Source organism: Chenopodium album, chromosome 14 (assembly GCF_948465745.1).
Source record: "Chenopodium album chromosome 14, dcCheAlbu1.1, whole genome shotgun sequence".
NCBI lineage: Eukaryota > Viridiplantae > Streptophyta > Magnoliopsida > Caryophyllales > Amaranthaceae > Chenopodium > Chenopodium album.
Genome location: NC_137847.1, coordinates 5780178 through 5852266, shown reverse-complemented (window position 1 = coordinate 5852266; position 72089 = coordinate 5780178). Strand labels below are relative to the sequence as shown.

At 31.0% G+C, this 72089-nt stretch overlaps 4 protein-coding genes and 2 pseudogenes across 7 annotated transcripts; 4 read left to right on the top strand and 2 right to left on the bottom strand.

Annotated features, from left to right (window-relative positions):
• Positions 1-4684: 4684 nt before the first annotated feature.
• On the bottom strand, positions 4685-5155 carry LOC145577658 (zinc finger protein 2 pseudogene; annotated as a pseudogene).
• Positions 5156-16901: 11746 nt separating this feature from the next.
• LOC145579943 (4-coumarate--CoA ligase 1-like) lies at positions 16902-23317 on the bottom strand. Its single transcript, XM_081637251.1, has 5 exons — positions 22075-23317; positions 19288-19486; positions 17812-18025; positions 17579-17681; positions 16902-17317 (listed from the first exon to the last, which is right to left on the bottom strand). The coding sequence occupies exons 1-5, from the start codon at positions 23140-23142 to the stop codon at positions 17198-17200; spliced, it is 1704 nt and encodes a 567-aa protein (XP_081493377.1). The 5' UTR covers positions 23143-23317; the 3' UTR covers positions 16902-17197.
• Positions 23318-35177: 11860 nt separating this feature from the next.
• Positions 35178-36196, top strand: LOC145578710 (beta-1,3-galactosyltransferase pvg3-like). Its single transcript, XM_081636010.1, has one exon. It carries the CDS (start codon positions 35192-35194, stop codon positions 36194-36196), a length of 1005 nt encoding a protein of 334 aa, XP_081492136.1. The 5' UTR covers positions 35178-35191.
• A 2366-nt stretch (positions 36197-38562) lies between these two features.
• Positions 38563-41267, top strand: LOC145577657 (putative cysteine protease RD19D). Its single transcript, XM_081635136.1, has 4 exons — positions 38563-39066; positions 39790-39909; positions 40040-40283; positions 40984-41267. Exons 1-4 carry the CDS (start codon positions 38563-38565, stop codon positions 41250-41252), a joined length of 1137 nt encoding a protein of 378 aa, XP_081491262.1. The 3' UTR covers positions 41253-41267.
• Positions 41268-44321: 3054 nt separating this feature from the next.
• Positions 44322-50925, top strand: LOC145578708 (mitochondrial outer membrane protein porin 4-like). 4 transcript variants are annotated; one of them, XM_081636009.1, is made up of 7 exons: positions 44322-44560; positions 44764-44814; positions 46812-46879; positions 47475-47585; positions 47767-47853; positions 48976-49184; positions 50262-50925. In XM_081636009.1, the coding sequence occupies exons 2-7, from the start codon at positions 44772-44774 to the stop codon at positions 50557-50559; spliced, it is 816 nt and encodes a 271-aa protein (XP_081492135.1). In that variant the 5' UTR covers positions 44322-44560; positions 44764-44771; the 3' UTR covers positions 50560-50925. The 4 variants fall into 4 exon arrangements, with proteins under 4 accessions (XP_081492135.1, XP_081492133.1, XP_081492134.1 ...); XM_081636007.1 differs by having other exon boundaries at positions 44323-44481; positions 44755-44814; XM_081636008.1 differs by having other exon boundaries at positions 44323-44560; positions 44761-44814.
• A 5361-nt stretch (positions 50926-56286) lies between these two features.
• Positions 56287-58053, top strand: LOC145578707 (AAA-ATPase At4g25835 pseudogene; annotated as a pseudogene).
• Positions 58054-72089: the final 14036 nt, after the last annotated feature.

Here is a 72089-nt window from a genome sequence, read left to right as displayed (position 1 = left end):
GTCTTGGTCGTCAAAACGACAACCCACTTTGTTGAAATCTAGTACAGAGGCAGAGTATCGTGGGGTAGCAAATGTAGTATCCGAGTCATGTTGGCTCCGGAACTTACTCTTGGAATTGCATTGTCCGCTTAAAAAGGCCACTCTTGTTTACTATGACAATGTGAGTGCTATTTATTTATCTAGTAATCCAGTTCAGCATTTACGGACAAAACATATAGAGATGGATATCCATTTTGTTAGGGAAAAAGCCACTCGTGGTCAAGTCTGAGTACTTCACGTTCCTTCACGACATCAAATAGCGGACATCTTCACAAAAGGCCTTCCCCTAGTGTTATTTGAAGATTTTAGGGACACTCTCAGTGTCCGTGGACCTCCCGGTGTGTTAAGTATAGTATATATTGTGAATTAGTCAAAGAAGATATTTTTCCCTAATATATCTTCTATAGTTGTCGTATATAGAGTGGTTAGTCAAAGTTGTTATGTAGCTTTGTGTTTATCTTAGCAATAGCTTAGCCTATTATCAACGCCTGTAGCTTTGTATATATACGGTTATCATCTTAATGATAATTCAAGGAAAATATTCCCTAACTCTTTCAATATAATCTTTAAAGGCTATAATATTGGCAATGCTTTATTCTATAAATTCTATAAACCTAAATTAGCCTATCTAACCCCTTCTTTATGCAAAGATAAATACACAAAATTTGGATAGGTTGTTCAATAGCTCTTGTCTCACTTTATTTTTTTCATGTATTCATTAAAATTCAACTTTTTAAGGATTTGATTTTATTCACTCTATGTTAATAATTACATATATAAACCATTTATTTCATTGTTAATATGACATATTGAATTGATATGTGATTGTCTCTTCTTTTTGTTCCTTTTATACTAATAATTATGTCTAATTAAGCACTTTTAAGTTACAAATCTTGTACATGATGGGATATTCTTAGTATTACTGAGGGATAAGAGTGATTGTGTACGTACTTTAATGTTTACCGGGAAGCTATGACACTTTTCAAAATATTAGCGCATATTAAACACTAATGGTATCTTGGGTATTTTTGAAAGATTGGTCTTGTTTCAGCAAATAAAATTCCTTTCTTTTATTTTTACTTGCAATACTTCTCATTTCATGCATGTCAATGCATTATTTTAATGACTAAAATCTTAAATTATCAATATGTTCAAATATGCATTGAATTGGGTTTAGGAGCAACGAGCTATAGCTCGTGAGGTAGCTTAATAGTTTCGAAAGCGTAAAGAGTTATGACGGAATTGGAGCTATAGCTCTTAGGCGAGTGAGCTATAGCTCACGAAAACAAACTGGTATCAAGAGCTTAAGTTTGGGGTCTAAGGTTTAATTCTGATGAGAAAAAAATGTGAAGATTGACAAATTCACGAGGAGAAATAATTTTAGTCTATGGAGATCAAGATGCGAGCTTTGATGAGGCAACAAGGGCTATGGCTCCTTTAAATAAGAAGTTATTAGATCCGGTAATCGCTGAGATGGCAATCTTAGGGTAGTGAGCGGTAGCTCAAAAGGTAGCTCAGTGGTTCGTCGGCAAGGTTGAAGATTGCGACGAAAAGTGGAGCTATAGTTCCTAGGCGAGCGAGCTATAGCTCGCGGAGGTATTTAGGTGCGGCTAGGTCGAGCAAGAGCCCAGTTGTGTGCAACACTAGGAGTTACGTGGAGCAGGTAGTGCATGCAAGTCTAAAAGTTGCGCGTGGAGGGTCACTGCAACTTTGAGAGTTGCGCGCGACATATAATGCTGAAGCGGTCAACGTTTTTTAGTGCGTCTATCTATTTTATTTTGGGGTGCTATATATACCCCTAGGGTTATTCGTAGCTGTATGATTGTGTCATTGAGTGATTATTCAGAAATCTGAGAGTTTTGTGTATATCTCATGTGTGACATCTGAGAGAGATAACATTAGAAATTTGAGAGACAATCAATCTGTAATCTATGATGGTCTCAAATCTGTAATTTTTTTCCCCCAAGATCAATAAAGCTATTACTCTCGTCTGCCTGTGGGCGTAGCCAACACGTTGTTAGTGAATCACGTAGCCAATATGTGTGTGTTTTTTCTTGTTAATTTTACATTCAATATTTGTTCTTTCTTGCATCCGTTATAACACAATATATAAAATCAATAAAAAAATTTATAAAAAAAATAGGAAAAATAATTGAAAAGTCACAAAACAAGAGAATAGGGCTAACTATTAAAGTGAATTGAAAGGTAAAAGTTATTGCGTGAATACTATGTCTCAGGGTATAACCTTTCATGTACTTCACCAATCAGAAATAACAAAAGTACACCATTGTTGACATAAAGATCTTAACAACTTTTATACAATAGTCAAGTTACATGTAGCCTTAATAAAAAAAAAAAAAAAAAAAAAAAGTTACATGTAGCCTTTTTTTTTTTTTTTTTTTTTTTGAAACAGTTACATGTAGCCTATTAATTAACATGTAACTTGCTAGTTGCTACTCCGTAGTTCTTTTGAAGTGACAAATATTTTAGGTTTACTAAATAGTGCCCAACCCTCAAGACCTCATAACAACTGGCTAATTGACGAAATTGGTAAATAAAAAAGACCTTTAGTGACAATTTGGTAAAAAGTTAACCCTAAGTGACAATTTGGTAAATAAAATTATGTCAGGCGACATTTAATCCAAAAAATACAAAAATTTCCAATAAATTTTTCGCGAATACTTAATTTAGTTCGTTTTCCGTGGTTTTTTTACCAATCCTTTTTTATTGAAATAACAATTTCAAGAAAAAAACATGTTAAGTATCAATTTTCACTTAAGTTTCATACCCCCTATTAACGAAATATTTTTAAAAAAGGGGTAGGAAATAAATTTGGTATCAGCATTTAGCAAAAATAAAAAGGAAATGACATAGTTATTCAAAATTTTTAAAAGGAAAAATAAATTTAAAAACTCAAAAACAAATTAAATTATGATTTTTAAAGAGTTTGTCAGAAAAATAGATTTTTTAGTCTAAATGTCGCTGGAGTTTATTGTTTTTATCAAATTGTCGCATATGGTTAGGTTTTTTTACCAAATTGTCGCTAGAGTAAGTTTTTTTTACCAAATTGTCGCTATGGGTCTTTTTTATTTATCAATTTGGTCAATTGGTCCAAAACAACTTTTTATTTTTTAATGACATTATTATTTTCAATAGCTTATGATTGAATTGTAAAACATTCAAGTTGGCCCCACTTAAATTTCCAATAATAACCAATACAAGACCCTAATGATTTAACGAGTAATTTTCCTTGATTTAATTTGTCGTCTTCTAAGATTAATAAACTAGTCATATATTATATGTACTCCACAAGTTATTTTTCACCACTTAACAATAATAAATGTGGTTGAGGTGAGAACATATAATTATCCCGTCGGATAGAGAATAGACACCGAATATTGTCATAACAGGTTTATTTCGTATAAATATTATTCAAAATTAGTGTGTGGTCTGGGCAATGTCCCGGGTTGCTACTTTGTACTTGTTGGTTTCGAGTTTAAGTCTTGCTATAAACATTTTTTAGTTGTCAAACTCAATCATTACATAATGGAAACAATGAGTATAATAAAACTCCAATTAACTTATCTAAGTTAACTATAATTTTGTTGGATAAAAAAATACAATTAATAAATGGCTAAAATGGTATGACTTGTAATTTAAGACTTGTTGATCTTGAGTTCAAGTCTTGTAATAAACATTTTTTAGATGCAAACCTAATACACCTTATGAAGGTGACATGTCATGTTTATAGTGACATGTGGCACATATTGCTTACATGTCAAATTTAAAAAATGTGACACATGAAACATATTCAATTTTAGGAACGCTTTTTAATATAGAAGTATAGATAGATATGTATTGTTTTCTAACCTATAGTTAATTAGTTCAATTATTATTGTAACTCTGTGTACAATCATTAATGACATCACTCCAAGATGGAAGATGTGAAGGAAATGGCCTAGACCAATTTTAAATATAATTTGGGTATGAAAATTATGAAATTAAGTGTATCATCTTCGATTAGTAAGTCGTGTTACTTTACTTTTGTATGATATTATTATTGTATATATTTGATATTTTGTTTGTCAAGTGTTGATTAACTGACAAAAAAAAATAAAAAATGACATGAACTCCAATACTACTATATGATTCATTTGACATGAACTCCAATATATGACATAAACTCCAATTGTATATATTCAAAATCTTTTATATTAGCATTCTTAGTAAGAGTTCTAGCTTAGATAAAATTTTGTTTTCTTATATTCTAATAAACACCAATACATGATTATTTTTTTTTTTTAAAAAAAAAAAAAAGAATTTAGATCAATGACCTCCTAACTCCTAAGTCAGCTAGGAGCGAGCTCAGCGACACTTGATAATGCATGTACCTACGTCACTAGAACCAAACCTTACCACTACACCAAAATGCGACATTTAATATTTGTATATAAAAAGTTAAACAAGGATGACAAATCTTCTTCTATTCGTTCTTTAAATTAATGGAAAACAATGATCTTAATCATCATAATGCTAAAACATTACATCTCTATAATAGTACAAATTAAAATACACCTTAATAATTATGATTCAAAAATAATAATCATTATTATATCCAACAATAACATCAATTATAAGTACTTAATTAAAGCCTCAATGACAAATCAAGATCCTCTTTGGTAGAACCATATTTAATGTCCCTTCTCCCATATTCAACCATATGATCACTTCCAAAATTGTACTCAAACCCTTGCTCCCTATATTGCCTATGAGCATAAGCATGGATTTGATGTGAATCCATAGCCATACGGCTCGAATCGAAGTTATGAGGCTTATGATCATTAGCAAGTTGAGAGTTAAGTAGCTTACTCTTCTTGGCTAAAGTACGCTCAAGTTTATGAGCATTTTGGTGACCCCCTAAAGCTTGTGAGCTATAAAACTTTCTCTTACAATAAGTACAAGAGAACACCCTAGCCTCACTAGCCGGGCTCGAGGGTGAAGATGATGATGACATCGATTGGTCAAGGACGAGGTTGAGGTTGATCAAGTGAGGAAGATCATTAGATGATGAAGTAGAAGTGTTTTGGTGAAGTGAAGTTTTGAGCTCAAAATCCATATATATGCTATAAATAAATAATATTAGCAAGTATATATGATAAATAAGAATATAATTAAGAGAGAATTAATAATAAAATGAATAGTTAGAATGAAATAAAGATGAAGAAAATAAAAGTGGTTATAAGTTAGGGAGAAGAATATGAATATATAGAAGAAGAAAAGGGAGAGAAGAAAGGTTAAGGTTTCTAAAAATAGAAAGAGATAAAATTTTATGTGAGTTTAAGTGAAAATTAGAGAAAAGAGAGAAAGAGAGGCAAGTGTTGTCGGCCTACTAATGGCATAAATTGGACCCCACTGTCGGCTAATGGACATAGAGAGATATATTAATTACATACTCATATACATTAATTAATTGTTAATTAGTTGTTATAATTATTTAATTAGCTTTCACTCGGTATATGTTGAGACATGAGGATGCAAGAATCTTTACATAATAACTCTAGCTATTTGTTTATTTTATTACATTGTGGTTTTTGGAGATTGAGTTTGTCATATGATGGATTTTTGTTTTTTCAAATTCCGTAGGATTTGGTCTTGTTCTCCCTATATTTATAATATTAAAAGTTGTACTATTGAAAAATAATGAAATAATCGTGAGAATGTTATATAATCAACAAATTAATGAAAATGATGTATTAATCTTTATTTATACACTGCATCTAGGTAAATATATACGTATAGACATATAGTGGATCGACTGTGCAAATCTAAGATGAGTTTGAGTTACTAAGGCAAAAATTTCTAGTTAAGGATTGTTCTCTTCACTTATATATATTAAGGTGTTCAATTATTTGAATGTGTATGTATTTTGGTTTTGTTTGAAATAAACTTTATTATGATTTGGTTAGCTACTACGTCTTGTTTGAGCTCAATTTTTGGTTTGACTATCTAACTGTGAGAAATTGTACGTATAAGAGGTTGAACTTCTCATCCTACTAGTAATGTACGCTCATTAAGAAGTTTGGAAACGACTATGAATGATATGTAGTTTGCGATTTTAATTTTTACAAGTCCAACACCAAGTTGATCGAGTTAAAAATATGCTACGGAGTATAATTTATCAAATTGATATTTGTTCACGCCAAGTTCATTTATTTACTTGAATAAATTAAATTAAATGAGTGTCGACTAAACTTATTCATCGTCAAGTTTGAGTATATACCGGCTCATTCAATGTACACTGTACACCTTTGAAGAACGTGAGCATAAATTCATGTTTGAGACATTACTTTGTTCAATAATCTTAATCTTAAGTTAAGGCTTGCTAGTTAATTAATGTGAATTTTGCTCATAAAAAAAAAAAAAAAAAAAGTAAAAAAATTGAAGAGATGACAAAGGTTTGAACGTTCAACCTCTGGCTCTAAACTAATGTCCAAATCGGCCTCAATAGGATATTATTGGCCCCACTTCAAATTTCTTTCCAATAATCATCTAAAGATGGTTAATTAATTTAACCGGGTAAAACAAGATTGAATAGACCAATCATTCAATACAATAAAGGTCCATTCAATTATTAACAAACTATATGCACCTTAGTACACTGAATTTACTACCACTTACATTAAGTATTACATGTACTAGCAAATGGTCCTTTATGAATAGTCTTATGTATCCGAAGTATGGTACAAAGACAGGTTTTTCCTAAAAAGGATCTTATAAAGTAGACTCTTATTGTCATTTATTTGCTTTTTTTCTATTCAAATTTGCTTCAATAATGTTGTTAAAATGTTTGCTTAATTGATTATGATTATTGTTGATACTTAGGTATGTGTAGTCGATATCAAGTTGTTGAATTTACGTTTGGGAAATTAGAATTGAGCACGAAATACTAGTATGCAATCAATATTTTCAATAATGATCATATAAATGCATGTTTCCTTGTTAGTTCTTACTCTTATGTATTAATTAAAATCATTTTTTATGGAATAAAGAGGAAAAAAAAAAATACAAGTACAATTTTAGGTAATCCTCCTATCAAGGGTTTGCCTAATGTATCCTCCTCCTCATCAACAATGAAAAATGATGGGAGGAGTGGTTACAAGATATATTCATAAAACTATTTGATACAACTTTTGTAAATGCATGCAATGTTGTAGGAAGTAATTGTATTAAGATTGTACCACTCTAAATTGTTATCTCCCATCAATCCTATCAATGTAGTTGTATTAAAATATTTTATCCGTATACTTGGACAAAGGCGGTAACAAATTATTGAAGGTAGAGTTGGAAACAACCTTGCTAAGTAGTAGGTACTCCCTTTATCTCACTATGATTGCCTCAAATGTGTTTTATCACTTTATAAAGAGTTTATTCAAGAGAAACAAGTGTAGGGTTGTGTATTTGTCATTAATTATCCTAACGTTATTCAAAATCTCTTTAATCTGATAAGAGTATGAGACAATCTCATTGATACTACGAAAAACTTAAAAATAGGGCAAACCTAATAGGACAGCAGGAGTACTACACAACAAAGCCACATAGTGACAGGGTTGATGAGAAAACTAGTTCGTACTTGAAAATGAATATTCAACATGTTGTTTGTAGTTCTTATCTAAGTTCATGGGAAAAAGAAGTGTGTCTTTTATGGGTTCATATGGGACCCCATGCAATTGATCATGGGTATAGTTTGATGCTCTAAGTTTTCAATCACTTTGGTTCAAATCCCATACTATACGGTCTACGTATTGTCTATTTGGACTTTCTTTCAATGATCTTCAATTCATGACTTAATTTTCGTCTCCACTTTTTAAGGTTGTGACAACAAAATTAGAATTATAAGTACATGTTTGATGTTTCCATGACATATTCACTCATCACTTGAACAACGTTGTTCCATGTAGATCAACGTGCATGCGTGACGATACACATACAATTCATGGGTTGTTTATATTTTTATTTGAGTCTTATTATTCGATTTTATGATTCTAAAATCTTATGTGTGATCGTAATGTCTTGTAAAATTTTGATTATATGAAAGATGTGATTTTATCGAATTGTAGCATTATTAATACATATGTTAAACTTGATCTTATTATGAGTGCACCAAACTTTGTCTATTTACTAATAACAACCCAAATTAAAATTAACTCCAATGTGGCGCTTGATTAAATTTTACATGCATTGCTATGTACCATGACATCTTATTATGTAAGTTGTTGAACAAATAAATAAATAAAATTAAATGATGTTATTTTTTTTTTTTTGAGGAAAAATTAAATAATGTTTAGTATACGTATCTTAAATTTATTACTTTATATTTATATATATATATATATATATATATATATATATATATATATATATATATATATATATATATATTCAAATATTCTTTAAAATTTTCATCACGAAAGCACAGACTAACAATAATTTTAAAGTACATATATGAATTCTCATTAAACAAAATAACCCGTCTTATAATAATATAAGTACGTATAGATAATTTAATAAAAATATTGAAACAATTATAGAACACATTAATCCATTTGAATCAAAATATTATTTAACCCATAACGTTGTCGACGATGATTGACAAGAAGCACATGCATAGAATTCAATTTTATCATAAGAAAATCATTGAATAAATTGTTTAGGCAATCCCTAGGAAACAAATTAAAAGCAGAAAATCTTTGTAGAATTCAAAAGCCAAACTAATAAACCAAAGAGTCAGCAAGAATTGCGGTAAAACTTGACTTGTCCTTAAATTTAGAGACATTGCATCAACTTGGAAACTACCAAAAATGCTTTTATTCTAGCTCATTTGAGTACTTGCGAAAGATTCCTGGGTTAAAATTTGTAGGACATCATCCTTAAAATTAAGGATTGTTTCAACAGATTATGTCCTAGTCCATTTATACTACTTCAACGTGATCATAACGATATTCCGATAAAATATATACATACACGGTACGTAATCTTAGCTTAGTCATATATGTAAGGATATGAACGTATAATTCCTCCGTTCTTATAAGATTGTCCCAAGTCCCTTTTATTTTACTTTATTAAGAGTTATATTAAGTTAGCAGAGTCATATAGAAAATTTGTGATGATCATATTAGCTTAAACAAAAAAGAGCGAGGCAATCTCTTAACGAGTTAATTAAGGACAATTCAAAAGAGGAAATGAGACGGTTATAAAGAGGTAGACGAAATAATATTTGGATTTCCTACACCGTAGGTTTGTTTTGTTGTTATATTAGGTAATATAGGAGCTAACGTAAGACTAAGGTATGCATAAAAAAAATTGGGACACAAAGTAGCATGCACATAAGGTAGTCATGAAAATTTTAGGAAAATAGTGTGGTTGTCATATCAGTGTATCATAAACGAATGAGGTTGGGATGTCTATTAAGACTCAATCTAAGAGTGCATATATTCATAGTTCCATATCTTTCAAAATGTATGTTTAATGTGTTCCTTGTTTAGTCTAAAGTTCAATTATCTTAGTTTGTTTCCTTGTGTTTTTTTGTCTTTATTGTTTGGGAACAATGCCAAATAAATTAGCATTAGTATACTCATACTATGTGTAACTCAAAATGGCTGATGTCAAGTCTAGCATTTTTTTTATTTATTATTATTTTTTTTAGGAATGTTAGGTCTAGCAATATGTTTTACTCATCTTAATACAAAGCTTGTTTCCTATTATTATGAGAATAAGATTTTTTAAAAAATTAAAATAAATTAGATTTTTTTTAAGGGAAAAATAATTTAGATGTACCCAAATATTTGGAGTTAATATAAATTATGAAAATAAAATTTAAAAAAAAAATTAAAAACACATATTAAATTATTAATACAAAATTTACAAGACACCACCTAGGCCCTCTTCTTTTGAGCTTCCGGGCAAGCAGAGCAGAGTAATGCAGATTTTAGCAAAACATGTATCAGCAAAACAAAACATCAATTTATACTCAGCAGAGCAAAATAGATTTCAACAGAATAAAATAAAACAGATTTCAGCAGAACAAACAGGGCCGGCTCAATAGCATGAGCTCTTTGAGCGATCGCTCAGGGCCCCCACTTTAAGGGGTCCCACGTCTATTTTTTTTTTTAAGGAAAAAATTGTTTATAAAAAATATTTAAAAAAAAAAAATCAAAACATGGCACAAACTGAAAATTATACACAATATTTATTATAGGAGGTAGCTCAAGCTTTTTCTCTAATTCAATCATTTTATTCGCTTCCCAATTTTATAATTATGTTATTAAAACTCTTTACTTAACTTTCATAAGTTCTTTTTTTTTTTTTTTTAATCAAAAAAGTAAAATTATGAACTATTAGAGTAAAGGTTAGGCAAGTTGTTAAAATCATTATTGTTAAAAAGAAAAAAATAGAAAGAAGAGTTAGCAAAATATCAAATGACTATCATATCATGCATTCGTTATTTTGATAAACTTTTTATCATAAAGTTTATGAAAAATTATGAAGGAAGCCCCAATTTATCACATTGATAAACAAACAAAAGTATTCGAAGTCAACATGGCATTTTCTTATTTATATTAACAACTGTTACCCCATATTTATAAAAAAGTTATTGATTTGTTTACAATTTTACCACTTAAGAAACAAAATTTGTTTATCAAGATGATATACTTGTATTTTCTCATTATTTAGGGACCCTTGTTTAGTTTTCGCTCCAGACCCCAAAAATTTGCAACACGGCACTGAGAAGAGAGCATAATGTGTAAGCGTACGAATATGAATTGAACATAGTCTAACCTTTGATTAGTCCATCTCAAATAAATGGGCAAATTTCTATAATTGTCCATCTCAACGAAATGGGGCTACAGTTTTACTTTGGGTCTCTTGAACAAATCTATTTCCTTCTCACGTTGGGCCTTTAGTCTATACTACGTATATAATAGGAAGAATATTAAGACAAAAGTGTCGCATAACGCTGTTTAAGGACTAAATTATATCAAAAAATTAATTTAAGCTTAATACTTGGTATATATTTCATGATAAAATTAGTTTTTTTTTTTTTATTTTTTTTTATTTTTTTAAATATGTTTCTGCTCATTTACTCAGCACATGAATGTACATGTATTCTCCGAGTGCATATAAGAAATTCATCATAAAGAACGTTAACTCGTCCTTGAGTAAGAAATCAGATAAAAGGTGACAAAATAAAAAATAAGCTAAAAGATTGAGTTGGCTGCTGGATCACAGAGTGGGTTGAATAAAGGGATTAGGATCGGAGCTCATCCTTCATCATCCATGGGAGACGGCGTGATCGGTACTCGTAACGTACAGGTGGTTGTTCATTGTTTCTTCTTGACAGCCAATTGTGAGCGCAGCAAAACAGCCACCGCAAAGTAGAATCAATCCGGCTAAAGATGCTCCACTTGCTACTCAGCGAAGCTCTAAGACCCTCTTCAATGGTGAGACTCAAGTGAGTATTTTTAGGAGATAGAGTATTTGTTGCAAAATATACCAATAAATTAGTATCTAAACTTAGCAACTCCAAAAGAAAGTTGCTAAGTTTAGAGATTCAACTTTAAGTCTCATTTGACAAAAAGTGTGGGCCCCTTGTCAATATTCTAATATATTTTGTAATTTATTTAAGTTTTACCTTTTTTTTTTTAATCTTACAATATTTGATAATAAAAATGAAATGGAATCAGCACAAGAATTAACTTTCTTACAAAATTGTGAAGCGACGATGAATCCACTCAAAAAGTTGTATGAGACAACGAATCGAGAATATGCCGAATTGTTATATTTATGTATTTGGATTCTTAGCCCTTCCCCGATTAATTCTTGTTTGATTTTGTTAAATTCGTTTTCATTATCGTTCATTGTCAATTGTAGATGCCGTATGGCTTATATTAATGAAATTTAGTGTCCTTTGGGACTTCTTTCAAAAAAAAAAAAAAAAAAAAAAATGAAATGGATTTGGTGAGCCATAAATTGAAAGTGACATTTGTATATTTTAGAGAGTCTCACTATTGAGAAATTAGGGTTCACATGAGTTGCTAAATTGAAAGTGAGTATGGTATCACCATTACAGGTAAAAAACAACTCATTTTGTATTTCAATACTCAAATTTGAGTCTCACCATTAGAGATGGTCGAACTTCAACTTGTCTGAGATAGATGGAGCCTTTTAAATAAATGTAAACTCAATTCACAAATACTACGAAGTAATATATATGTGTCATATCTACATCTAGTATATACGAACCACTAAAAAATGATTACCATTATGCTAATTTTTTATTGGTTGATTTATTTATTTATTTATTATTATGTCAAAATTAATTGTAAATGTTTTTTATATTATTATTTTTGAAATTCGAAGCATTTTCTGTTTGGCTAGTCATATCGTATGGCCGATTGACACATACTAAAACACTAATCGGGTAATCCCTGAACGAACAAGTAACCCTTGATTAATTAATCCTGACCAAGTAACTCTCGACCGACTAATCCTTAATTAAGTATATTCTAACCGATCGAGTAACCCTACCAAGTAACCCCTTACCGGCCAAGTAACCAATGACCGAGTAACTTTTGACAAAGTAACCCATGACCATTTGATGAGTAACCCCTATGCCTAAATAAGTAATTCCGTCCACTATATGACCAATCACATATAAAAATTTGTGAAAACTTATTTTTTTTATTTTTTAATATTTTCATAATTAAATTATGAATTATTTTTCAATTTCAGTAATAATAGAAACAAAATTTTGTAAATTAATTAGGAAAATTATAATTTTTTTAAAATATTCAAAATTAATAAATGAATTTTAAAATTTAGATAAATAATTTATTATTAAATTTAAAATTAAAAAATAAAAAATAAATCAAAATCAACCAATATTAAGAATGACTACCATAAAATCATCCATTTTTAAAATTCTAAAGCAATATGTACATGTGTTGTATTGTTTAAAAGAAAAGCAATATGTACATGTCATCTTCTTACGTGTCACATAACTTAGCAAGTGACATGGACCATACTGTATCAAGAATCATGTATTTCTCACAAAAAAAAAAAAGTACCAATGCTTAAACTCAGGACCTCGTATTCATTAATGTGAAATTGTAGTCATCACCCTAATGTACTCGGTAAACTTTAGGAGTATAAAGCCCCGTTTTTTAGAGTTTCTCTGCTCTGCTCTGCTCTGCTCAAAAGAAATCTGCTCTGCTCTGCTCTACACTGCTCTGCTCTGCTGTACTCTATTTTCAAATAATAATTAATAAGGACAATAATAATAATTAATATTCAATAATAATAATTAATATTGTATTGATGATAATAATTTATTATTTTGAAAATTATAATAATTATTAATAAAATAATTTAATAATTATTAATATTAATGATAATTAATATTTATTAATCATAATAATAATAATTAATAATAATATTTATCATTATTAATATTTAATAATTCAAACTATTAAGAATTAATATTTAATAATCTTATTAATTAATAATTTCTAATAATTATAACAATTCTTTCAAAAAAATAAATAATAATAATAACAATTAATAACAATTTCTTTTATAAACATTTGATATTAGAATCACAATGTGTAGAAACATTATATATATGTGGGTATTGATTGTTAGTTCATTGAGTTGAATTATTTTTCAAATCTTTCCATACAATTTAAGAATTAAAAAAAAAAAAAAGAGGTTGTTTTCAAGTAGTACTTTGTATATCATTATTATATTTAGGGTATAAAATATATGATTTAGATAAATTTATAAGTAAAATCATTATTACTCATTAAATCATTTTATTTTAAAATTTTTGTGAAATAAATATAAGTAAACCGTTGTCTTTTATCTTTCTACTATTAACATATGTTAATATGGTATACATATATTTATGTTTTCACTCACCTAAATCAATGGTATATGCACTTAGTAATAGTAATAGTAATAGTAATAGTAATAGTAATAGTAATAATAATAATAATAATAATAATAATAATAATAATAACAACAACAACAACATTAATAATAATAACATTAATAATAGTATAAATAATAATAGTAATAATAAGAATAACAACATTAATAATAGTAATAACATTAATAATAGTATTAATAATAATAATAGTAGTAGTAGTAGTAGTAGTAGTAGTAGTAGTAGTAGTAACAACAACAACAACAACAACAACATTAATAATAGTATTAATAATAATGTTAAAATCTGCTCTGCTCTGCTATCCTGAAATCTGCTCTGCTCTGCTGACCCCTGCTCTGCTCTACTCTACTCTGCCCAGAAGCTCAAAAGAACAGGGCCTAAGTCTTAAACAGTTATAAAAGAGAAAATACATACACTGCTTGTACGGAGTTGGGTTAAGATTAAGAGGGGCTAACTGACAATTTTTTGGGTCCAAAAGCTATATTTTTCCAGGATATGTGTATGATATAGAATCGACTAATGCATGATCTGTGCACCCGGGTGCACCATGAACATGGTGCACCCGGTTAAATAAAAAAAAGGCAGAAAGAACATTTAGATGTTCGAAAAAGAACATGTAGGTTTATGAAAAAGAACATGTTTGTGTTTAACAATGAACATGCATTATTAAAGAACATAAAGACATTACAAAAAGAACGTGATAAAAACTTTATTAAAATTTTATGAAAAATCACACATTAAAGGAAAAAAAATCTTTACCAAATATATCATTTCTCCAAAATTTGTTCTCTCTCTCCAAGAATTTAACTTTCCATAATAATTTTAGTCCTCTCCCTAAAATATTTTCAACTAAAAAAATTCAAGATTTAATTTTCAAATTAAATTTCAAATTTCAAAATAACATAGGTTATAAGAACATAAGTTATAATGTAAAGAACATATACTTCACACCCAAAGAACACACTGACCAAACTCAAAGAACATATGATAATAAAAATAAATAAATAAATAAAACAATGATATATGATAAAAAAAATAAAAAAAATAATTGTGCGTCACTCATTACTTCAAATAACATACGAGCCAAATTTAAAGAACGTACATTATATTATTGAAACCCAAAAAACATGTTTAATCAACATATGTTAAAGAACATAAGTATAAAAGAACATATTATCAAACATATATGGGTATGTTCTTTGTCAAACACGGTATGTTCTTTATCAAACAACCGATATGTTCTTTCTGCCTTCTTGGTGCACCATGCTCATGGTGCACCCTGGTGCACTATCCTATTTTCAGGAATCGACCACAATTTTTCCAATTATAGGAAGGTCAAGGAGGGGACCTAGCACATCGTCGCAGTACAGATCGAATCTTGTAAAACTATAGGACTTAGGGCCTAAACTGATTAACTGAACTGAGCTGAACTGAACTGAATTGAACTGAACTTATTGGAGCTGAACTGAACTGAATTGAACTGAACTTATTGGAGCTGAACTGAACTGAATATTTTATAAGAGAAGGAAATTAAGAACTGAACTGAACTGAATTGAATTGAACTTATTGGAGTTGAACTAAACTGAACTGAAAATAAATTGAACAGAACATACCCTTAGGCTGAGGCTGACGATTTTTCAAGTAGAAAGGATACTTTATATCGACGCCATTACATAAAATGGTTTTGTTAAATTCATTACTTGTACTGCAAATTATCTTTGGTATACATAGGAAGTAGATGGAGATGATGACTTTGCCTAGGTTTTTCATGCTTGATAGATCTTTGTCTAGTTTTGTATAAACTTTACTAGGTGTTATGGTATTATTATTTCAAATTGTCATGTAACACATTCATTTTGGCTGACCTAATTACTTATTAGTAGCTTTTGGGTTTAGTCAAATAGTTGAATAGGTAGTCATGTGGTTCTGTAACATTACTCGATCGCAACATACTAAACAATTGGAATAGATTGAAAGGGAGATATAGGAAAGGTGTTTGTAGGACAGAGGGAATTTTAATTTAAAGGCGATATAAAAAATATTCTAATTAATAAATATAGAAGTTTGTTGATAATATATATACATTGTGATTAATCTAACAATTATAATAAAAACGCAATTAAGTCAACAACTTAAGTGGTATTCTGTATTTAAAACTAGGCTTCATACTAATCTAGTAAAGCCTAATAATGGCCATCCCTGGTTGGCTGGTTCCATACATGGATTCTTAAACATTCGGATATAAAGACGCATCTGAAGCAGATACATTTATTAAATGGGCCTATATTATAATACCTTTATCATATCATTGGATATTTCTCCTGTCATTTTCAATCTCAAAGAAATGGGCCTACAATCCAGTTTTTTATTGCTTTACTTATGGGCCTTTTGGGTTGATTATCTACTACCTTCTTGCATCGCATAAAGTGGAAATAAACCATAGTCATGCAACTTGAGGCCTAAATTTATACTGGTATCAAAATATTAAAATTGTTTGGATCCCTGAATATTTATAATTTGAATATTTTCGGCTATGTATAAGGTGAAACTTATAAAAAGTTGATATTTAAAAAATCTATAATAAGAGGAATCTAATAAGATCTCATATGCTAATTTATTAATATTGTATAAGTCATTAAATATGGTTAAAGTTATTTTATTTTGATCTTATAAATAGTAAGTGAGTCAAATTTTCAGAAATGGAGATATTTGGTAGTATTTATTATGTTTTTATTCACCAACTTTTCAATTGATTAAAGCATCTAATTATAAGTAAAGCATAAAAGGTTTAAAAAAAAAAAAAAAAGAGTAAAGCATAAAAAATGAAGAATAAACACTCAGTAATCAAATTAAAAGAAGGTAAATCTCCATATAGAATGTCCATGGCATCATATACAATAAAGTTATAAAAGATGACATAGAAAAATATAGAAGTAATTAATTGAAATTTCCAACACCTTCCCTATCCAAATTGCCCCAAAAAAAAAAAAAAAAAAAAAAAAAAGGAATTTAAAGCCAAAAGGTTATTCTTTTGGTACAAATCATATATTTACTGACATCCTTGCTTCACATTGCATTGTTGCATAAGTTGCTCTTGCTAGGAAGTGATGCCTTGGTAATTTTCAAGCTTGAGTTAATTAAATGGCTGTTAAAACCCTATTTAGTTATGCCATTTGCTAATCTTGCTCTTAGCTCTTTCCTTAAGATTTTCCCTGATGGTAGTTTAGGAATTGATTCCACAAAGAAAACTCGGTATATTCTCTTATAAAACACCACCTGCACGTAAAATTCACAACAAGTTATTAGTTTATTAATCCATATATATACGAGTAATTAAAATAATATCTTTAGATTTGTAAAACATTTTTCTACTTATTTCATAGATTGATAAATAAATAAAAATCAATTTTGATTGGTAATAATTCGTTTGATTATTAATAATGATATGTTGTATAAGTAAATATCAGATTAATAGAACAACGTGATCTAATTTAATTTAACAGGGTAACCATTTAGGTAAATTAACGCGACGTCTACCTGTTTGGAGATGTATTGTTTAACATCATCTTCACTAATTTGAGAGCCATTTGATCTTACAACAAATGCAACAGGAACTTCACCAGCAGCCTCATCTTGCATTCTGAAATATTGTTTAACAAATTGTATTTATTAAATACAATTCTAAGGTAACATACATTAATATGAGACATAATAAAAGAGATTATTGTTAATTGATTAATAAGTTAATAATGAAGTAAAAAAATACTTACGCAACAACTGCAGCATCATGGATATTAGGATGGTTGATTAGCATGCCTTCAAGCTCAGCAGGCGCTACTTGGAAGCCCTTGTACTTGATCAATTCCTTTAGCCGATCAACGATGAAGATCTCATCATCGTCGTCGACGAATCCGATGTCGCCGGTGTGCAACCATCCTTCTTTGTCTATGGTGTTTGCTGTTGCCTCCGGGTCATTCAAGTAACCTGAATTTTTATTCAATAATTTGTTAATTAAGGGTTTACTTGAACTAAAATAATGATTTGTACTTGAAACCTTTTTTTTTTTTAAATAAAAAAAAAGAGTTGGGAAGATAATGATGTAAATGGGATTCGAGCTTTCAGGTTGGTACCATCACTTAAAACTTTAGCCAATTAAGCTAGTTGACATCTACAGCAATAAGTATAAATAATAGAAAATTGTTTAACTGACACTTGTAATTGTATCCTTATGAATTTATGAAAAGAGACTATTGTAACTGTTTTTAATGTAATATATGGTCAATTACACAATACGAAAAAATTCCTAAAATTAAGGTTTAATGTATGATGTATCACCGTCCCATTTTCTTAAATTAATAGCCTACATTATTGAAGAATATTGAATGACCAATTCAACAATATCTTTATTACTAGATACAATTGCACAACATAGAAGGGCCAACAAGAAATCAATAGTTCAACAACATCAATTTCCACCAACCAAATCTACTATTTAAGCCTCCCTAAAGTTAAACATAAATCTCAATGTACATTTTTTTTTTTTAAAATTTTTTTGTTCTTTTATGTGAGACAATGATGTGTATTGTTTATCAATCTAACGATCATTGTTTATGCCCAAAAAAAATTGTGGATGTGCAAATTGCCACTAATTAGTTGACTCATTGCCTTGGTTATGGTTCAAAACGATCATCAATCTTAAAGTTATAATACAAAATTACTAGTTTAATTTAACACAAATCGTACATTTAACGGGATCATCAAGATTAGTTAAAATTGGATGCAAATAATTTAGGAATAAAACCACTTAAAAATGCATGATAAAAATGGAGTATAGTTGACCACATGAAGCAATCAAAAATAAAACATTACAACTAGAAAAAAAAGGTCAGGCATTAAAAAGATCGGCAAATAAATGTCATGAGGTGCCAAAATGAATAATGATGATTCTTTTGCACTAAAATTAACCCCATCTTAATGGATCTAAGAGGGGTCAGGATAGAAATATATGGCATATGCGGCTAAGTATAGAGATCGAACATTAATGAGTCACACACAAATATGTCTCGATATAGTGGGTCATGTTTATTTGTCGAAATGGTAGCCTATAGGCCCTTAGTCTTAATCAATAGGTCGAGGTCTCATTAATATCATTATGTTTTTATTTATTTATTTTTTGTAATGTATTAAATTGTATTCCTTACATTATGACTATTGAACAAAAATCAAAGAAGAATATAACAACGGACCTTTCATGATTTGGCTACCACGAATGCAAATTTCTCCAGATTGGTTTCTAGGCAAAGAAAGACCAGTATCAGGATCAACAATCTTTAACTCAGCATTTCGTACAACTGTCCCACACGATCCAGACTTTACATCCATAGGCTCTTTTGCAAATGCCAAACACATGGCTAACACCGGTCCTGCCTCAGTCATCCCATAACCCTGCATGTATCGATAAATGTAATTAATACGACGCATAGAGTACTCTACGTGTCAATTCTTGATTGTCTCGCTTTCATTTTGGATTTGATTCTTTCATTATGTGAAAATGAGGGAATCTTACTTCACTCTCGCGTCCATTATATCAGTCTTACTAATTTTGTCTTTCATTAGTCTCATTCCACAAATAAATGAAAAACACAATAAAATCTCAATTGACAAACAAAGGAGGAGGGAAGGTCTTATCAACTACTTGTACTTTGTTCAAAAATAAATTTTTTTAACGTTTGGTAAGTCAAATCAAGCAAAATAATCATCAATGGAATTATGTGGAGCAAAGTTCAAGTAGTTCAATCGATCGCCATCAATCTATCACTCCATATATGGCATTTTGGTGCACCAAAATTTGCCACGATTAATAATAGGGATAAAAGCACCATTATTATGAATTATAACTCTTATGAGTTATAAATATTAGTTGTCATAGATGGCATATGTCTAATAAGATCAAAATCTATTAATTTCTCTCATCTATTGTATTTATTACTCTAAATTTAATACTTTCTATTTTTATAAAATAATGTGAAGTGGTGGCCATGGCCTATGAATATAATCTTTATGTTAAATATAAATAAAAAATATACAATGTACTAGAATTTAGTATATGGACCAAATTATAAATGCAAATATTTTTTTAATCAGAAAGACATCGTTTAACATGACATTTTGTCTAATCATTTGAAGTGCTTTGTATAAAGTATTACTCTTACTCTTAATCGAAAATTTAGAAGATGACATTCTATATTATCGTGTATAATAAAATAAAAGTAATTTTTATCTTCAAATAATTGAAGAAAAAAGACATGTAATGCACCACTTTGCCAACTAGTACTCTTATTTCGGTTTCTTTTCATAAAAAAAATTAAAAAAAAAAACTATTTTTTTGGGGCAATAATAGAAAGTGGTGGAGAGCATGCCTTGTCAATTTCTTACCCTTTTTTGTCAACTATAATGAAATATAAGCTCACTATTATTTGTACGGATTTCTTTTCTTTGTAATAACGAAATTATTATGTTCTTTTCATCATATTTGATTGTCGATCATATTTTTTATAAAAACAAGTCAAAAAAAATTATAACTATCTTTCACTAATTACATACAATTTATATTTCCATCACGCCAACTATACCTTTAATATCTTAATGTATCAAGGTACGAAATATAGTTATTGTATAATTTTAAGATAATCTAAAGATTAATTATAAAGTTATGAAGTCATCGAAATCAATAATCGTTTATTTTTTTTCCTTGGCAGTGACGGTTGTATGAAATGTTTAATTAAAAAGGTACAATTAGTCCTATAATTAATTTTACATTAACTTCTCCTAATTATGGAAAAGTTAGTACTCAACTTCACCTAACTCGTTAGTATGTCAAACCTAATAGTTATATTAGGCTATCAATTCCACACGTATTAATTTCATTATTTTATTTTTATTTTTTAGGGGTGAAAGAGAGAGAAAACTCTCATTCCACACACGTAATTATAATCAATAAGCGCATAACATTTTGTCAAAGATTATCTTACGACTATAAAATCGACATTAGTTAAAATATTTTAAAATTATAGTTTCATTTGGAATTAGTTTTCATGTTAGTTTAACATAATCATGATTATGGATATACTACACTACTCTCTATTATCTATAAATTGTGGATGTGACTTATATGAACTCATTCACACTTGTAAGAAATAATCGAAATTATTAAAGCTAAAAAATCATTTCTTAAATTCGACTTTCTTTTTTGACTTGTGTTGTAAGAAATTATATTAAATATAAAATAAGTTGAACAAACTATTTACAGTCTTATTATGTAACTATATATGTAAGGAAAAATGTATAATAATATAATTCATTACTATTTTGTGAAGCATTTTCCTAAATGTTTATGACGATTTATCACGTATGTAACTTATTCATCTCATAAACAAGTACTATTATTAAGATTTTACTTATTCTTTTCACCTTTAAAGCATGCACCATTTTTCTTTCATAAAGTCTCTAATAGAGCAATTTCTATTCAACGTCTCATAATTGAACAATTTCTATTCAATTTATAACTACGTGTTCTCATTATTTTACGTTCTCATCAACATTATGCATATACGATTCCATATAATTTTTACATCACGTACTTCATACTCCTTATTAAAATTGTGAATAATTAGTTTAAATAAAAAAAAATAATTAGTGCGTGAGTTCATGACACTGTTACCTTTTGCTGTATATTCTCGGTAAAATCTGACAACATTATAAACGTCAGAATTGACTGACTTTTATAACAGAAAATTATTCTCATTTTTTAGCTTTATTTATTTACTTTTCATATTTTCGTAATATGTTATACCTTTATTGAACAAGCAACCTATGTAAAAGTAGCAAAAAATCAAATCTTTAACTTTTAGACTTTAGTCATATCAAAATTGATTTTGTAGGCCTAGTGTACTTATACTATAGTAAAAAAAATTAATAATGATTATATACCATAGTTAAAATAATAATGATACGAGATTAATTAAATTAATTACCTGTCCAAGTTTGGCATTTGGTAGTTTAGCTCTAACAGCATCTTCAAGATCTTTTCCCATGGGTGCTGCTCCGGACAATACTACCCTTACCGATGAAAGGTCGTATTTGTCCATATCCGGGTTTTTCGCGATAGCTAAAACAATTGGAGGTACAAAGGGTGCTATTGTAACTTTGTATTTTTGGACGAGTTCCATCAACATGTATATATCGAATTTAGGCATTACTAGGATCGCGGCCCCAACGCGTAGAGCACACAGCAACACGGAGTTAAGGGAGTAGATGTGGAATAAGGGTAACACACATAGGATGACATCTTCGCTATTGAAGTAGAGGTTCGGGTTTTCCCCGTCCACTTGTTGTGCAACACTTGTCACAAGGCTTTTGTGCGTGAGCATCACGCCCTTAGGGAGGCCTGTGGTGCCTGAGGAATAAGGTAGGGCTACCACGTCATCAGGGGTTATATTTGCCTCGGGTAAATTGTTTTCCTCCCCTTGGGTCCCAACTAGGTCCCAGAAGTGCTTGTACTCGTTGGGGTGGGGACCATCTGGAGACATGGTATCCACGATGATTAAATGAATGTTGTTCTCTTCACAATAGGACTTCACCTTGTCCGCGAAGGCGGACTGGGTGAGGATGGCTCGAGCTCCACTAGCTCGAGCCTGTTTCTCAATCTCAGCTGAGGTGCAGAATGGGTTGGCTGTCGTGCTTACGGCTCCAATGAAGGATGCCCCGAGGAAGGAGAATATAAACTCGGGGCTGTTCTGGAGGAGTAGCATGATCACCTGACCCTTTTGCAACCCGAGCCTGTGATGAAACCCAGCTCCGACACGTCTGGCTGTCTGTTCCACCTCCTCATAAGTCCATTCCCGCCCTGTAGGACCATCAATCAAGCACGGTCGGCTACCATGCTCACGTAGATTCTCAAAACAATACGTGTGTAGGGGGAGGTGGTTAGGAATGTAGATGTCCGGGAGCTTCGATCGAAACACAAACTCCTTACGGTCAACAACCTTGTAAACCTCATGTTGCTCATCAATATGGTTGTTGCTCACTTGTTCGGAACCCATGTTTAAGAAATGTATGTGATAACAATAGTTGATGAGAAAAGTAGGAATGAAGGAAACTTATTAGAGAGGATAGAAAGAGAAGGTATGTAATGTAAGTTATTACTAAAACCTTCCCTATTTTTTTGGGAGGGTTGGTTAAGGGGTTAATATATGGAAGTAGGTGAGAGGTAGAGGGGGGTAGCGGGTGGAGCAAAGGGGGTTGGTATAATTAGAATGCGATCAAAGTATAAATGGAAAGTGCGTTGACAAAACATGTAACTTCTCTAACATACCACCCACAATAACTCATAATATGTGCATAATCATAGTATGGCATGACTAATGCACCATTGATTATACGGCACGTGTCGTGTTTTTGATCTCGTGATTGTACGTGGCGTGTTTTGATTGGGTTGTATGAGGGATAATGGTGGGGTTGAGAAGTAGATGATCACAAAAAATTTGGACATATGGAGTTGGTGAAGAGATTTAGTTGAAAGCCTTGTTTGGATACCTCATTCAACATTTTTAGGATGAAAAAAATAATTAAATTAAATTTGGAGGTCAGAAGTTTGACTGAGTGGGCTATTTGGAGTTGCCATGTAGGATTTCACCTAACAAAGTTGGTGGATGAATGAAAATATAATTATAACAAAAAAGAAAAAGATTAATATGTTAGATTTAACCATTTTTTTTCTTTTTCGGCGCATGTTATAAGCTTATTTTGTACTTGTAATATATTAATTTTTGTTTTATATATATTATAGATATTTTAAATTGAATGAAAGGAAAATATCAAAGATGCAAGATGGAGATAAGTCTATGTTTTGCAACAAAAAAAAAGTGTTGCTCATCAATTTTGTATAATTGGTTATCGTACGTGAATTATGTTTTTATTATAATTCTTACAAATAAATTGAGAGCAAAAATTACTTTGTATTTGACTATTTGATATAGGGTAATGAAATATTATATAATTTTGTTTTAATCGCATTGAAAGTTATAAGTTCTCATAAATTGATAGGTGCATATTATAAGCATAAAATAATAAACCTATATTGTAATTAAAATCATTAATGAAATACTATATAACTTTTTTTTTTTTTAACTTCAAGTTCACAATAAGAAATATCTTTACTTATTACAATTTTTTGAAAAAAAAAAAAAAAAAAACCAAAGAGACTAGCTACTCCATTTGTATGGCCCAAATTAACAATGCTAATTTAAAAGATAAAGTATACGTATGTAAAAAATTTAAATCTATATATACCACGTACTACTATACATGTTTTATTTAAGATAGAAATTTTCAATTATTGTATAAATTTAGTTTATTTTGCATACACTAGAGCTAAGAGTATACCTATGATTTTTATTTTATTTTGTTTATTTTAGCAATTTTGTTCATTTTTGTAAAACTAATAAAATAAGCTAAAAAATAATAATAATCTCGAATACGCCTAACTTTAAGTGTATCCGAAAACAAAACATAGGATTTGTCCATATTGAAGATGTAAAGTATTTGGCTTAAATCTTAGTTGTGATATTTAATCAATTATAAGATATGTAAGACATATGCCATATACATTTTAATATTCTCATAATAACTCTTTGTACACCGTCCAAATAACATTGAGTTTCGATGATACTAAATAGTGCAAGATTGCATCAATTATTTTAGTATGACTCATGGATATGTTAGTATAATTGTAGTTGAGCATGATTTACCAAAGCATAGATAAAAGTAGAAGAAAAGGGACACAAAAACCAACTTACAAGGATAAGGGTTGTAGGAAGTTGAGATTGGTGAGAAGATAAGTGAGGGCAAAAACTTAAGGAAAACGACAATGTTTACCTACTTCACCAACAAGCGGGTCGGGCCAGATGGGTCGGGTCAGGCCGGGCCGAGTGGCGGGTTCCACAAATGTGAAAGTGGTGAATTATGTAATATATGTGTGTGCATGACGGCTAATAAGCGTCACTCCACCAAAAAAAAATCATCAACAAAAAAAGAAGCATAGTATGTGTGTTTTTCTTTACGTTAGACCTTTTGTTTGTGTTGATTTTGTGGACTAGTGCTCAATTCAAATAATTTGTGGACACAATTCAAGTTCACTAACCCACCCAAAGAAATAAAATATGCAAAAAATTAATATAAGTGTTACTACAAGATCATGAATTCATGATAGAAAGAGCATGCCATCATTATCGCAATATACACTTGTTTTATGTAAGTTAGGGCCCATTAATACGGTAGTCACCTATAAGTTGGCATTTGGCAAGTTTTTGCAGTTACCTAATTTCCTACCCTTTTAAAGATTGGAGTGAGGGATTTAGAGTTTTTAAAAGCGAAAATTCTACGATAAATGACATGTATCGCTATGTACCACTAAAGTAAGGTAGCGCAATGTATAACTATTAAATTTATAAAAAAAAATTTATATTAAATTATCATAGTTTGACTTTAACCAAGATGGAAAATTGAATTATTGTTTTGATTAGTAGTTTAAGGATCAAATCTTTGTGCTCATCATATATTTTTTAATTTTTTTTTTCTCTTCTCATACTTTAAATTTTTTTGTCCCTCTAAACCACCTTCAAAAAATAAAAAAAATACTTGTTTGATTTATTTTACATCATACAACCTATTTAACTACTCGTAGGACTACATTAATTATATACTTATCAATTTCGAATCCTTTGCAATTTATTAGAACCATTTTTTTCTCTCTAACTACCTTCAAAAAGAAATATCAAATACTTGTTTGATTTATTTTACATCATACAACCTATTTAGATTATTCGTAGGACTACTTATATGCTACCTTCGTTTCTTATCATCTGCAACTTTGGGGGTATTATTTATGAGATATAAAATATTTCAAAGTTGCAAATAATAAGAAACGGATGTAGTATAAAAATTCTTATCAATTTTAAATCCTTCATTCTTACTGTATTAGATCCACCAATTAAAGTTATTATTCACTACAAAAATGAGAGTATTTTAGCAACAAAGTTTGGCAACAAAATTCTAAATTATTGCTAAATAACAACGAAAATATTTTAAATCTAGACTTCTCTAAAATTTGAGTTTAAACAATTTTAAATGAGCTAATAAAAAACACTAACTAATGAGCTTATAAACAATCACGAACAAATTGATATTTGTGAGCCTAAGCAAATCGAATACCAAGTTGTTCTAGATGAGCTCGTTTATTAAATAACTTGAAGTTTTGTTTATCAATTAACAAACAAGTTTTGAATGAGTTGTTTAAGGAGTGCTTTGTTTAATAGACATTCCTTGATCCCTATTTGTTTCTTTGAATTGGTTTTATGGAGATCTTTGGAGTTAAGCTAAAATACGGTCCCTCAACTTTAGTATTTGTAGCATTTTGGTTCCTCATCTTTCAAATGAAGCAAATTGGTCCCTCAACTACCTATAACTTACTTTTCTGGTGGAAAAAAGATGAGTCACTAAAGTTTAGGGACCAAAGTGACCATGTGGAAAAAAAATAAAATATTTTATAGAAAGTTTAGGGAACTTTTTTCTAATGTTGGATTGGCATTTACTTTACTAAACAATGAAAGTTTAGGGATTAGCAAGATGACTAGGCAAAATTTTTTACACTATTGAAAGTTTAGGGACCAAGTACGCTTATATGGCAGAGCTCATAATTGCAAGGAAAAGTTTAGGAAAACTGAACTGAACTGAATTGAAGTAAACTAAATAAAGCTGAAATGAATATTTTATGAGAGAAGTAAATTAGGAGCTGAACTGAACTGAACTGAACTGATTGGAGCTGAACCGAACTGAACTGAAATTAAGTTGAAGTGAACAGGCCCGTTTAGTTCAGTTCAGCTCCAATCAGTTCAGTTCAGTTCAGCTCCTAATTTCCTTCTCTCATAAAATATTCATTTTAGCTATATTCAGTTCAATTCAATATAGTACAGTTCACCTCCAATCAGTTCAGTTCAGTTCAGCTCCAATCAGTTCAGTTCAGTTCCATTCAGCTTAGTAAATGTGAACAGACCCTTAGTCTTGACATGAACATGTTTTTTCTTACACAGTTATGACTTGTGAGTGGTCTAAATTTGAGCTCTTTGAGACTATATATAGTAGATGTGTCATTTTACATGTTTTATTTTTCGATAAACTATGAACTTCATCATACGAGTAGTTTCTTATTACGAAGTATATTTTTATACCTGAATCAAATCTTACTTTTTTTTTTAAGAAAATATCTTTTATTTTTTTAGTTTAATTCTCAAATCTAGTTATTTATTGATCTAATATAATTTGCACCAATATGTACCATCTTCGAATTCGTTGGCAAAATTAGTTTTGGTGGTGTTTTAAATCATTGGCACAAATACACCTTGAACTTTTTTTAAAAAATTATTTCAAAAAAAAAAGAGAAAAAAAGGCTAGCCAAATCAAAAAATCAAAAACACAAAGCCCTAGAAAAAAGCCTAACCACCATATCTAATCTACACATTGCTTTGCTCTTAATCATTGGTTTTGGTGGTGTTTTAAATCATTGGCACAAATACACCTTGAATTTTTTTTTAAATCATCATCAATTGTATTAGAGAATATAATACAACTAATATGTCGTATAATGTTTTTTTTTTTTTTGGAGCGATTATGCACATGATCATATATACAAAAAGTTTGCTTTCATGGGATGTACTTTTCTGCATGTTTTTGCTAATATGATATTTTGGGCAATGTCGATCTCAGATTTTCAATTGAATCCTCAATTGGGTGTTAATTTGACAGAGGTTTGAATGAGAGAGCAGGGAACAATGAAAACTGAAAAAACGCGAGAAAAATAAAATAAAAGGGGTTAATTGTTTTTTTCTTTAATTTCTTTGCCTATATATAATTTAATAATACATAGCAGTATGTAGCATTTATAATACATATCGGTATTTGTCATGTACGGTAGACTCAGGTACTTTGTAGATAATTTATTCTTTATTTGTTTACTAGTTTTTTGTCCGAACAACGCTTGAATATTTACAGAAAAAAAAATTATATTTATATATTACTATAAGTGTCTTTGTTTATACATTTTGTATACATTTAATATTTTATTCTTTTAAAGTTGTTATTGTTCTATTATTTAGGTAGTATAATAATTTTTTTTTAACTTTTTTTTTTATATCAATTATCTTATTATTTTTTTTTAAAAAAAAGGGTTTTGGTGAGAAATTTTTTGATGTGGACGCGATACGTGTACATCTGGAATAATACTGGTGATTACTTTAGTATATAGTATTGATTTTAGATGTATCATTTTTATTTTTATATTTGTCAGTGTATAATTTTAACCATAAATTTATAATTAAAAAATAAAAATTATTAAAGATGATTTGAAATTAAAAACTGAGGCGAAATAAATCACTAAAAGTAGTAAAAAAGAAAATGAATTTGCATAAAAATACAAGATATTGCATTAAAAAGAAATGGACAAAGTATAAAAAATTATATTTGTCTAAAGCATTGAAATTTATCAAACAAAAAATTATAAATATGGGCATATGGCCACTATTTTACCACTCCCTATTAAATTTGAAAGTGATTTTTAAAAATTGAACTTGTGGGAACTTTCGAGATAAATATGCAATTATGACCTATTTATCATATCTTTCTGTTTTTTATGGTAAGGAAAATGACTAGCTGTGACTAGATTTTAACTCTCGCTAGACATCAGAATTTAACTAAATTTATCTGAACTTAATTAAACTAATCTTAATTTATCTGAATTTATTAAAATTTATTTTAGTTATAATTTGAACTTAATACCCTTAATAGAACTTATTTTTCCTAAACTGAATTTATTAAAACTTATTTTTTTCTTAACTTATTTGACTTGAAATAAGTGAAAATAAAGTGAACAAAACAAGCCCTTAAAAGTGAAAGAGAAGGATAATAGACCATCACTACCAAGAAAGTCTAGTTGGAATGATCATATCAAATATATTTCCTTCCGTTTCAGAATGATGTTTCTGTTTCGTAAATCGATGCAAATTTTTACCCATCTTTGACAGCAAATATCTATAATCTCACCCTAGCAAAAATTATAAAAGTTAGACATTAATAATCTACTCACCAAAACAAATTAAACTAGATCCCACATGACTATATTTGTTCTTATAGATTAAGAGAAATTTAGAAGATTCTCTCTGTTTTTAAAAAGTTAAAGATTCCAAATAAGAATATCATTGTGGAACGGAGGGAGTACTTAAGAAGAAAAAGTAAATCGCCAACTAATTACACAAAACCTTCCTATATTTGATACTCCATGAGTCTCTATTTTTTGTTTAATTTGACTTTTCACGAACTTCAAAAAGCGTCTTTAAACGGTTTTATCTCCATTTTCACATATGTAAAAATTATAAAAACAAAATATTAATAAAATATTTAATAAGAGATATCAAACGAGATCCCACATGACTATACTACAAAGTATCTCTTATAGATTAAGAGTATTTTGTGGTCAAAGATTTTAAAGGTTGACCCATATTTTGCAATGGGGCAAAAATTTAGGGATAGAGGAAGTATATACATACTCCGACATTAATGCAACCCGTAAATCACTAATCAATCGTTAGCAATCACTATAGGGGGTGTTTGGTATAAACATTGTAAATGAAACGGAAAGGATTCAAATAAGTAGGGAAAAGGGTAATGATAAAATTTACTATATGTTTGGTATTGTAATGGAATAGAAACAATTTGAGTGTGATTAAGAAAACGTATTTTGTTTCCACTAGTTTGTCAAGGGTAACAAATAAAGGGATTTTGTTACCTTTAGGAAACGACATTTGTTACTTTTAACCCAAATCAAATAACTAAAAATGAATACACTTAATTGAATGCGTTTCATACATCTAAAATTACTATACCAAATGCCCCCAAAATCCCTAATACATGTGGAGTCACCTTGTATATTATTTTTATAATCCATCAAGCAAGGACACATGCCCCCTCTTGCAATAAGGTGGGTTAGATGGAACCACTATCGCTGTTTAGACTGCCAAACCGTTTGAAAGCTCCAAATGAAAAACAAACTAGCTAGGAACAAGAACAAGAACAACTGTGAGACACCCAAGATTATTCCCAACGAGTTCATCGATATTGTTTTGATATATTACCAATATTAGTAGTTAATAGTTGTTGAGAAAATTTGCAAATGTTTTTTTTTTTTTTTTCTTTTTGTTTTAATGGCTTGGTTGAAAAGACCAACAAGAATATATGACTCAATGACTCATCATAATCATTTAACTTTATAAGAACTAAGTAGGTCCTCCGTTCATTATATGTTTGGAAAAAGTCTAAAATCTTCACATTTTTATGTAACAATAATAAAAATCAATATAGGAAAACAAGGAGTAAGTGAGAAGTATATCATTTTTTAAAATATAAAGAAAAAGTAATTTGTTCTTAAATTATAAAATAGATTTTACTAATAAATAATTAAGGCTCTATTCTCTTTTACCGGCTCTTATTCCATGTTATTACTTATTTTTGGTGAATTAAAAATTAGAGTAGATAAGATTTATATAATACGTTAGAAATTGTCAGACTAAAATATCTTTTATTAAGGTGAAGTGAATATAGCATAAATATTATAATTAGAACTATGTAGATAGAGGAGGGAATATAAGGGTAAGGTCATTCTAAACTAAGTTCAACAGATATAACGAAAACGAATCTAAGTTTTTGAAATGGATTTGCCACCAGAAGAAAAACGGATAATTACTGCTAAGGAATAAACAACAAGATAGGGGCTCTTGCCTAGCTTTTTTGGCCAAGGCTATTGCTCTTCGTAATGACCTTTTTTTAGCCTGGGATAATAATATCTCTCATATTTTTATTAAAGGTGATAATCTAACTGTTATTAATATTTTGCAGGGAAATTTCAATTGCCCTTAAAAAGTGCAGCTGCTCATGGCCGACGTCACCAAGATTCTCGAGTCATTTGTGGCTTTTGACTCCCGTCACATTTACCGTGAAGGAAATCGAGCAACAAATTATGTTGCTTCTCTGGGCTATTCTACTCCGACACATCAAGATATTGACCCGTCTATGGACAGCAATTCTTCTTATTTTTTACTTTTTGACAAATTAGGTTACGATCTTGTGAGAAGACGTTCCTAATTTTCCCTGTATTTCACTTTTCAAAAAAAAAAAAAAAAAAAAAAAAAAAAAAAAAAAAAAACAACATAGGCATAGAATTAAGGGACAAACGAATCAATAATCATACAATCAAACTACTTTTTACGTATCATTAGACTTGGATCTAATAAATTCAATCGTTAGTTCGTTAATCTTTTCAGACTCCTACTTGTATTGTATTTGTAATCAATGAATCTATCATGTTGCGTTGATAATCATAAATTACTTGTACATTAGCAAAGTAACAAGGCCTTAAACCACTCAAAAAAAGGTCCGTAGTTTTTAAGGGGATACCCCTAAGACATTCTTGCATACGCAACGGTATCATTGATTTATATGTATTTTTAATTTGCTCCAATGGATCGGACACACTACCTAAGTACCTATTACCTGAGGAAGACCTCTTGATGCAGTGGCACAAGAGGTCGCCTCGCATCCTCGAGGTGCGAGGTTCGATCCTCACCAACGACAAATTCCACCTCTTACCCTTCTAGGGCATTGCCAGCTGGGTATCCTATGATAGGAGCCTTCGACTAGGGCCCAATTGACCTTACCGTGTGAAAAAAAAAAAAAAAAAAAAAAACTATTACCATCTGATAAAGAATGAGACCCTTGTTGCACTAGGCAAGGTCCAATAAAAATTCACCACTAGCTATATGCACATATCATCTACTTAAAACAATTTTGTTTTTAACTAGGCATTTTCTTGTTCTCTTCTACTTGCAATATTCTCTATTTTTTTATTTTATTTTATTTTATTTTATTTTATTTATTTTTTTTATGTTTGTCATGACATAACTTTAACCATTAATATTTATAATTATGTATTTGTAAGTTTGTTTGTTTTTTTTTTTCCTGAAATTATGCTTTTCTTTTAGTATGTATATACATCTAAGAAATGTAACTAAAGTTGATTATGTTAATAATCTCATTATGAGGATTGAAGTATATTTTTCTGTGATTTGGACTGGACATAAACATATAATATGTACTTCAATCTTAACAAATGTCATTTCAAGTTCTAAACAAATTAATCAAATAAAACATACCGATCGAGTATACATTTTAGTAATTTACAATTCCAAAATTCATCTGCTGATGTGTGGGACAAAATACAAGTTCCCTTGTTACTAGTTGTTAGTAACTTGTTTTTTTCGGATGCAGACATATGAGCTAATAATAGTTGAGCTCATAGTTTCATTGGTTGTTACTAGATACTTCACATGCATATTACATTAATTGTTCATGTTTAGTGCATTGATTAGATTTTTACTATTCTTCACATGCATATTGTGAATTATATTCCATATGTTTTATCTCTATGTAGAATGCACTTTCGTTTTTTGACACTGAATAATACATATGATATTGTAATATACTCTTTATATTACTCGTACACTTATGTAGAATGCACTTTTATTTTTTGACACTGAATAATACAGATGATATTGTAATATACTCTTTATATTACTCGTACTCTTGTGAATGCATTGAAATAAAGTTTCTGTCTACACTTTAAAACAGTAGGATTTTTACGCACTATTGATAGATTTTACTTCCTCGAAATTTTAAAGTATTGTTTAACACAAACTAAATTAAAATTGCTATAAAGAGCCTCATTGCCTATTTGTAAATAAGAAATGAGCCAATTTAATTTTCTTGTGTACAAAGAATATTTAGATTCATTTTTTGCAAATTAACACACAAACTAGTGCCTTTTGCGCTATGCCTTTTACGTTTTTTTTTTTTTTTTTTTTAATCATAAGTTTTGTTCATCCATAAACCTCAAATGTAATATATTGTATGTATATTTCTCATCCCGCTATTTTTTAAATGCGAAAATGAACTCAAATATAATAAATCAATGCAAGAAATCAAGATCTCCTTGTGAAAAACCGAGTTTACTATAGTGTACATAGACCAACTTAAATAAAGGCAAGTGTATCATATAGACATTCTCCTTAGTCTTTACAACCCTAATACTTCGTAGTATTTGCACGTGAAAAATAAAGGTCTAGTCTAAGTATGTTATATAACACTTAGTAGACAAGTCAACCATGAAACCGTGTTGATGCAATGCAAAAATACCTGAATCATAAAATGTTGACTTTATGACTTAACAAATAACAAATTACATATGTATGAAAAAGAAAAAAAAAAAAAAAAAATAGAGTTTGACTTGGTTACACCATAATAATCGATCTTACTTAATACTTGGAAAGTTGAAAAACTTGTACTAATTCTAATACGGAGTACTAGTATTAATTAGGTAATACGCCACTTTCTTAATATCTTTTACACTTTTCTTCATTTTTAGACTTAGTCTTATGTTTTGAGATTTTTAGATTTAGATTAGAATAGAGGTGCGTATCCTTAAAACATACAAATTGCCAAATTGCCTTGATCTATTGCATTTTGCACGTTTAAGAAACTATACGTGTCTACATTTTTATGGAATTTGATTGGAGTACAAAAGATCATCTTATGCTTTCTTTGATTCCTGTTATTATAAGTTTTACGTTTTGCTTGTCAATGCGCACAACTTTGATCATTTATAATGAAACCTTAATTATATAGAGTGTTAAAATTACTTTAAGAGTACTTTATATTAATACATCATTAGTGGTTGTAAATTTGTAACCAATATATATACAGGGGAATAACATTGTAGATAAAGATGTCACTCATTTGAGAGGAGCATAAGCGGGAATTGGTGAAGAGTACAAATAGGATTTTAATGATCGACGGTAGATTCGTTTACCAAGTTTACATGTTTCAATTATCTTCAAATATACTCTTGTTTACAAAAATCACAATCATTGTTATTGTTTTAAGCTCTTTCATGAAAATGTAAGGAAAAGACAAGAACTACTCCATAAGACATTTTACATTTTTACTAGTCAGACATTGTTTAGTATATTTGATGCGTTTGGTAAATACTACGTTGTATGGAGTATATACCACTTCGAAAAACAAACAAGATAAGAAAAATTCCATTTTATTTGATTTTGTTTATTTTCACTTTAGCCTTGAGGTTAGCAACAATGTACCGAATCGTGTTTTAGGGATACACACACACAAATTACAAAAAAAATAAAATAAAAAAACCTCAAGGATTGGGCCAAAATGGCAGGCCTACAAATCAATACTTAGGTTTTAAATCACATAGTTGGAGTCCAATTTCACTTCAACCAAATTTTAGGCCAAAAGTTGGGGCCCAGACCAAAAACCATGCTTGAACGTTCACCCAATACTTTTTCGAGATGATGAGCATGGTGGACTCTAGTCAAGTTTAAGGCTCTGCATCATCAACATATTCGTAGTTCAATATTCTATATCATTTTTACTGACACGGAAATGCAAATTAAGAATAGTGACATATAGTCATATACTACCTCTGTTTCTTATTATTTGCATCAAATGAATATTTTATGTCTCACAAGTAATACTCATTTATTATAAATAATAAAAAAATGGAGATAACAAATAAAATTTGATTCCAAATCTTGGATACTTTATAAACATACCAAATTTACTAATGAACCTCATGAATATTCAACGCTCCATACTTTAAACCTGTTTTCAACAATCTCCACACGCTAGCTACTTTAATATGGACACTAAAGGGCACATGCATAACCCCCTAAATTAGGCCCGTATCCTCCTTGACTACTTACTTTTTAAGTTAACAAAAGTCAAAATAAAGCAAATTGGTTGTTTTAACATCAAGAAACGACCATAACTCGTTTATAGCAACGAGAAACAACCTCTTATTTCATTTCATAACTTCCAATCACATTTTCAAGCACATTTTTCATCCAATAACCCCAATTATAAAGTTCATAACAACCCTCAAAAACCAAAAATATTCACATTTTTTCCAATATGAAACCATCCATTATTACAAATAATGTTACACCAAAGCATAGTAATGGTAAAAGATTTATCATTTCTTGTTTCTTCATCATTTGTTTTCTATGTACATTAGCTTCAATCAATGAAATTAGATATGAGAGCTTGTTAAATCTAAGCAAATGTGCTTTCTCTAGAGCGCCTTCTCTTCTTTCTAACTCGTCGTCTATGGATTCATTTCCACTCTCTTTACGTACAATCAAGTCATTCCCTTCATCGGATGATGAGATTCGAGTTCTTGTAGGGATTTTAACGTTACCGGATCAATATCACAAGCGACATTTCCTAAGGATGATCTACGGAACGCAATCACCGGAGGGTGCTAGAGTAGATTTGAAGTTTGTGTTTTGTAACTTAACAAAAGAAGATCAAAAAGTGCTTGTTGCCCTAGAGATTATGCGTTATAATGATATTATCATCCTTAATTGTTCGGAAAACATGAATAAGGGTAAGACTTACACTTATTTTTCAAGTCTCCCTAGTATATTTAATAACAATGAGGGTCCATACCCTCCTTACCATTACGTCTTAAAAGCCGACGACGACACGTATTTTAGGTTGGATAATTTGGTCAAGTCCTTAAGGCCTTTGCCTAGGGAGGACTTGTACTATGGATATGTTATCCCGTGTCCTAGTATGGACCCGTTTGTTAATTATATGTCCGGAATGGGTTATTTGGTATCATGGGACATAGCGGAATGGATCAAGGAATCGGATATTCCGAAAGCCCATCTGGAGGGTCCGGAAGATAAAATATTTGGAGACTGGATGCGAAACGGGCATCGTGGTAAGAACCGATTTAATGCAAAATGGTCGATGTACAATTATCCGGAGCCTCGCACAGGGTGTACCCATGAACTATGGCCGGATACAATTGCTGTGCATCTTTTGAAGACACAAGAGAAGTGGATTAAGACATTGGAATATTTCAATGTTACCAAAAATATTAAGCCATCTAAAATGTATCATATACCTTAAGACGTTTTTTGTTTTTTTTTAAAAAAACTATGATTTTGGTCATTCTTTTCATTTATTTCTGCCCATTTGTTGATGTAGCAGCCCATTTGAGTATATTTTGATAATTATACATAATTTTTATTCCAATTTTGAGTTGATAACTTTTGTACTTCTATTTACAAAGCCCGATAATAAATGAAGCAAGAATTCAATTTGATAGTCTTTCAAAATAATGAAGACGTATTTAATATGCATAATGCCTAGCTAATTTACCCATCCTACACGGTACATCAATAGGTGAGTTAGTTTTTTACCTAACAATGTAAAATTGTCTAAAATCTTAGTACCTAAATGATATATCCCGTGTACTAACATGATTAGTTGAATACAATCATAGTGTGCGTTAAGTTTGTTCTTGATAAAGAATACATGTTTAGCTATATTAATTTCAATTGACTGAAACTTAATTAACATCATTGAATCAAGATGAATACAAAATGAATAAAATATGAAATAAAATAATGAGCTTGCTTTAAGTTGTGACTTAAGAGGACTTTTGCGTTAGTGCTAACGTAACAAACTCAACGACGGTGCACGGTGATAAGGGGCCAAACCATATAGTGAGGGTGGGTGCAGGCCTATAACGTGACAAGTTGCGGATTATAATGCAAATTCACATGAATTGTTATGCTTAAGTTTTCTAACCTTCTAATACAAAGGTGAGGTTAATTGGGGTGGGTTGGGGCGAATGCATTCCCAACTCTCCCTAAAAATTTTCATCCCCAACCTTATTTTGTAAAAATTCCAAATCTATCATCACTTTATTATTCACAAAGGTCTACATACCCAATTCTTATCACGTTTTAGGCCTGCATTTACACATGTATATGCACACAATGTGTGTATGAAACTCATATGCATAAGTAATCTTAACCTACCAATGTAATGCACAAGAAGTACTTTGTATTAGCTATGTAGGGATAAGCTAGTGGTCTCAAAAACCGACCCGAAAATAAAAAATCAAAATCTAATTTCAACTTGTATAAATCCAATAATTTAACACAACTCAAATTTAAAACAAACTCGATTCGATCTAATATCACTAAACTTGACTCGAACATTTAAATTAACACATCTAAATAAGCATCTATGTAGGCCTTAATACCATTAATGTCTTGGCCCAATCGGCTTAGCCTGACAAAATTTTGGTTGGAATCAGGCAAAAAACATTGGCCTTTGTTAGAATTTTGGCAATATTTTTGCAAAAGCTATTTTGGCCTTACGCCTAAGTCCAATCCAGATTGGCCCAAATTTCTTGGGTTGGTGGGAAAAAGTTCTTCAAAATTTGAGCCATGCTGAATTTTTATTAATCATGTTGTAATTGTAAATCAAACTTGAGTAACAATTCTAAAATTCTTAATTTTTATTTGAACTTATTTTTGTTGAAATCGATATTTACAAACTTAGGCCCTTTTCACATTTACTTAATTTCAGTTCAGTTCAGCTCCAATCAATTTAGTTCAGTTCAGTTCAGTTTCAATCAGTTCAGTTCAGTTCAATTCAGTTCAGCTCTTAATTTCCCTCTCTCATAAAATACTCATTTCAGCTCAGTTCAGTTCAGTTTAGTTCAGCTCCAATCAGTTCAGTTTAGTTTAGTAAATGTGAACATGCCTTTATTTTACCCAAATGTATAGTTGTAATTTACACTAGATGACTAGAATTTGTTGGATATACCAAAAAGTGAAAATTAATCAAAAGGCAGGGGACTAAACGTCTCAACATACAAGAGTCACCGGAATGTAGATCTAAGGATACAAGAAGATTAGAAGAATACATGCTTCTAATGTTCTTACTACACATTTTGACATCCGATAAAACCCAAGCGATTTACCCATTTATTGACTTTAAATAATGAATAAATTTAATTCACTCGAACAAGTTTATATAAAATAAGTGAAAATATAGTGACAATTCTAAAATTATATTATAATCTTAGTTGAGGTGACGGTGGCATACTAAAATGATTACTCTACATGATCAATTCGATGATCAAATCTTATAGGATTCATTTGAGAGATTTTCAAGTTAACTAATAACATGTACGTGATACTACCCACTAGCTAGCTAGTTTTACTCAATTCCCAAGTCCCAAGAAAATTAGTGTTGGAGTCACATTTACACCTCCACGTAACGTTGCATGCATGCAAAATCAACACCACTCTTACACGTATACTTACAAACTGCCACCTTACACTTTGAAACCGCCACTTATCAACAACTAACTAATAACCATTTCTACCCACAAAACCCTAATAAAATAGTAAACAAAATCCAATTTTGCAACCTTCAACCAAAAAACCAAGCAAAAGTAATATAGCATAAATAACATGATAATAACAAAGAGCTCAACATCATGCGTTACATTTTCATTATTATTAATCGTTACACTTAATTACATCGTATTTGTTAGAGCTCAAAACTATAGTAAATCTAATTCACATAATAATTATATCTACCAAGTTACCGAAGATAGGAATTTAGTAGGAGTTGAAGGTAAGTTTGTGAGTTTTATGCGTGAACATGGGAAGGAGTATAGTACAAGGGAAGAGTATGTCAAGCGGTTGGCGATTTTTTCGAAAAATTTGGTCCGGGCCGCGGAGCATCAGGCGTTGGACCCCTCGGCGGTCCATGGGGTTACGCCGTTTATGGACTTGTCTCCCGAGGAGTTTGAAACCGCGTTCATGGGCTTAAAGCCCAATTTTGATCGTCATAGTGGTTGGGGTGCGAATGGGGCCTCCGCTGATGCGGTGACCCCTAGGTTAGATGTTCGTGGGTTACCTAAGAGCTTTGATTGGAGGGAAAAAGGGGCTGTTACTGATGTCAAGATGCAGGTATATGCATGCTTAAATTAAATTAATTTCTTTTGTTTATTAGTAATTTTAATGTGGATTTTTGGAAGAGATGAGTTCATGCTAAGGTACAATGTTTATATTAGTCCCAACTAATTATGTTTGTTAATACTTCATTTTGACAATTTATTGACACTTAGGATTTGAGTAGAATACAAGGATTTGGATTAGATCAAACTATAGTTTTTTTGTTTCCATTAACTTAATTTTCAATTCCTTTGATTGCAATTGATAATATACTCCTACAAAGGAAATGAGGAATAGTTCAGTTGGTTAGAGCTCTCCTACGATTTCAGGAGATTTTAGAATTGATTCTAATCACTCGCCAAATTTCGAAGGGGCAAATTGAACACCCATTTTTTTGGCCCAAGTTAGGTTGTTGCACTGCCCAATCGAACAATTGTCCTAGACATACTATTTACGGAGTACCTTTTTATTCAAGGCCATCTTTGCATAGAAATTATTCAAATTCGATACAACATACTCCATACAAGTATATACTTCTTCATGGCTTTAGGATTTTTATATATACTACAGTACCTCTGTTAATTTTTAGTTGCAACAGGGAATTTTTTTATGTCTCACAAATAGTACCCTTTTGTTGCAACTAAAACTTAACAAATATACGTAGTTGGAATGCTTAGACTAGTTACGACTTACGTCATGTGTTAGTAAGGGATTTTTGATGTAGTGAATCTCAATCAGGGAACGTGTGGATCGTGTTGGGCTTTTAGCACAACTGGAGTTATTGAAGGAGCTAATTTTATCGCGACAGGCAAGCTTTTAAGTCTCAGTGAACAACAGCTTGTGGATTGTGATCATAAGGTAATAAGCTACACGATTAATTAACAAGTTACGGAGTACATATTAAAGAGTAATTACAAAATTGTCATTACTAATAAAGACCGGGATTAATTTCTGACTTGATAATGTGCTTCTTAATAATGCTGGCTAGTGTGACGCGAGCAAGAAAACCGAGTGCGACAGTGGGTGTCGTGGTGGTCTTATGACCAATGCCTATAATTATTTAATGGAGGCAGGAGGCCTTGAAGAGGAAAAATCTTACCCTTATAGTGGCAAGCAGGGCAAATGCCAATTCGACCCTGACAAGGTTGCCGTCAAAGTCGAAAACTTTAGCACCATCCCGGTTGATGAAGAACAGATCGCAGCTTATCTCGTTCATCACGGTCCTCTTGCAGGTATACCGTCTTATTGAACATCCGATATATGTTTATGCTTCGATCTACTGAAAATGATGTAGAAATTCACAAAATGCACAACCATTTGTTACAAAAGTTTTCAGAGGGAACATTATTTTGTTAATGTGTTTTCAACTTGGTCTATAAATATTATCTAATTTGAATATGGTACCACCATCTCAAAACAATAAAATTAGTCATTTTGAAATATATGCTCAACTCTGATGTGGTAATGTAGTTCGATAAATGAATTTATCGGTACTCATATAAGTATATACTTACGTTACTCCCTTCGTGTTTTAATAAGTGTTATAGTTTGACTTTTTTTACTATTCACATAATGACTTTTACTATTCACATAATGACTTTGATTTGATTATTTTACTAATATATAAAAAAACAAATCTTATTGTATAAGACATTGTTAGATTCGTTATAATCTATACTTTCACTAATATATAAAAAAACAAATCTTATTGTATAAGACATTGTTAGATTCGTTATAATCTATACTTTCATAATATAAAATTTCCTATGATTTTACTAACATATAATTAGATAAATTAATGGTCCGTGTTTGGTCAAAGTGTGACACTTATTAAAACATGGGGGAGTACTATTTTGACTTGTAATAAGAATTTTTAATGTGGCCTCATGAGATCGATTGAAGTATGATTTTTGTTGGTTATCATGTATGTAGTTGGATTAAACGCTGTGTTCATGCAAACATACATTGGTGGAGTATCGTGTCCCCTGATATGTGGTAAGCGAATGATAAACCATGGTGTTTTGCTTGTCGGTTATGGGGCAAAGGGCTACTCCATTCTGAGGTTCGGCTACAAACCTTACTGGATCATCAAAAACTCATGGGGCACAAAATGGGGTGAAGACGGATACTATAAATTATGCAGGGGCCACGGTATGTGCGGGATGAATACAATGGTCTCCGCGGTTGTGACTGGAGCCTAGTATTAATATGTAACCATTTGTGATTTGTCGCTCTATTTTAGTAGCTTGAATGCTCGAAACAAAAGTATTTAGCAAGCTAAGCATGGTTTAAGGTTGTCATAATTTAGTTCCACTAGATTAAATTTCCTTTCACATAATGGTGCTAGTTGTAACTTGTAATATAAGTGCAGTTTTTGCTGCATCGTTTGTTCTGTTTTTGCATCTTTGCTGGATGTTTGTTTTGTAATAAGTGAAGAATCTGAAAACTTATTTGCTCGAGAATACTCTTATATAATGTTCTTAAGCAAGCTTTAATGTTTTCCAGCATATTTTTCAAGCTATTATTCATGATTCATTGAACATGTTTGAAAATTCACCACTATTTTTTGTGAAACCAATATTGGTTCTTCTTTAATCATCAGCAACAAAATAATAGAAAACATGCATTGTTCAAATATTCTTTACATCGATCCATTTACAATGTATTTTTTCCGTGTATTATCATGATATGATAGATTTTCATATACATTTAAGACATGTTTCTCACCTATAGTTTTCCTTGCGCCATATCTAGCACAAAAAACTAATCTTCAATATATTATTCTTCTAATTATATTTATTTTCTGTATAACACCCTTTTTTGTCAATGGTAAAACCCTCCTCCACCTCCTGCTAATGACTTTCATCCTTCTCGACTCTAAGGGGCTCCATCTCAAAACGATCATCATCTATAATTAAGCACGTAAATCGATTTATAGCATTATGTAGCACATTTTATAAGCCATTTGACATTTTTTAATTAAAAAGCAAAAATTATCCATACCTTCTCTCTACCCTGGTACCCTCATCTCGAGTGAACACCCTTCTTAGTTGTCAACCTACGTCACTACCTTCTTTCTTGCTAGCAAGCTCGCGCTCTCAGCCCTCCCTACCCAAACAACCACAAAGGGCACAACGTACATCCAATTGTCCACAAGAGCACAACCACTTTCCCTCTTAGTTGCTTTGTGACCCTGAGGCGGATTAAGAATACTAAGCTTGGAGGGGCACTCGGTGAATAACTAGATTAACCCTGTGCAATGCACGATTTTAAAATAAGAATTGAATCATAAACTTTTAACACGTATTGAAAGAAAATAACTTCCTCATTTTTCCTAACTAATTTCTAATTAAATATGAATATACAATTCCTAAAAGTGCATAATTTTCATTTTTAATTAAGAAATTTCAATTAAATTATATTATTAACTATTGTTAACAACTCATAAATAACTAAACAACATAATATGGGTAGAAAACCCAAAATTTAAAATTTAAAAAGGAAAAAGATATATACAGCCCTTAGGGCTGCATATAAGAAGCTAAAAATGGAAAGAAAAGACAATAAATAAACATTTATTACACCGATTTACTCGTAAATTGTCGATAAATTCCCAACTTAATATTAAAAAAGGAAGTATATTAAATGCTTATATGCAGCCTTAGGGCTGCATATAGTATTACCCTTTTAAAAATTAAAAATTCAAATGGAATATATTTTTAAAGTTATGTTAAATATGGTAGCTTAAAAAGGAAAAAAAAAACATCATCCTTACATATTGGTGGGAAAAAATTAAATAAAAGTGTGACACGTAAACAATGATGACATCAACGGTTGTTATTTTAGTGTGTGTATATATATATATATATATATATAAGATTATGCAAACGTAACCTTTTATATATCATCAATATAGGGAATTTGAAACTAAAAAAAAAAAAACTTAAAATAATTTTGGTGGGGCCTGTGCCACCTAGGCACCCACATAGATGCATCATTGGCCTTGTCGCAAGCTCTTAACCCATCTTAACAAAAAATAATCCCTCGATCCATCCCTTCTTTCCATAATGCATAGTTAAAAACTTAAAATGGGATGCCCTTCATTTGTATATTATACTATACAGAGCCTTGCCATTCTAGTAGCCAAACTTCAGCACCTCTACTCTCAATCATCCCTCAAACTTCATTTGTATATTATATGACATGCGAAAGATAAGTAGACAAATTTTAAGATGCAGCTAAAAATTAAAAAGATATGCAAAAATGTAGGATCATGGTGGTCGATGATAGGAGGGAGTATGACACCTAAAAAAAATCCTTTTTTTGAAATTTTGAATCATTAATAGATTAAAAAAAATTTAGACATGCAAGTTAATGTTAAACTTTATTTTATAAGAAGCTCACAATATTTGCCCTAATAATCAAAATTTGATTACAGGTTTGAACATTTAAAATCATCGTTTTCAAGGAAATACTAACTTAACAGAAATCAATTTCGAAAATAATTTTGACTCTATAAAATAAATTAAGAGGTATTTTGTGGGAGGGAAAATAAAGAAGAAAAAAAAATAGTTAAAACAAACCTAATATGGATTAGGGTATACGTTAAGAGGACCAAGTGTATAGAACACAAGCTCCATCCTCTTCCATTTTATTACTTCTATAAACTAGGTTTTTATTGATGCGTTGTTTCCTTTGTTACAAATTATTTATAATGATTCTCACTTAAGTTAATGCTTAATAATATCACATAATTTAGATAACGTCAAACACATTTAGATATAATATACGAGTACAATTTAGGCCCCGTTTTCTTCACCTTATATTTGCTGAACTTAAATTATTTTTACTGAACTTAAATTAATTTTACTGAAATGAAATTATTTTTTCTGAACTGAAATTATTTTTATTGATTTTCTATTATAATTCTTCTTTAAGAAAACTGAATTTTACTAAACTGAACTTATTTTTACAGAACTGAACTTATTTTTACTGAACTGAACTTATTTTTACTGAACTGAAATTATTTTTACTTAATATTACTTTTTTAAGGTGAAGAGAATAAGGCCTTATAAGAAGATAATTCATGCAATTTATGGAGATTTGATTATTCGAACAACTAAAAAAATATGCTAAATATCGATCACTATTAGATTTGAAGTTTTGAACCCACTCACAACGTCACACTTAATAACCCCAAATCCCCATTGACCGGCTTGGATTTTGGACCGGTTTCATCAGTCTATTCTAATTCATGTCTTAACCATAATCGGTCTAGCCTCTGAATCTTGAATTTTAAAATTTTCGATCTTCGATACCGTCCAGTTTGGTCCAATCTTGGACCGGTGAAACAGCCCTAATTCCTCCTTCGTTTACTTAACAGTACTTCCCCAACCTCCTTGAGCCTTTTCACGTTCAAGCTGGATTGCTGTAAGCCTCCCTCTCTCTCTCCTCCATTGAAGCGGCTTCTAAGCTTTCTCTCCTCCATTGAAGCAGCTTCTCTTCTTAGATTAATGTTTTTCCAACTTTTTCTTTAATTAATCATCGAATTCAATTTCACAAATCTAGTATTAATCGTTAATTTCATTGTCACTAAACTCAATTTAGGGTTCATATTCTGAAGTTGTGAAATTGAACCAGTTGTTACCCTGTTTCAGCTTTGATTTTAAGCTAATTTTTGTGCTTTCGTTTGATTAATCGTAGTTTCAGCAGGAAGAGAGATGGGTCCAGCTCCATTTACTGATATTGGCAAGAAAGCCAGAGGTAATTTGGAATTAGGGTTTTTGTAGTTGTGATTGATTTTGTGATATTTTGGTTTATTAATTTGATTTTATACCATTTTATACTATGATGATGTGATTGTGATTGTGATTGCCTTTTTGTCATTTTATTAGATTGGAAGTGTTAATTTTGTATGCAAATTTCAACTACTTTGTATTTAGGATGATGCCTTAATTGCTTTGTATTTATAATGATACCTTAGGCATAAAGAGTTTGGTGCGTAATTTATTTGTGTTTTTCGAGCTTTCTTGGTAAGGGGATGAATTCGGATAGCGCAAGTCTTGGGTGAGACGGCTTACCAATAATTCACTGTGAGGCATTACATGTTGCGCAATAGCTTATTGTGGGATCTTTCCAAACAAAATGTTGCGTAATTTGAATGTTTGTTACCTTGTCTGTTTTGAGATTCCTTAGGCAAATGTGCTTGAAGCAAAATATTAGTTATGGAATGTAGAAGTTTGATGATGAATTGTAAATGACTATGGTCTTTGGAAACATTATTAACTATGGTAGTACTGTATGACTCTGATTTCATAAACCCGTATTTCAGAATAAGAAATGAATTTGGTTATAAGATTTTGAGATGAGAATTTTTAGTATCGAAGTTGTGAATTTCACCTATGTGAATATAACTTAAGTAGTTTATCATGAAAAGTCTGGAAATTAAGCAACCATCTTCACGAGCAATCATACATATATTAATCCCTTCATTGCCCAAATGCTGGCATTTATGTATTGATCATTAGTGTGTGTGTGTGTGTGTGTGTGTGTGTGTGTGTGTTTTCCCCACTGAACATTTTGAAAATTTTGTATTCTGTAAATATACTTGAAAATTTTCATTTCTATGAATGAATTATTAGCTATCATGAAAATAGTTGGCAAGAATTCCAATTTTATTATTGTTTGTGGTGTTATTGGAATCATTTTGGGCTTTAACACATGAACAAATGAATTAATATTTAAAGTTGAGCCACTACGGCACTACCCTGCAAACTAGTATGTTAGATAAGTCATTTTGCACCTTGAGCCCTTAATTGAAAAAATTAAAAAGAAAAATAAAAAGGTGAAGGTTGAAGCTTATTTCTTTCAGCTCTTTCTCTTGGATGGACCCTAGGGGTGATTGTTCTGGAACAATTTTAGAATTACAAGTTACAATGAACTTTTTATTTGTTAATTTCTCTAGGATGCATTTTGTATAATGTTTCATCTCTAAAACTTATTCTAGCTCCAATATTGAACTGTTGTGAAGTATTATATCTGACATTCTGCTGGATCCTGTTCATAGCTTGCCTTTTTCTTCATATTGTCTGGGTTCTCTTGGAGATGGTTGCTAGTAGGCATGCTCGGAGTTGAAAAGTCCTTTTGTTATGAGATAAATTATGTCTGTTTGGCATGTAGACTTGTATGATTAGATCATAGGGGGCATACCTTTGGTGTGGTAATGATACTTTCTGGAAGGGCATACTCGAAACTAGTTTTGGACACTTCTATGCGTATACTGTGTGGTTTATTGGTATGCCTGGGTGACCTGTGAGTTGCTTAGCAATAAGCCAATGAGTCCTTTCCTTATTATTTTATGACAAAGCAATATATGATAACTACTAGACCCAGAATTTTCTAATTTTTTTTTTAAAAAAATTTAGACGAGAACAGAGAGGAAAAGATGTATTATTGGAGTGTTACCATACCTGCTAAGAGCATATGGTAGACTGATAGTTCACAGTATGTTTTTTGTGACATTATATACCTCAGAAACTTAATATTTTGCCCTGTGTAAATATTGGGTGTTAAATGATATTGATAGCCTGCTGGAAATTTTGGTCATCCCTTATCAGTGATTTGGATGCTAATTGAAGAAAGATACTGAACATACTAAAATTTTTTATTTTATTTTTATTTTCTAATATATCAATTTCTGAAGTTCCCGTTATTTATTTATTTATTTATTTGTTGATAATATGGTGATTTTTCACTTGCAGATGTCTTAACCAAAGATTACAACTTCGATCACAAGTTCACCTTGTCAGTGCCTAGTATCACTGGAATGGTATGGATGGTTTCTATCTTAAATCAATCTCTTATCATCCAAATGAAGTTCAGCATGACTGCGCAGTTTATATTCCAGCTCTGCTGAAGAAGAAATGTGGGTTGTGATATTGAGAATGACCTTTTTCTCCATGAATGTCATTTACCCCCTTTTTTTTTTTTGGCGTTGTTGTTGTTGTTTTAATCATGTCATATATATAGCTGGGCCTGATTGCCTGAATGATTAGTATCTATGCTCCAACTTGATCAATGGATTTTATTCACTACTTCATTAGTCACAACACAAGATGGCCTGGTATTGGTTCTCCTTCGTTGGTTTCCATAAGTTGCAATAAGTGCCGCTTACAGCCTTTTTCTTCAGAACTATACCATGTCACTTCATGTCACTTCTATGTTTCTATACGAATTATTATCCATGAGAATCATATTATCCAAATCATTTTGTTAATGGAACATATTGCATGCAACATCTTTCATGAGATTTCTGGTGCACTTTTTATCAAACAGTGTCTCTTTACTCGAATTGATCTTATTTATTGTTGAATAGTACTTGCTGATTCCTCAAGTATTCTAAAATTTTGATTCTTTGTAATCAGGGATTGACAGCCACAGGTGTCAAGAAGGACCAAATCTTTATTGGTGATATAAGTACACAGTATAGGAGTGGAAACATTACAGTTGATGTGAAAGTTGACACTTATTCTTATGTAAGTATATGTTATCAAATTTCCCTTTTTCATTGTTTGTTTTGACCCCTTGTCTATGTTCATCTATGTGCATATGAATCTCTCCTTTGTCCCGTATGTTTGGCATAACTAACAGGACCAGAGTAGGATGTTGCTGATGTATATATGATCCACACTGATAATTTTAATACTTGTTCTGTAGGTTGCCACAAAAATAACTTATGATGAAGCTTTACCAGGCATTAAAACAGCTCTTAGCTTTAGCATTCCTGATCAGAAATCTGGCAAGGTATGCAATTTTTTTCCTTCTAGCTTGTTTTTATATCCTTGTTTGTTTTATATACCCATGGATTTGAAATTTAAGTGTAAAGAAGGGAATTTAGGAGTTCGAGGGTATTTGAAAAGATGGTTGTCTTACTGCAGACTGTGCATGTACATGTTGTATGCAAATTATTTTTGCTGAATTTAAGAAATATGCGCTTTAAAATTCCCACATTAGAATCTAATATAAGGGCAAACAGAATACACAAAAGAGCCAAAAAAGAATCAGTGACAGAGATAGAGGGCCTGAAGTACTGATGATAAGAATACACACACATAGCAAACATGCTCACTCCTTACATCCTTATTTAAAAAATGCTACTGTTTGGGGTTTCACTCCTGTTCTCTCCTACCAGTCATTGGTCCATGTTCCCTTGCTGACTGTTGGTCATCCTCTCATCCATAGGCCTGTATCCAGTTTAGCCACTCCTTAACTTGGTCTTGTGAGGATGCTTATACTTGACCCAACTTCTGCTCTGGCCAAGGATTCTATAGCCAGCTTAAGGTGCCAGGGTCTCCTTTCTCACTTAAAATTGTTGGCATTACAAGAAGTGGATCCTGTGACCATTATTTTGTCTGGCATGTATGCTCAGCTCTAGTGTTGATGGGTGTTCCTATTAAGGGTAACATGTCAGCTCTAATTTCTGTATCTTGTCTGAATTGTTATACGTAGTATAATAATAGCATCAATGTATGGGATTATTCAGGATTGTAAAGTCACTGCCTGTAATAGTTAACATGTCTGGCATGTATGCGAAATTCTAGTGTTAATGGGTGTTCCTATTAAGGGCCATATTTCAGCTCTAATTTCTTTATCTTGTCTGAATTGTTATATACTAATAGCATCAACGTATGGGATTATTCAGGATTGTTGAATCTAGAGGCCTGTAATAGTTAACATTGAGCACTCGTTATCCAGCCCATATCTGCAAGTGTTAGAAATAAGTTTCAGATATTTACAATATTTGAGAGCTATTAAAAAAAATAAAAGTAAAGTAAAAGTAAAAAGAGTAGGGAATTTATGTATTGAATGCTTTGATTTTGTAGATTTCTTTTAATTTATACCAGATGTTTATTTGTATCGATACAGTTAGATGTGCACTATCGGAATTATCATGCTGCAGTGAACTCTAGTGTTAGCTTGAATCCTTCCCCTACATTGGACGTCAATGCTGCCATCGGCAATGAGGACACCAGCTTGGGTGGGGAAATGGCATTTGATACTGCATCTGGTTCATTCACCAAATACAATGCTGGGATTACCCTCAACAGACCAGATTTTTCTGCAGCCCTTTTACTGTATGTATAATGTCATTCCTAGTTTTATTTATTGTTGAGGTTTACTTGCCGGCTTGATGATTTGCTATTTGACTGAATTTAACCTTCTATAATGCTGATGCTTTAAATTGATGTTCTATTTTATTTTAAGTTCCTGCTTAAGATGAGGGCTAAAATCAATTAACTTGCTCTATGTGATATGTTTCTCTTCCTTTCTTTGGGACTGGTAAAATTAGTGATTTGTAGTTAGAATTGGCAGGAAATTTTATGCTATCTCCGAAAACTTGCAGTCATCTTACCAAATCATTTTGTGTAAGAGATTAATCTACATACACCTCAGTCACCACATTGACTGCACCAATCTCTATGTAGCACCTACCAGTGTTTGAGATATCAATTGCTGATCTTTGAAAACTCATCGGGTATAGATGGAGTTGCATCAATTTAAAATGGAAAGTTGAGTATGTTAGCAGGTGTTGCCAAAGATATCAGTTACTTGTCTGGTCACCTAATGTGATAATAATGGAGGTTTAGCCATGCGGATTGCTTAGTAGAAAATTATTTTAGAAGGTTATTAACTGTTTGAGTTGAGGACTAAATGAAGGAGCTACTAGGGTAACAGCAGATTGGATAAGAAAGGAACCTGCCACTGATGTGCATGCTAAGCACAAATCAGAAGATGGGAGTTAAGAAAGAAACTTGTTTGTTGTTTTCTGGACATTTTATTGTTGCCCCTAGACCCAAGTATTCTCCTATTTCTTCTGTCACACATAACCCTTTTACCATAGAGGTGGAATCGTGGAGATGAAAAGAAGCATGTGTTGGTAAGCAGTGGTTCATCTTGAATGCCAGTCTTAATATGCTGAGACTACATTGTTTATGGTACACGTGCTAGGTTTGATGTATCAATCTTAAGCTCGTATGCATATCTAACGATCTCCTGAAATTCAAGGCTGCAAATTTGGTGAACCTTCAAATCCTTGATTGACAATATATTTTTCCTTCTCTGGCCATTTAATTTCTTTTAACATCAATAATCGTTTGTTATTAGGTTGTCTGGCCTTAGTTCTCTTTAACATCTATGTTCCTAAAATGCAGGATGGATAAAGGACAGACTCTTAGGGCTTCGTATTATCACACTGTGAATCCTTCAACAGCTGTTGCAGCCGAAATGATTCATAGATTTTCTAGTTATGAGAACGGGTTTACAATTGGTAGCTCACATGTAGTTGATCCTACTACATTGCTGAAAACTCGTTTCTCTGACAACGGAAGGGTCGGAATGTTGTGTCAGCGCGAATGGAGGCCGAAGTCCCTGGTAACTTTTTCAGCTGAGTATGACACAAAGGCTCATTCAGCCTCTAAATTTGGCGTTGCCTTGGCTCTGAAACCTTGAGATACTACCATTGTGCAACTTTTGGTAATACTCTGCATCGATATTTTCAGATTATACAATATTTATGACCCCAAATGGGTGTTGTTTACCCAAACGTCAAAAACTAGACTGAGATGTATTCATGTGTAGAACATTCTAGAGCATTGATGGGTTTTAGACCCAGTTTTGGATAGTTTGAAGATGCTACTACAAACGTTCAGCATCGCATAGCTTTATTTTACCATAGATTTTATGCTGATTGATAATGAATCTCGTCTTGAGAGAGATTTTCTGCTATTCTTCTTTTGAAACCATAATCATGTTCAAAATTTTTACAATAATTTCTGTAATACTCAAAAATAAATGTAGCTCTGCATTTACAGTTTAGTTATGCATGATCTTAATAGTGTAATCAGTACGATCTTTTCTAAGGAAAGACAGTTTCAGTTTTCTTTCCAATTATTGCAGGGAAAATTTGGAGGGATTAAATTATACTGGGCAAGATAAGGGAAAGGAAATGGTGGATCTATTTTTCTCTCCCTTTTGATAAACCAAGTCCCTCCATTGTTGGAGCGATTTGGAAGGAAAAGGAAATATTTTTTTTTATGCCCTTTGAAAACGAACAATACAAGGCTTGACTGGGAAATGATTTTGGCACACCACATTTGATTTTGACACACTTTTTAGGTGAGCATAATTTTGTATGCTCTCTCACATATGGGTGTGCTTGTGCTATTATCAATTAATAGTGTGCTAAAATCAATTTTCGGGTTTAATCTCATGACTGCGAGGTCCAAATAATACAAATATTGTCTAACATTAGCTGATATAATATCCAAATCCACTAAACTCCACAATGGTAAAATCCAATAATAAGATTGAAAAGGTAAATAAGATCACACCATCTTCTTTGAGAAATAACAAATCTGATGAATGAAAATGTGAATCCATGCAGAGTCAGAAATCAGAATATTAGCAGATTTGATCCGTTAAGAGGTTTAATCAGAAGATTCTGTTGCATTTTGTTGCTAACGATGGCTTTTTCATTGGTTGTTCTTTTTCTTATTTACATGTAACGTGACCACTGTATTTGTCAGCTGATGAACGATTTTTATTTGTTTTTTTTTTTTATTATTTAAAATTTTACAAATATTTTAAGTAAATTTATTTTATGTTTATACTACCTCCATTTCATATTATTTGCAACAATTTAATATAAAGTAGGGAAGAAAAATGTCTAATCGTTACTCCCTCCGTGTTTTTTTAAGTGACACACTTTCCTTAAATGACCGTTTTTTTTAAGTGACACACTTCCTCTTTTAGAAATTCCTTACATTTTAATAATATATCTCCACTCTACTATCTCTTACTTTATTATTTCTCACTCCTTTCATGGTCCCCACTTCCTCTCACATTCTTTTACTTTATCATTTCTCACTCCTCCAACCTACCCCACTGACATCTTATTTTATTAAAGTCAATAAAATCTCCTAAAACTACGTGTCGGTCAAAGTGTGTCACTTAAAAAAAACACGGAGGGAGTACAAATAATAAGAAACGAAGGTACTAATTTATTTTTATTGTACAAAAGTTTTAATTAAATTCATTTTATGTTTATAATTTTATTTTACTGTATTTTTTACGGTGGGAACTTCTGACATTAGGAATACAGAGAGCCAGAGATTACTTTATCGTTGAATTTTACTTGCAAGTGTAAAAAACTAAAAATAGAGAGTTTCATGAGTACTCCGTAGTAAATAACAACCATCAATTCATCAAATCCTTTTTTTTTAACCTTTTACATGCAAGTTAAGATATGAGCCAAATTTGTCAGAGGATCATGTACCAAATAATCGAAAATGATTTTGCTAGCAGCCTTTTTCAGGTAAAAGAACTTCTTTTTTTTTTTTGGATGATATTGTCTAGCACTAATCTACTACCGAGTACTACTGTAGTAAATACTTTTTTGGATGTAATTCTCATTTGCCAAAAAAAAAAAAAAATTGTAGTTAAAAATTGTTTATTAATCATACAAGACTTTATCATAAAAAAGAGATTACGGAGTACTAGATTTATTCTAGCCGAGAACCCGACTATAAGTTGGTTGTTTGGAACGAAAATCTCAAAATACTTTGTAGGGCATTATTGATTTGGATTTTCCTATGGGGCCACTTTTGAGAAAGAGCGGTCTAATAAGTCCCTTTTAAAAATAATTAGACTAGATAAAAATTACGAATTAATGGTCTGTTCACTTCAGCTAAACTTCAGTTCAGTTCACTTCATCTCCTAATTTCTTTCTCTCATAAAATATTCATTGCAGTTCAGTTCACTTCAGTTCAACTCAGTTCAGTAAATGTGAACATGCCCTTAATTTGTTTTGATAGTTGATATATACCTTACATATTTTTTTTAAAAAAATGGTAATGCTATATGTAGCCTCATGTGCTGTATATAAACATTAAATATACTCTTGAAAGTTATACATCATATAAAATTAGAAATTCATGACTAAAAACACGCGTAAATCAGTGTAATTAGTGTTTATATTTTTATGATTTTTTATTTTTGCACGATTTTTAGTGTGTATTTTGTGCTTATATATAGCCCTTAGGGTTATGTATAGCATTTTCCTTAAAAAAAAAATTACAGTATTTACTAGAAAAAATAAAGGTATACATTGAAACATTAAATTTCCAAAGCAAAAATTCCTTCCTAATTAAATGGATGCCAAACAAAAGGAAGTAAATTAATTAACAAAGTCAATGCAAGATAAATGTATAGTTGTTGCCTTTGTTTGCCTTGCAAAAGTATTTCAAATACTACTATATGTTTAATTTTGTTGATCAAGGCCAATAATAAAACATCAATATACATATAGGGAGAAAGTACAAGGTTCCAAATATAAAATGAACATAAGCTAATTTTTAATTTGACAATGATTATGGTTGTAATTATATATTGATCAAAGCTTAATTATAAATGTTTAGGATGAACAAGTGTACGTACCAAAATAAAATTCAGTTTTAAATAATTAGACAAGAATAATATATTTTCTTTTGTATAAAATTTGTAAAGGAAATTAAAAAAAGTTTAGTAACAAAGTAACATCTGAATATTGGACAGCTTATATTAGTATATATAGTAGTATAAATTATATACGGACACTACATATGGTACGGCCAAATGGGTCAAGGTGTTTCACATGTTTGAGCTAATAATTCTTGTTATTTTCTTGCAACTTTTTTGTTCAAGTGTTAAGTCCAAATCTTACCTACATAACTTTTTTAAGATGCATAAATATTGCAAATATTTGAATGTACTTCAATTTGTTCATTATTATTTGGGGATACTACTTCAAACTGGCTTCCAGCTCAATTGTCACTCAAGTGGGGGTAGTATTTTTATTTATTGCCTACAATGGCTACAAAACTTTGCAAGTGGGGTGAACATACAACATCAAGGATTGTAATCTAGTTATCGATTGTTGGATGTTGGCTGATTCATTTATTTTGTTCGAATAATAGTACGTATGTACTAATTACATAGTATTATTAAAAAAAAATGTACTAATTACTCGATATATATGTATGTATAGTACTCTAGACGACCTCTAGTATTAATAAGTGCACGTTTATGGTGGATGTGGATATAAAATACAAACAAATAAGAAGATTAGAAAATTACTATGAAAGTATTATCGGAAAGGCAATAACAATTGTATTAACTTTACTCGATCATCTATTGATTTTGTTCTCTTTTTACACAAACTTTTGTACATGCAAGGAGGATGAGATTAATGCATGCAGGACGTCGTATGACATAGCATGATTAAACGGCAACTGTATGCATGCATGAAGGATGAGAAAGGCCAAAAGTGACCATGCAAATACGATATGGATATGTTTTATTGGGGGTGTGTGTGGGTAACTTTAATTTAAACACCAAATTGGATTAAAATAAACCTCTTATAGATAAGTCTACAAACTCTACATAATACACTAGCCATGGTCGAGGGAAGGATGGGAGGGAATAGGATAGGGGCGATTTTCAACTTTGATAACTGTGATAAGTAGGGATCAAACCCATGACTTCAAAGTAATAAGCTGAAACCAATGAACTACATCAAATACATTACTGATGTTATAATCTATTTAGAATTAATACTCCGTAGTAGATATCAAAAAGGTTATATCTTTCATTTAGCAATCAAGCAAGATTTGATATAGTTTAATTTGTTGATTGAGAATTACTAATAAGCTCTTAACCTTGAGGTGATAAGGTCGAATCTTTCCATTTGCTTACCTTTAATTTGTCTTTCAATTCAACAAGATGTCTAACCATTATATATTGGACTAAAGGCTTGTTCTGATTTATTGAACTGAACTGAACTGATTGGAGTTGAATTGAACTGAGCTAAACTAAATTGTTTATGAGAAAAGAAAATTAGAAATTGAATTGAATGATTGGAGCTAAACTGAAGTGAACTGAACTAAAATTGAGAACCTATTCTGTACATCCGGGTTATTTACTCATTAAAATTTGCTCATTTTTTAAATGAGCAAAAAAATTTTTTACTCAATAATTAAATGAGCAAAAATTAATGAACAACTTACCCGGGTATACAGCATAGAGGCCAACTACATAATAAAGAATTAAAATGAGGAAAGGTCCAAGAGGAAAAGAATCATCATCATGATATCTCCCTTTCTTTTAATTTGGCGCTGAATCCCAAATTTATTAGCACTATTGATTGTTTTAAAGATTTTCATTCCCTTATCAAGCAAGGTTGTTCCTTTTACCCCAAAAGACCAAGAAATCAAATCTGCCGTTACTAATTAAATTTTATTTTTATGTAGTTCTCCACGATACTGCATACACTAATCTAGTTCAAAATAAAAATAAAGTGAAATTAATTTCATTGTATGTATTATTAATACAACTCTAACTTAGAGATGTGTCAACTAAAAAGAAAAAGAAAAAAAAAATAGACTATAATTTATAACACTCTATTTATTTCGAAACAATTAACACATTCCCTTATGATGTTAGGCATAGAGTTTAAGAAAATAATAGATGAGGACAGTACAATAATAGATTTAGTTCATATATATTTAAAAGTGAGAGTGGTAAAAGTTAATTAGTCCTGGTGAGTGTGGTATATATGATCTAATAATAGTAGTCTTTTGTCACTTATAGATAGTAGTGTGTCAATTATTCTTAAACAGTCAAGAAAGAAAAGTGTGTCAATTATTATGAAACAACCAAGAAAGAAAAGTATGTCAATTATTTCAAAACTAAAAGAATATATGTGTCAATTATTTAGAAATAGACCAAGAAAAAAAAGGTATATCACATTCAATTACCTATTATTTTAAAACGAAGAAAATATAAACACAAAGCAGACACGATGTAACGTATGTGGAACCTATGATTTAAATCCATATATAGATCTCAGAAAAACAAGACAAAAAGAGAGAGAAGAAAGGAAACAAATCATAAACCTACTCATAAATCATAATCCCATCCTACTACACATCTCACATAAATACAGCCTAAAAAGAGCCTCTCTTTCTGTCCCTTATGATGATATCCCATGTCCCTCTCACTTGACTACTTATATAAACCCCCTTTCAATTTTATCCCCAAATATTTTCATTTCATCTTCATTTTCATATTCTTCTCACTCACCCCTACTCTACTCCTCACTCTACCTACAAATTAATTTCATCTATAAATTCTGTTTTTATGCAACAACAAATTTTTATCATCACATAAATTTTGTATTAGAAAAAACCCATAAAAAAAATGAGAGAATTTTGGACCTCATTAGCTTCATTAATGGGGGTACTAGCTTTTTGCCAAAGTTTACTAACAACAATTTTCCCACCTTCATTTCGTTACACTTTTCTCAAATTCTTCAACAGAATTTCTAATTACTTCTCTTGTTATTGCTACTTTGATATAACTGAGATAGACGGCGTTAACACGAACGAGCTGTATAACGCCGTCCAGCTCTATCTTAGCTCTACCGCGGCCGCAACAGCTGCGTCCGCGGGTAGGCTAAGCTTAACGCGGTCGCTAAATTCCTCGGCCGTAACGTTCGGGTTGGCACACAATGACACCCTCTTTGATACATTCAAAGGGGTGGCAGTTCAGTGGGAGCACATTGTTACACAACGACCTTCTCAGTCCTTCTCTTGGCGGCCCGTGCCCGATGAGAAGCGCGGGTTCAGTCTTCGGGTCAAGAAATCGGCGAAAGATATGGTGTTGGGCCCGTACTTGGATCACATCATGGACCGGGCCGGGGAGATTCGGAGGTTGAATCAAGACCGGTATTTGTACACCAATTCCCGGGGTGGGTCGATGGACTCGGCCCGGCCCGGTCACCCGTGGGAGGCGGTGCCATTCAAGCACCCCTCCACGTTTGACACGCTCGCGATCGACCCGCGGAGGAAGTCCGAGATCATGGCCGATCTCAAGGAGTTCGCGGGTGGGGAGTCATTCTACCGGGCCACGGGCCGGGCCTGGAAGCGCGGGTACCTCTTATACGGCCCGCCCGGGACGGGAAAGTCGAGCATGATTGCTGCAATGGCGAACTACCTCAATTACGACATCTACGACCTCGAGATTACGGAGGTGTCGTCGAACTCTGAGCTCCGGAAGCTGCTCATGAAGACGACGTCGAAGTCGATTATCGTGATCGAGGATATCGACTGTTCAATCGACTTATCGGACCGGCGGAAGGACAGCAAGCACGGCAAGAGTAGTGGCGGGCACGGGAATTACCCGGGCCCGGATGATGGCCCTGGTGGGCCCGGCTCGGTGACCCTATCGGGCCTGCTGAACTTCACGGACGGGCTGTGGTCGTGCTGCGGTAGCGAGAGGATATTCGTGTTTACGACGAATCACGTGGAGAAGCTTGATCCTGCATTGCTGAGGTGTGGTAGGATGGATATGCATATTCACCTTAGCAACTGTTCTTTTGAAGCCTTGAAGATTTTGCTAAGGAATTATGTGGGGTTAGAGGAGAATGATCTGGATTCCGAGACGATAGCCGAGTTCGAGGCGGTGGTGGGGAAGGCCGGGATGACCCCGGCTGATGTGAGCGAGGTGTTGATTAGGCATCGGAGAGAAAGGATGAAGGCGGTTAAAGAGTTGCTTGTGGAGCTTAAGAGGAGGGCGGAGGGTGGTAAGAATGAGTGTGTACGAGGCCGGGTTTCGAGTTTCGAGGAGCAAGAGGAGGAGGAGAAGAGGGAGCTTGAGATGATGCATAACAATGCAAATGGTGGTGATCAACAAAAGGAAGGCAATGTTGTTGTGGATGATGATGAACTTTTTTTCAAGGAAAATGATAACAAGTTCAATTAAGACAAAATAATATTATTATTACTATTTACAGTGTAATGTTTCTTGGTTCTATTTTTCTTTGATTTTAGGAATTTTACAAGAACATATTATGAAAGAAAAAAAAAAAGAAAAGAAAAAAGATTGAGGGATAGGGTAAAGGGGACAAGAAATTGGCAATGGTAATGATGAAATGAGTGAATTTGATGATTTTGGGAACAAAAAAAAAGTGAAGAGTAGGATGATGTTCATCATATCATAATTTCTTGTTATTGTTACTGTTGAGAACTTGATAAGTTGTAGTTGTAGTACATTATTATTATTATGTCATGAAAGTAAGACGATTAGATGCATGAAAATCAGACATGACAAGAAATGCAATTTACCCCTATATAAAGTGATGTTAATCCCTATTTTGTCATTTTGTATACATCATCTTAATCTTTATAGGAGTATTATTTTTTCTTAATCAACCCCTAAATGAAATGCCTGAAGATTATCTTATTGTAAATTTGTAACAGTAAAATATTACTCCGTATGTTGATTCACAATTTGTGGAATAATTAATTGTAATATTCAATAATAGTAGAGGTGTCAATCGGTTTTTCGGTTTGGTTTTCGGTTCGGTTTATCAGATTTCGGTTTGTAACGGGTCGGTTTATAACGGGTTTAAGTAATTAACGGGTCGGTTCAGTTCGATTTTAAATAAAATCGGGTCAGTTCGGTTTGGGTTTTTTTAACTACGGTTTCTATTCGGGTTCGGTTCTAATCAGATCGGTCTGTAATCGGTTCGGGTCATAATTGGTTCGGGTTGAATTCAACAGTTTGAAAATGGATTTTTTCAGTTTTAAGCGGGTTTCGGGTCAAAACAGATCGGGTCCTAATCGGGTCGGGTTGTAATCGGTTCGGGTTATAATCGGTTCGGGTTTAACTTGGTCAGTTTGAAAACGGGGTTTTCCAATTTAGAACGATTTTCGAGTCAAAACAGATCGGGTCCTAATCGGGTCGGGTTATAATCGGTTCCGGTTGAACTCAGTCGATTTAAAACGAGTTTTGGTTCAAAACAAATTGGGTTAAATCCTAACTCACAAAGTCACAATTAATTAATAAGGGTCATAAAACAAGTTTGGTTGATTGAATAGTGAGTTAAACAAATCAAGTGAGTTAGGATATAATTGAGCAGGTTATGAAGAATTGGGTAAAATCCTAACTCACAAAGTCACAATTAATTAATAAGGATCACAAAACAAGCTGGGTTGATTGAATAGTGAGTTAAACAAATCAAGTGAGTTAGGATATGATTGAGCAGGTTATAAAGAATTGGGTTTATTAGGTCACATAGTACTTATAACAAGTTATGACTCATACATTTATACTCATACACGAATTCAAATCAAATGACTTAGGTTACGACTCATACACGAATTCAAATCAGATCAAATTAAAATCGAGTTATGAGTTAAACAAGTTAGGTTGAATAGGTAACGAAAATTAGAACAAGTTGAAATTTGGTTTCAGTCATAAATATGCTCGGTTAATTAATATGAGTTAAAAATAAGTTGGGTTAATTGAATAATGAGTTGAAATGAGTCAATTGACTCAAGTCATAATCAAGTCTGGTCATATAGATAATGGATTTATCGGGTCATAAAATATTGAAATGTACGGGTACTAAACATGTCAAAATTGAATAAAGGTTTAAAGACAACATTGATCGAGTAATGAATTAGAACGAATTGAGTTGTAAACTTGTAATTGGTCAGGTTATAAACACGTTATATATTTATAGTAATAATTATAATTTATACTTTAATTTTATTAGTTATAGACTTGAATTTATATTTTGTTTTAACTAGCAAGTTAGTAAGTTACTAATAACAGTAAGCTAGTAATAGTTAGTTAGTTAGTTTGTTTGTTATAATCTCTTTAATAGTATTAAATTGAGTTATAATTTATTAATTCTCATTGGCCACTCGATAAAAACACGAATTACCCCCTCATCAAAACACCCTCACAACCGCTGATTAAACTCATCCTTAATCCAATGGCCTTATTCATCTTCCCAATAATGAAACCTAATACGTAGTAAAAAAAAAAATCCCCTAAAAAAAAAATAAACCTAATAAAAAAAAAACCCTAAACAAAATCGACAAACTTCAACTCTGCTTCAATTTTTTTTTCATTCAAATTCTATAATAACAGTTATCCTCTTCAACTCTCCTTCAATTATAACTTTAATAGCACGGTTCATCACCAATTCACCACCCAATCAGGCGATCAGCAAGAACTCACAAGGAACGCGCCTCCGCTACCCACCAATACGCAGGTAATAATTGAACTTTGAAAACCCCTTTTCTTGTCTATTCTTTGTGTTGCTAAATTTTGCTTGAATCTATAAAAACCCAGAAGTGAATTCTTGAATATAATGCAATTTTATGTAATTCCCACAAAATTTGGTAGTGAAAGTAAATTTTGGGTCTTTGAGACATAATGTCGAACAGGTGGTGTGCATATTGTATTAGATGTATACATGAATTCTTAGGTTTTAATTTGTGATAGCTTTAAGTGATAAATTAATTACATGTTTATAGCTTTAAGTGATAAATTTGGGTTGCTCAAAATAGGTTAGTCATTGTGAATAAGGAGCCCATTGCCGGAGAAGTGGTGCGATATGCTCTCAAAACAGAGGGGTGGCAGCGTGTGTAGTTGTGTACAAGAGAGTGGTAGGTTGAGAGGGGGAGGGTGTTCGCTGGGATGTTGGGTGATGTGAAACAGAGAGCATTTGATTTTTATAGCTAGAAAGAGAATAGGTAGAAAAATAATATGTTGCATCATCTAGAAGTAATACAAAGGTGGGTTGTGGGTATGTAAAGTATGTCCAAGGAGAAATTAAAAATGATGTGATAAACTGATAAAAGTGATGATACAAAGTTTTCAATGAATTGAAATAATTAAGATATAATGAGTGGCTGGAAACATGAAGCCATTTTGTGGAACCTCTTCATCTTTGTTGTATACTACGTACTATTTATTTATTTTTATTTTTTATTATTTTTTTTTTGTGGAAATTTAATCTTCAATGTAAATTTTATAACACCTGAAATACTTTGGAGAAATGAAATTTTGACGATTAAATAACTAATTTTATGTCCTTTTTCTGGTTTTAAAGTGATGGATGGTCAAAATGAATTTGATGATGAAAGAGACTCATATTTTGAAACAATGGAGTCTCAAAATCAAACAGTAGAGAACCAATGCGCTACTGTCACTCCCCCAAGTTTACAAGTTGCTAAAGGTAGAGGCCAAGTGTCTAAAGGTGGACGAAGAGCAAATATTTGGAAACATTTTGTTATGAGTGAAATTCTTGATGGTAAAATACCTAAACCAGGTCAAAAACCAACTACCACTTATGCTACGTGTAACTATTGTGGAGCACTTATCAAAGCAGAATCTGGCATGGGTACTTCAACATGTAGACATCATTTTAAGATATGTCCTCATGCACCTAAAGAGGAAATAGATTCTGCTGATCAATCTTCTTTTGATCAAAAAATTTGGTTGAGTAAGTGGTCTAAAGCTGTTATTTGTCATTCATATCCTTTGCGAATGGTTGAGCATAAATATTTCAGGGAAGCAATTTCTTACTTGAATAAGAATGTAAAACATTGTAGGAACACTGTTCTTAAGTATTGTATTGTTGAGCATGACCAATTCAAAGCTTTGTTGTATGATACTTTGGGTAAAATTAGTAGCAAGGTTAGTTTTACTTGTGATTTGTGGACTGCCTGTACTAATCGCGGCTACCTTACTTTGACGGCTCATTATGTGGATAATGATTGGGGTCTCAAGTCTCAAATACTGAATTTCAGGTATTGTCAACCTCCCCATTCTGGTTTAGAGGTGGAAAGATTTGTTTTTAATTTGATCAAAGAATGGAACCTTCAAAATAAAGTTTTCAGTATGACCGTTGATAATGCCCGTTCTATGGATGTGATGGTTGGCTTTCTTAGGAAAGATGTCATGAATTGTTCTCCTCTTCCTTGTGGAGGCAAATTTTTCCATGTTCGCTGTTGTGCTCATGTCTTGAATCTAATTGTCAGAAAAGGTTTAGAGTTTGTTGATGAAAGTGTTGATAAGTTGCGTGAAGTGGTGAAATATATTGATGGCTCTGATTCTAGGCTCACTCAATTTGAGCTAGCTGTTTCTGAGGTTGAGTGTGTGTTTAATGGTAAATTGCGCCTTGATGTTGTCACTCGTTGGAATGCCACATACTTGATGCTTCAAAAAGCTTTACAAGCTAAGCTTGCAATCAAAAGATATATCAGTAGGTTTTTGGGGGTTGATTATAAACTCACAGATGATGAGTGGGAGACTATTCAAAATGTTTGCGACTTTCTCTTGCCATTTTATAACATTACCACTTTGTTTTCTGGTTCTCAATATCCTACTTCTAATTTGTATTTTGAGAATGTGCTTCTTATTGAGTATTATATCACCGAAGCTCATAAAGACCCTGAGCTTGCGCCTATGGCATCAATGATGTTGGAGAAGTTTGAGAATTATTGGGAGGATTATTCTTTAATTCTTTCAATTGCTGCTGTTCTTGACCCTCGTTATAAGATTCAACGTGTGAGGCAATTATACAACTTGTTATACGTTGGAGAGGCTGTTGACGCAAAGGTAAAAAGGGTAATGGATTCTCTTATTGAACTGTATTCTTTCTATTCTGCTCAACAACCTACTTCTAGTTCAAGGGAAAAATCCAGTACACCATTTAATGAATTTAATAATGGTGATGATGATGGCGGTAGGTTTCTTGCATTGTCAGCCGCATATAAGGTGAATATTTGTTTTAATTAGTTTATTAATGATTTTGCATGTCTTATCTTGTATTAATTGATTAAAATATTTTTTGTCATTATTTTAGAAGTGTGGTGCTATCGATGATGATGATGATTCAATGGGGAGCCTAACTGTTGATCTTGATGCTTATTTGGCCCTACCTCGAAAAAAAGTAGCAAAGGGAGAAAATTTTGATATTCTCCAGTTTTGGAAAGGACAAGTTGAGTTGTATCCTACATTATCTCGTGTTGCTAGAGATGTTTTGGCCATTCCTATAACATCTGTTGCTTCTGAATCTTCATTTAGCATGGGAGGTCGTGTTTTGACGAAGTATAGGAGTGCTCTTCTTCCCAAAAATGTAGAGATGTTGGTAACCACTCAAAATTGGTTTCTTGGTTATGATACCGATATTGATGAAGATGTTCTTGAAATTGGTAAAGAAGTGTCAACTGAAACTGAAAGTGCATCATCAAATTAGTATTTTGTTGTCTCTTCCACTTGGTGCCACTAACTTGCTGGTTATGCTATTGTTTCTTTTTTTCTTTTCTTTTTTTTTTTTTTGGCTTTTGCTCTATTTTTTTGCCATGGAATATTTATGATTTCTTATGTTAGTTATAGTTATGATTTCTTATTCACATTTTATTTTAGTTACTCCGTCTTTAATTTTAGGGGAAGAGATGTTTGCTTTGTTTTACACCGTGTTTTTTACTCTTTAAATTACTTCTTCCTAGGGAAGAGTTAGAGTTGCAATTGAGCAAGGCACGTACTTATACATCTGTTGATCTTGATGTGCAGCTGATTTTTTGGTTGAGGTTCCTGATGCATCTGTTTCTGCTGCTATTTTTGGTTGCTGCTACTCCACTGCCTAGTGTGGTTGCTGCTGCTGCTCGACTGCATTGTGGATGATTTTTGTTTTATATAATTTCTGCTTAGTTTTCTAAAGTAAATTTGCTAAGTGGTTGGTGTTTTTGTTTACTGATTTGTGGATCTTACTACTACCTAATAAACAGGTTACTATTGTCACAGGACTTCGTATAAATTCTATGGTTGATACACTCTTGTTTTGAGAAAAACTAATACTTGGGGACCTTGTGTTTTTGATCAGTCACCAAAAATGACAAAGAATTGCTTTATTTATCTACAATGAAAGTCTTAGAACTCTTTAAACTGAAGCTAATGAGAGCCATTCATTTGTGATTTAGCCTTCATCAGCCATTAGGCATTAGATTATTCAGTTACCAACTTACCATACATTGACAAAATTAATTTTTCATAGGTGATTTTATTAATATGTTACTAGTTTTGTTTCACCTCAAGATACTTTAGTTACACTTTACTTAGTCTCTCAATTTACTTTAGTTAGTCTCTCAATTAACTTTTTACTCTTACCAAGTTAATAAATTATGAAATAGTCATGTTGTCGTCTGTTTACCAAAGTATCATGATTTGAGTGTTTTTTTTTTTAATTTATTTTTTATTTTTTATTATAATAAATATAATCTAAAGTTAGCTATAATTTTCAGATTTTTTTTAATACAATATATATTATCCAATAAGCCATTACTCATAAAAGGAATTTATATAGGGTTAACGATTGGTCATAATAGGTTATGGACTTATGGGTTATAAATTGATCAGTCATAATCGGTCACAGGTTGTAAACAGTTCGGTCATAACCGGTTACAGGTTGTAAACGGTTCGGTCGCAATCGGTTACAGGTTGTAAACGGTTCGGTCATAACTGGTTATGGGTTATAAACGGTTTGGGTTAATCAGGTTTTTGTCGGGTTTTAACAGTTTCGGTTTACACTAGGTCGGGTTACTATCAGGTTCGGCAGTACTCGGTTCGGGTTGTTCTCGGTTTCGGGTTGCATCGATTCGCTTGAAAAACGGGTATGGTTTCTTAACAGTTTTCAAACATTTGGATTGGTTCACTTTCAGGTTTTATAAAATCGGGTCGGGTCAGTTTACGGTTATAACATAACGGGTTGTTAACGGTTCGGTTCCTTTTCGGAACAGTTCGAAACAGTTCGGAGTCACCAGTTCGGGTCGGTTTTTGACAGCTCTGAATAATAGTCATGTTTTTATAGTCCATAATTTGAACCTATCAAGTTAATTAGCTTTTAAGGAATAGAAAGGATTACTTAAGTTTAGTTTAATTAATGCATCGTATAATGAAATTTAACATCATATAAAAGACGAAAAAATCATATAAGGAAAAAAAATACCTTAATTAACTGAAAATTTTTAAATACGCTTATAGAGAAATAACCAAGTCATGAGGTTTAGAATGATGACGTGATGAATTCTAGCTCAAAACTTCCAAAGCTAATAATATACTCTATATTGAATAACTTCTATCTTTACCAATTTTTTATTTTTTATTTTTTATTTTTTATTTTTGGTAAAAAAATATTAATACATGTTTTTTATGGGGGGCATAAACTGACCTCACTTAATTAAAAATAACAACCTTAGCTTTATTCCAATGGAATAATATGTGTCATGACACCACTACTGTTGGAAGTATGATGCTCTACCAAGCTTGACATATTAATCATAAATTATGCACTTCTATTATCTAAATGGCTAATTAAGTGAATAGTATAATTCTATGAGTATGTGTGTAATTTGTTTTCTTTTGTGAGCTTAGCATACTAAATTAATTAAGAAAAGAATGGACCCATAAATTGTTGACATATATTGTTCTATTAATAAATTATATACTTGTTAAAAAAAAAAAAGGAAGCAAATAAAGCCAAATGAGAATAAATTAGCCTAAGATTAAAAATCAAAGATTGAGCTGGATGGATATTGGATAACTTAAAAAGTTAGCTATCTAGTTTGCATGTGTTGGCTAATTAGTCCAAAATAGAGCTATTTATTTGGCTGACATAAAACTATACATTATACAATTTATACCAAAACAAGTGTTGAGGTAGGACATCCTAACTTTCTTTCTTTTACAATTTGCCACATCCTAGTGGAGTTGGTTTGGTACTCTATTACTATATTGTACATCTTACATTTCCATATGTATAAATGTATTCATCTTTACTTTCCCTTCATCCCTTTTATGAGTACTAAACAGTGGAACAAATCTTCTAACTTAGCTGGTGGGTTGGATCAATGAGTAGGATTCAGGTTTGATGTCGAAGTATTGGTTGTGTTCGTTTCACTATGAGTTCATCTGTTCATTTAAAAACAGATATATATATCCAACTACTTATACGAAATTTTCAAAAATTTACTACCTCCGAACTTTTTAGTTGTAACAAAAGGGGTATTTGTGAGATTTAAAATATTCTTTTGTTGTAACTTAAATAAACGAAGGTAGTATTTAAAATATTCAAAAACTTATATCTAAAAAGCCGAGATGTTAAAAAAACTTACATTGTATGAAATGTTTAATAACTAAGTTATTTTTGTCTCATCAGTTCTCAATGATATATGTATCAAATATTACAAATGAGATGGATGTTAGTTGGTTGACTACGAGTTGCTCAAGTGCATATTTGTTATGTTACTAAAGTGATTGCATGAAGTTCAACCAACAAATACTTGGATTAGTTGTTCAACTTAACTAGAGATATCTGGCCCGGACCTTGAGAACGTAAACTATTGCTGAGTGAGAATTCCTTCTAATTGAGGTCGAACCTAGCTCTAATCCAAGTTAATTAGAATAATCAAGTAGGTGATTGTCAACTCTATTTCTAAGAGTTCCAATAACTTAGTATATATAGAAAAATTAAGGGCTTGTTCTCTTCAGATTATTTTCAGTTCAGTTTGGTTCATTTTCAATAAGTTCAATTCAGTTCAGTTCAGTTCTTAATTTCCTTCTCTCATAAAATATTTAGTTCAACTTCAATAAGTTCAATTCAGTTCAACTTCAATAAGTTCAGTTCAATTTAGCTCAGTTCAGTCAATCAGAACAAGCCCTTAAGTTTCTAAAAATCAGATTGTTTGCAACAAATGCTACTACATAAAAATAAATATAAATAAATAAATAAAAAGAGAAAAATTATGATGGCATTACAAGGTACATGATTGAAATTAAATGGAACAAATTCTTGTGATTAATTTAATGGAAATTCTTGATTGAATACTAATACTAAAGTGTTACTTGAAAATTGAAAGTGGAAAAGTTCACTGGAAAGTGACAAGATTATTGTATTAAAATCCAAGGCAAAGTCGTCTACCAAAATCATTTTCCTACGACCTCATATAAATTATAACTAGAATAATCTTTTACAAAGTACATTGAATATTAATTGGTGCCTTAAAATTTCAGAAAATATTAGGTATCTTGTTTTTTAATAGTATAATTATTATTATTGTGAACTTCAGAATATTTGATTAAATACCATAATGAAAATGTCAAACTTACATTGGTTACAGATTCTTCTAGAATGGATGTCTTCACCATCACATTATACTTCATGGATCACTTAAACCTTAAAATAAACCCATTTGCATATTAACAGTTCATTGAACAAGATGGAGAATCACTCTCTCTTTCTTTAATGATAATTAGTTGCATAATCACTTTAGTAAGGTACTCATATATAAAAGTTAGAGTAAAGATGAAGGTGATGTTATATTCAACGTAAATTATACAACGTATTCGTATTATAAACTTTGTTGATTGAATTGAGGACCATGCAATTTATGTGATGGAAATAAAACAACCCGGCCAATAGATCATGGTATTTAAAAAGTGTACACTATATATATTGTAATTATACATTAACAATGATGTTTATTTTACTCCTAGGCTCTTTTCTTTTGAGCTTCTAGGCAGAGTAGAGCAGGAGTCAGCAGAGCAGATTGAAGCAAAGCCGAGCCGAGTAGAGCAGAGCAGATTTTATTATTATTATTATTATTATAAAAAAAATTAAAATTCAAAACACCTGCAAAGTCAATCAATTTACAAGAAATTGGTGGGGAGCCGAGATACAATCTGGGCCCTCACCCCTCTAGCTATAGCGAACCCGATCCTGCTGAAGAAGTGAGCAGCTGCACAAGCACCAATATCCTGATTCTTAGCGAACGCCTGAACCCGCTTCAGCAACGCAATAGCATCCTTCTCTAATTCCCCCAACGAAGAAAAGGAGAAAGGAAGAAAACCATAGCCAATAGCCCTGCAACGCGCCCCATACTTGTCCCGCTTCCGCTGAGCCGCCACCGACACAACACGACCAGGAACGAAATCAGACAACCCCGATTGCGTTAAAGGTGAAGATCCCGTCAAGTCAACACATACATCAAGGCCTCTATCCCAGGAATAAAGCAACACATCTGCTACTACTACTAATAATAATAATACTACTACTACTACTACTACTACTACTAATACTACTACTACTATTATTATTACTATTATTAATATTATCGCATTATTATTATAATCATTAAATATTATTATTAAATATTAATTATTATTATAATTATTATTATTATTATTAAATATTTATTTTTATTATTATTATTAAAAATTAATAATAAGTATTATCTTTAAATATTAATTTTTATTATAAAAAATCAATTATTATTATTATTATTATTAATAAGTATTATTATTACTATTATTATCATTATTATCATTACTATTATTATTATTATTAAAAAATATTAATTATTATTAATATTATGATTATTAAATACTAATTATTTTTTTATTATTATTATTAAATATTTATTATTATTATTATAATTCAATATTAATTATTATTATAATTATTAAATATTAATTATTTATTATTATTAATTATTAATTATTTATTATTATTATTATTAAATATTAATTATTATTATTATTATTATTCAATATTTATTATTATTATTATTAAATATTTATTATTTATTATTACTATTAAATATTAATTATTATTATAATAATTCAATATTAAGTATTATTTTTAAGCAGAGCAGAGTAGATGTCAATTTAACTTTTCGATAAAGCCAAATAAGATATTAGAAATTGGTGACAAATGACTAATGTGCAATTCAAAAGTTAATTTTGCTAATTTAAACTTGTAAACCAATATGATGACTTTAATATGTTATAAGGTCCCATTAAGGATACGGATATTATGAATTGAAGAAATATAGAATAGATTTGATCCTTTTATTTGCAAAAGTTGGTCCCTTTGCGCATGAATGCAAACTTTTCCCATCGAACCTTTTAACACCTACAACAAAATTTTTGTGGGTTGACGTGATCAGCTGCAAATTTTTCAAAGTTTCTTTATTCTTTTATACAATTGACTTTTTTTTTTTTTTTTTGTTTAGGGTTTTCAAACAAAATTATTTACTGTCAAATTCAAAATCTCAAAAAACATTAAAAGAAAATTAAAAAGAATTGGTTATGTAGGAAAGTATATAGTTAGCTCTAGTTGTAATCTTGAAATGATTATTTTTAATTTTCTTTTTCTTTGGTTTTAGTTGTTACTTTTACAACGGAGCTCAATAAAATGAGATTGTAGGTTTATTATGGCTCGATTGTAGGTGCAAGTCGTGCAACCATTAACCAATGTCCCGTCTATGTTTCATTAGTACAACTGAGGTGATATTCGGAATATATTATACAAAATATATTATATGTTGTACACATTGCACTAGATAAAAAGAATGGTTACCAACAATATTTAGTACAACAGAATTTTTAGTGCAAGTAGTGTTTTTGTATGGGATAATTAGAGTACATAAAAAAGAGAATCAAGCAATGAAAGTCAAAGGACAGTATATTAAGATGAAATAATCCACTTAATTGGTATATGCTGAGAAGAAACTAGCTAGATACAAAGTTTCTTTTGATGAATGGTAAGATTTAGTCAAAAAAAATATGCTAATTCTTCCTTTATTTTTCACTAAACGTAAAAGTGATAACAAATCTAATATATATATCTAATATATATAAATAAAGTAGGCATTTTTGGAGAGCATTCGGCGCGCCACATAAGCAAAGGTACATTTTTGACCAATTAAAATTTAGATATCTATTTTATTTTAAAATTAAAAAATTCACTTGCCACCTAGGTAAAACTGACGAATAAGATTAAAGAATTTTCCCACGAAATTATTTAAAAAAAAAACTAAAATTATCTTTTTACGAAGAGCGATTTATAAGGATTTAATTTATTTAAAAAACTAAAAATTATCTATTTTTTTAAAAAAAAAAATCATCTATAGATATAGAATTTATATAACTAAGATAATCTTGATAGTGTTTATGATAAGAAATAAAAAATCTTCCTTAATAATAATTAAATTAATATTTTTTTTTATGTCGACCACTATAAATTGACACATCCTACAACACCAATAAAATTTCATATCAATACAAAACCAAATCAAAGAGAGTTTTGTGTCAGTTTTACTTACATTGTGTTTATTTGGAATACTTAATGATTATATGTTTATGTTTTATTTGCTGAATTTTATTTTTACATGCAGATCTAATTTAATCAGAGAATTAAATTTGGGCAAAAATGATTGAAAAATTCAAGTACGAGGAGGTATTACATCTGTATAAATCGTTTACATTTGTTAATTTTTTTTAATACCTTTTTAGTCTTTATTAATTAATTTTATGGTTAAAACAATTTTTTGTGATTTAGGTAGCTTATTCAAGTCATCAAAATTAACTTAATTTTTAGCGGCGATCGGGAACTAATAAAAATTTCAATTCATAGCTTTGATTTTGTACAATTACAATTTTTAGATCAATTTCAAAAAAAAAAATCACTCATGATAAATATAGTGATTTATTTTATAAGACTATAAATTTAATTTTATTAAATTTTATTTTGTTAACATATGTTTTATTTATCCAGTTTTATTAGATGGAAAAGATATGGGTGTGAATGAAGAAATAGAAATAAATTGTATACATATTTTTATTACTTTTTAATATTTCTATTTTATAAACCAACCAATAATGATTTAGGATTAAAATATGTAAACCAAAAAAATATCTTTTCACATTAAAAATTTTATCATAATATGTAACTAATAAATTATCATATTTACATTTTTTTTTAAGATATCATATTTACAATTTATTCATATTTTTAAATTCAATTGACATATAACTAACAAACACAAATAAAATACAAAACAACAATAAATAAAGTCCATTATAAATTACATATACAAAAAAAAATTATACTTTTGTAATAGGCAATAACACTTTAATTAAATTATTATGTGTTTTTTTCTTTTTGTCTGAAATTATTATATAGTAAAATAATCAAATACAAAAATATCTTTTCTTGAGATTTATATATGAAAAACCGTGCATCGCACGGGCTTTCATCTAGTAAACAAAATTTGAGTCTATTTGGATTGATATCACGATAAATCAACAAATATTAGTCATTTATTTGATTTATTTTACTACGTAAATTTTTTTGGAATTGGTTTAGACTTGAGGTTCAAATCTAACATGGAATTTGCATATAAATTTCGATTTCTGATTGAATGATCAAATAAGGGTCAAATTATTGTATCTAATCATGTCTATTGTTGCTTATTGTGTGAATAAAGAGTAATCATGATTTTTATACTGTATTGGCCGTAATTTAATTTACCATATCCAGGGATTATGTCAATCTTTTTTCAAAAAGGGTCACTGATATTTAGAAATGAAAATAGGATATAACACTCGGGTGCATGGTGCATCCGGAAGGCGGAAAGAACATACGGTTGTTTGATAAAGAACATACCGTGTTTGACAAAGAACTTACTTATGTTTGACAAGGAACATAACCATATATGTTTGATAATATGTTCTTTTATACTTATGTTCTTTAATATATGTTGATTAAACATGTTTTTTGGGTTTCAATAATATAAAGTACGTTCTTTGAATTTGTCTGTATGTTCTTTGAGATAATGAGTGACGCACAATATTTTTTTTAAATTATCATATATCATTTTTTTTTTATTATCGTATATTCTTTGAGGTTGATCGGTGTGTTTTTCGGGTATGAATTATATGTTCTTTACATTATAATTTATGTTCATTTTGAATTTTGAAATTTGAAATTAAATTTGAAAATGAAATCTTGAATTTTTTTAGTTGAAAATATTTTAGAGAGATAACTAAAATTGTTATGGAAAGTTGAATTTTTGGAGAGAGAGATCTATTTTTGGGGAAATGATATTTATGTTCTTTGATAATGCATGTTCATTGTTAAACATAAACATGTTCTTTTTCAAAAACCTACATGTTCTTTTTCGAACATCTAAATAATTTTTGGGCATTCTTAACAATCTAATTTACATAATACAGTCATTCAATCAAGATGAGTTCACTGACTTTTGTAAGCAATCTAAAATATCATTCAAGTTGTCCAAAAAAAA

Coding starts and splice junctions, on each gene's coding strand:
- LOC145577657 (XM_081635136.1), top strand. CDS start 38,563: ATGATAATAACAAAGAGCTCAACATCATGCGTTACATTTTCATTATTA. Junction 39,910..40,039: donor TTGTGGATTGTGATCATAAG/GTAATAAGCTAC, acceptor AATGCTGGCTAG/TGTGACGCGAGCAAGAAAAC. Junction 40,284..40,983: donor TCATCACGGTCCTCTTGCAG/GTATACCGTCTT, acceptor TCATGTATGTAG/TTGGATTAAACGCTGTGTTC.
- LOC145578710 (XM_081636010.1), top strand. CDS start 35,192: ATGAAACCATCCATTATTACAAATAATGTTACACCAAAGCATAGTAAT.
- LOC145578708 (XM_081636009.1), top strand. CDS start 44,772: ATGGGTCCAGCTCCATTTACTGATATTGGCAAGAAAGCCAGAG. Junction 47,586..47,766: donor AAGTTGACACTTATTCTTAT/GTAAGTATATGT, acceptor CTTGTTCTGTAG/GTTGCCACAAAAATAACTTA. Junction 47,854..48,975: donor CTGATCAGAAATCTGGCAAG/GTATGCAATTTT, acceptor GTATCGATACAG/TTAGATGTGCACTATCGGAA.
- LOC145579943 (XM_081637251.1), bottom strand. CDS start 23,142: ATGGGTTCCGAACAAGTGAGCAACAACCATATTGATGAGCAACATGAG. Junction 19,487..22,074: donor CAAATGCCAAACTTGGACAG/GTAATTAATTTA, acceptor CGATACATGCAG/GGTTATGGGATGACTGAGGC. Junction 17,682..17,811: donor CATGATGCTGCAGTTGTTGC/GTAAGTATTTTT, acceptor ACAATATTTCAG/AATGCAAGATGAGGCTGCTG.